Source organism: Medicago truncatula, chromosome 5, assembly GCF_003473485.1.
Source record: "Medicago truncatula cultivar Jemalong A17 chromosome 5, MtrunA17r5.0-ANR, whole genome shotgun sequence".
Taxonomy (NCBI): domain Eukaryota; kingdom Viridiplantae; phylum Streptophyta; class Magnoliopsida; order Fabales; family Fabaceae; genus Medicago; species Medicago truncatula.
In genome coordinates, this window is record NC_053046.1 from 18,439,822 (window position 1) to 18,500,178 (window position 60,357).

The 60,357-nt window shown below is 32.4% G+C and overlaps 6 protein-coding genes across 7 annotated transcripts; 2 read left to right on the top strand and 4 right to left on the bottom strand.

Annotated features, from left to right (window-relative positions):
* Nucleotides 1-1,829: 1,829 nt before the first annotated feature.
* On the bottom strand, nt 1,830-3,566 carry LOC11419107 (uncharacterized). The gene has a single exon (XM_003613830.4). The coding sequence runs from the start codon at nt 3,462-3,464 to the stop codon at nt 2,001-2,003; it is 1,464 nt and encodes a 487-aa protein (XP_003613878.1). The 5' UTR covers nt 3,465-3,566; the 3' UTR covers nt 1,830-2,000.
* Nucleotides 3,567-25,182: 21,616 nt separating this feature from the next.
* Nucleotides 25,183-31,038, top strand: LOC11412801 (phosphate transporter PHO1 homolog 10). 2 transcript variants are annotated; one of them, XM_039834339.1, is made up of 14 exons: nt 25,183-25,284; nt 25,968-26,479; nt 27,262-27,613; nt 27,725-27,773; nt 27,935-28,006; nt 28,421-28,550; nt 28,651-28,771; nt 28,946-29,204; nt 29,476-29,580; nt 29,679-29,723; nt 29,816-29,965; nt 30,117-30,395; nt 30,519-30,655; nt 30,756-31,038. In XM_039834339.1, exons 2-14 carry the CDS (start codon nt 26,008-26,010, stop codon nt 30,859-30,861), a joined length of 2,277 nt encoding a protein of 758 aa, XP_039690273.1. In that variant the 5' UTR covers nt 25,183-25,284; nt 25,968-26,007; the 3' UTR covers nt 30,862-31,038. The 2 variants fall into 2 exon arrangements, with proteins under 2 accessions (XP_039690273.1, XP_024640885.1); XM_024785117.2 differs by lacking the exon at nt 25,183-25,284 and having other exon boundaries at nt 25,829-26,479.
* Nucleotides 31,039-31,155: 117 nt separating this feature from the next.
* On the bottom strand, nt 31,156-37,074 carry LOC11420120 (multiple myeloma tumor-associated protein 2 homolog). The gene is made up of 4 exons (XM_003613834.4): nt 36,869-37,074; nt 36,514-36,603; nt 34,777-35,044; nt 31,156-31,788 (listed from the first exon to the last, which is right to left on the bottom strand). Exons 1-4 carry the CDS (start codon nt 36,909-36,911, stop codon nt 31,500-31,502), a joined length of 690 nt encoding a protein of 229 aa, XP_003613882.1. The 5' UTR covers nt 36,912-37,074; the 3' UTR covers nt 31,156-31,499.
* A 2,067-nt stretch (nt 37,075-39,141) lies between these two features.
* Nucleotides 39,142-40,545, top strand: LOC11420122 (uncharacterized). The gene is made up of 5 exons (XM_039834660.1): nt 39,142-39,164; nt 39,267-39,337; nt 39,576-39,667; nt 39,721-39,792; nt 39,910-40,545. Exons 1-5 carry the CDS (start codon nt 39,142-39,144, stop codon nt 40,543-40,545), a joined length of 894 nt encoding a protein of 297 aa, XP_039690594.1.
* A 2,630-nt stretch (nt 40,546-43,175) lies between these two features.
* Nucleotides 43,176-47,984, bottom strand: LOC11408902 (rhamnogalacturonan I rhamnosyltransferase 1). Its single transcript, XM_003613837.4, has 9 exons — nt 47,608-47,984; nt 47,227-47,505; nt 46,369-46,436; nt 46,199-46,287; nt 45,947-46,109; nt 44,592-44,881; nt 44,145-44,349; nt 43,788-43,945; nt 43,176-43,620 (listed from the first exon to the last, which is right to left on the bottom strand). Exons 2-9 carry the CDS (start codon nt 47,465-47,467, stop codon nt 43,350-43,352), a joined length of 1,485 nt encoding a protein of 494 aa, XP_003613885.1. The 5' UTR covers nt 47,468-47,505; nt 47,608-47,984; the 3' UTR covers nt 43,176-43,349.
* Nucleotides 47,985-55,796: 7,812 nt separating this feature from the next.
* LOC11419108 (F-box protein SKIP23) lies at nt 55,797-56,411 on the bottom strand. Its single transcript, XM_003613839.2, has one exon. It carries the CDS (start codon nt 56,409-56,411, stop codon nt 55,797-55,799), a length of 615 nt encoding a protein of 204 aa, XP_003613887.2.
* Between the last annotated feature and the right edge of the window lie 3,946 nt (nt 56,412-60,357).

The window sequence follows — 60,357 nt, forward strand, 5'->3', positions numbered from 1 at the left end:
ATCTAAAATTCCATCATTTAGACCCATTTTTATTTTTTAATTTTTTTTCATATTCTTAAAAAAATCCGAAAAAATTGTATTAGTTTTATTTGATTTTTAGAATTTTTTGGTGGTATTTTTATATTTCTTAGATTTGTTTTGACATGTTTTAATAATTTTTACTTTGTTTTTAAAATCAAAATTTGAAACTACTGAAATTAGAGAGATTCTGATTGTTGCTTATGTATAAGCACATTTCAGATTATATAATCCGAACACATCCAAACTCTGTTCAGATTATATAATCCAAAACCCCATGGGCATATTTGTAAAAAAATATATAAAATAGGGCGCGTGAGAAGGTAATAGAATGAAAAAAGTAGTAGTCATGACAAAGGCTAGAAAAGATTTGCAAAAAACAAAGACCATCAAATATTAATATTTTGCTGGTGATTTTTTTATATTTTTTATTTTACTTAAATCGTTGGCCCACTTTATTTTTGGATATTGAGTCTTGCCGAAGTTTTTAGACTTTTAGGGTGTGTTTGGTTGCGAGAAGAAATTGAGAAGAGGGAGGTGAGAAAGAATATGAGAAGAGAGAAAGAGATGAGAAATAGAGTAGATTTAATGTATTGTTTGGTATAAAAGAAAGAGAAGAGAAATAGAAAAGAGAGAAGTTTGTTAAATTTATAAAAAGACAAAAATATCCTTGTGCTAACATCTTAATATTTTTATTAATATACAGTTTTTGTGAAGAAAATGATACACAATTATATTGTTTATATTAGTAAACAATATTTTTATAAAAGTAAAGCATACGTAAGTTTTTTATTTGTCATGATTTATCTTTTTTTTTTTTTTTACGTTATGGTAGAGTTTTTTCATTTAACATTTATTAAAACTAGTCAAATAAATTGTAAAATGCTTTTAAATTATGCTATTTTTTTTTTTAAGTTATACTATCTTTTAAATTATACTATCTTGAAATGGAAAGTGAGCTCACAAAAAGAATGAAGCGGATATGTATTAATCAGTTAAAAATTAATCTTCTAGTTCTAGAATTAATCTTTGTAACATGTAATATGGGAAGGATAAATGTTTTGTATTATTGTAAGGGCAAAACTGGAAGATTAGAATATTGTTCCTTTTCTTCCTTCTTTCTTCGCATGCTAGCCGAGAAAAGAAAAAGGTGTAGGTCCCACCTTTTTTTTAGTCTCTCTCTCCAAGTTCTTCTCATACCAAACAGGAGAAGTATGGTCTTTCTCTCCAACTTCTCTCTCTTTAATTTCTCTCTTCTCAATTTCACTCCAACCAAACAGACAAAAGGTTCGAATTTCAACTGAAATAGATATTTATATTTGGTATTCGCCATGCCTCGAAGTTATGGAAACCAAAAAAATGGTTCCAAAATAATCTGAAATCAACAGAAATAGCACTCAATGAAGACATTGAATCTAAGATAATGTGTTAAGATAAACCTAATTTGAAGAATAGAGTAAGTCCTTTGGCTATTAAAAGGAACAACTAAACTTTAAGCTGCATGAAATGAACCTTTCTGGATCTCAAAGATTTTCAAACTCAGGCTATGCTTGCATACTTGACTTTCTTTCTTGCATATTTGTTTCCCACCAATGCCTTGTGGTGATAAATGTAAAACAAAACATTTATCTAGCACCGGAAACTTCAAATTGAAGGTATGTTAGGTGTCTGACACAGACAAATGTAACATTTAATTATTTCATTTTCTCAAATGATTATTAGTATTCACATGTCAGTATCGTGTTCGGTGTGTTTGTGTAAGTATTTACGTTTATAGGCTACCATTCATAAAAAATCAGCCAGGTGCAAACTTCAAATCTTACCGTACAAGAAAGTATAGTAATTGACAACACAACTGTACACAAAATCACATAATCCAATCTTAGCACAAACAAAAAGAAAATCAATTCATAAAGAATGTATAAATGTATTGTTACAAAAATTTAAATAATTGACAATAGAACATGACATTCACCTAGCTTTTATACATGAAAACCAGTCCATCTTCTAAAACTTCTAATATCCTTTCCTTCAGAAACAGCCATGCCAATTCCAACTCTACCTCCATTACCAACACCTCTATAATACAATCTCCATTCATTTTCTTCATTATCCATATAAACAAAACAAGGTGATCCAACATCTTTATCATCCCAACAACCTTCATCTGATGGCATCAAAATAGCCTCATCTTGAACCCTAACCCATTCCATCAACCCATCAGGTGAAACTGCTACACCAATACACCTCCTTCCATTACTACCTACACCTTCATAAACCATCACATAATTCCCACCACTCTTGTTCCTTGTAACACAAGCATTCATTACTCCTAACTCATCAAAAGAACCAACTTTACCTCCCCCCATTATTTTCCCCAATTTCAACCACCTAATTCCATCTCTTGACCTAGCTATACCTATGCAAAACTCTCCTTTTTCCTTATCAAAGGAATGATAATACATCCTTAAATCACCATTTCCATGATATACAACTTGTGGAGATGAAATAAACAAAGAATCCCAATCTTTCTCTTTACCGACATCGATTAATGCTCCACTATGATGCTCTCCTTCAATTCTAGCCCAATTTCTACCATCTTGACTTATAGCTAAACCAGGTAATGACTTCAAAATCTTACCTTTACCGAAATTCTCATGATTTAAACCATTTGGGTTATCAAAACTAAACTCGAAAGAATGATCACGAAACTCTACAGATTCAGAACCGTATCCGGTGTAATAAAGCCAATAAACAGCATTAGAACCTCTAACCCTGTAACTAGACATGATTAACAATCCAGAGGGCCTAATTCCGCGAGTATCGAAACCCCACCAATCTTTACCACAATTCATCACAAAACCAACATCAGAACTTGATTTTGCAGGACCTCCACCGCGTTCCCAATGAACACCGTTGCTCGAAATTGCTAACCCTATTAAATCATTTGAAGGTTTTCCTTTTGGTCTTCCATGATACCACATGTACCATCTCTCTTCTTCATCACTTTGAAACCTTTTCACTACTGGTGATCCAATATCTTCACTGTCCCATGAGTTTGAAAAACCTAAATCAAACACCAACCCTCTTGAACACAAAGAGCTAGTAGAAGATGAAGATTGTAAAGATGATGATGCAGATGAAAATGCTTCATTTTCCTCTTCTTGTTGTGATTCCTTGTGGTTTTTGTTGGAAAGTGAATTAGGTTCATTGTTGTTTTTGTTGTGAGTATCATTGTTAGTGTTTGTGTCTGGTTTTGTAGAGCAATGTAATAAGAATGATTGAAACTTAGTGGTGAGTGAATGGTTTGAGGAGACAAGAGTAAGAGTGTTTGGTTTATGAGAACATGACCATGATTGAATTAAGGTTGATGTTGGGTTTTTAAGGTTGTATGGTTTCAATGAAGGAAGTGCCATTGATGTCAATGATGATGATGATGAATCCATAGGTGGAATGAGGTATGTGAGGATGTTGAATGAATGGTGACAATTCAAAAGAAAATATATGAAGTGGAAATTTGAATTATATTGAATGAAGATAAAAATGATGGGTATGAATGTTTGTGTGGTGAGTGTTTAATTTAACCAATAAGAGGAGAGTGTTTATTCTCTTCCACTTTTCACACTAAGAGGAGAATAACTAACTTGCAAGAAATGTCACTTTCTCAAGTTAAATTAGTATGATCAAATTTTTTAAATGGTAATTTCAAAACATGTTTAGTATTTTTTTTTTAATGAAAAACATGTTTAGTATGTTAAATTGTTAAAAGATTAAGGTTACTTTAATTCTTTAATAAAAAATGTTGTTTGTCACGAAGTATATGTATCATAAACTCACAAATGAACATGTGTTTTCTTCTTAAAATAATGGTCAAAATTAAAAGATAGTGTTTTCATTGACGAAGATCGTGTTCTCAACAAAACAGAAATTATATTTGTACAATGTGTTAACTTTTTGTCAAGTTTCTCTATCATACTTCTTTTTCTTTCTTTTTTTTCTCTCTAATATTTTTTACGAATAAAAAGAAAACTTTTTTTTTTGACAGCGAATAAAAAGAAAACTTTTTTTCGAAAAATAAAATACTGATTACTATAAAAATATTCCCATGATATTCAAAATAGCTATAATTCTTTTTAAATAGAACTTATTTTACTCATTTTACTATAAAATAGCTATAATTGATTGTAGTTTTTTTCTTCTTAGCATATATATTATTTTAGTTGAGTTTGATCATAGTTGATCCGCTAATGTGTTGTAATATGGTTCAGGCCTACTCCTGCCTAGCATTTTAATTTTTCTAGCTTTGATAGAAAAAATAAAACAGTAAGTATCTAATTTTTTATTGAGAAACAAATGAAAACAGAAAGTATCTAATTTTTTTCCTAATCTTATCGGAACAGGACAAAACTGCAGTTTGGTGGCAGAAGTTATATATGGTAGATGCTAATATTTTTCTAAAGGAGAAAAAAATTATATAGAAACCCCATGGTTTCTTTGAGCTTCTTTACGTTTGATTTTGTTCAAGAATAAACCTTTTCCAAACCAGAACAGTGAAAGTGTCCCCTTTATAATCTTTTAATATAATAATAATGTTTCCTTTATATATTCTTTGCGTAATATAGTAGTAATATCTCTTTTGAACAATAAAATCACTACCCAGTTTGGAACAAGATAAAGAAATGATTGCACTGTCCAGAAAAGGTATTTGTTGAACAGAATAAAACTAAACTATCTTTAGTGATTTTGTGTTTTCACCATAGCCTTGATATAAAAGAGATTCTTTTTTATTTTTACTAGTGATATATATTAAAGAGATTCTTGAGTACGTTTCTTTGTAGACACTCACCACATAACACATTACTTGTGGCGATTTTCTGCTGGAATTTTTTTTTTAATGTAAACTAGGTATTTTATCCAAAGTAAACAATAAAATTCTCCCTTTATATGCCGTAGGATTGTTCTATAAAACATGGAGTTTTTCTATACATATATATCTTGTAGAATTAGGCAAGCTTTTAATTATGTATTGTTAAAAAAGTGGTGTTGGAGGATGAAGGTAGAACTCGCTAAATTCGTCAATGTCAACATATTCGTCTCCATTTACGTTGATTTTTTCAATCATTTGAAAAATAAAATTGTTGAGAGATGCAAATCCCAAAATTTTATAACGGGTCTCTAAGCTCTTTTTTATAATACGACCATCCCTATTTCAATTGAAGATTTGAAAAATGCGTGCAAGTTCTCCTTGATCTATTTTATCGTTCATAGAAAAATTAATCAAGGAAAAAGAAACTCAACAATCCAACGGCGCGGAAAATGACATGTGGATACTCCCATTTCATACAAGTATCATAAAAGTGTTGGCACACGACTTTGAAAAGTATCATACAAGTGTTGTCTTGGTCATATGAAAATGGTTGATCACTTCAGACTCTTTCAGGTTTTTTTTGTAATTTTTTTTTAAGAATAAAATATAAAATTTCATTATTTTGTAAAAGTAAAAAAATTTGTAATATCTTTTAGAAAAAAATTATTATTTTGTTGTGATAGATTATATAATTAGGAATGTGATTTATACAGATGGAATTGCACACCAATGAATAAAATGTACAATTTCAAAATTATACACGAAAAACAGTAAAATATATCCGATCGTTTTTTTAAGAGTAATGATACATAGACACCCTTTATTTTCATACACCCTTGTACACCTCATGCATTAGGAAGAGAGAAGAGGAGATAAAAGAGAAAGTGTGCTTGTGCGGGGTCCACGTGACTACGTGTCAGATTTTTGTGTGGGTGTCAAAGGGTGTATTGCCACCTAAGGGTGTCTATGTATCATTATTCTTTTTTTAAGAGGCTACATATGTTAAAAAACAACAAAAGCCCCTTTAATACAAGATGTGTGAGAGGAAATTTAAAATTCAGAGGTTACACAACAACAGTCCAAGCTACATCAAGTAGTCATAAAACAAAGAACAACCACAAGTAAAATTACAGAACAACCTGTAAACACATTAACGGATTTAACTTTCAAGTAGGATAATCAAAACTGGATAAGACGTAGTCAACGACGAAGCTAGAGTAATTTTTAGTTAGGGGCAGAAAACAAAGAATTTTTTGAGGCAAAGAAAAATTATCTTTTTCAAAATTTTATATATTAAATTTAAGGGTTAAATAAGTTTAATTTCTATAAAATTAGGCTTTAGGAGGCAAATATATTCATACTTGAATATTTTCTAAATAACCCAACAATTTGTTATTCAACGTCAACGTCAACAAATAAGCTATTTGTATTAAACTATTGATCATTTGTTTAACTATTGATAATTTTTATTGCTAAAAATAATTTCACAATAGTTGTTGGAGAGATCGAATGTCACAACTAAGTTTATTAATCAAGTAACTATTTTTTTAATCTTTTAATTTATGCCCAGTTTTTGCAAATAAATTTATTTGAGATGGCTAAAAATGTATTATTGAGGTAGCAAATTATACCATACAATTCGGTGGGTACATGGACTTCAGCTCACAAATGTTGACTTTGAGGTTGATTAGAAAAAAGTAGCTAATTATTTCAACAAAGGTTGAGGAGATATCACTGAATTTGGTTCATTATAAATAGTAGTATCCAATTCTGTAATCCCTATTTAACAAATTCTCATGTGAAGTTTATTACAAGGCAAGCAAATGAGGTTGCCCATAAATTAGATAAGACACCTAAAAAAATCAAACTATAGAGAACTTATTGTGAGTAAATTGGGAGTAATAATTACATATATTAGCGTAGTAAAAAGAGCGGACAAACGCACACGAATACTAAAGTGTCGGTCTACATGCTAAGAATTGATAACGGTACATATTATAACAAATAACTTTCAATATTTTTTTATGACATTGAATTGATTAAATGGACGCATTCTGCTCGGGTATAAAGGACGCATTCTGCTCGGTAAATAGACTTTGAACCAGTTGTTAAAATTTCAACAATTTCTTAAATTATGTTATATGCACATATATTTAAGAGTTTTTCTAATTACACATTATTAATCCTGGTTGCACCCTAAAATAACAAAATTATCCTTCCATAAAATTTAATTTTCAAAAAACATCTTCCTTTTTTCTTGGTTATACTCAAAAATCCCTCTTCAGTTTAAGTAGGTCATATAAACTTAGTTTCAGTAGGTCATGTAAACTGAGTTTAAGTGTACATACTTAAACTCAGTTTAAGTAGGTCATGTAAATCGAATTTAAGTACATTTAAAAGTTCAACATTGTTCAATGTACATCTAAAAGTTCAACCTTGTTCAACGATTATACCTAATATCAGTTTAAGTATGTACATGTAAACTTAGTTTAAGTAGGTCATGTAAACTGAGTTTAAGTGCACATACTTAAACTCAGTTTAAGTAGGTTATGTAAACTAAGTTTAAGTAGATTATCTAAATTAAGTTTACATGAACCTACTTAAACTGAATTTAAGTTAACCTCAACAATGTAAAACTAAAACTGTCGTACAGTGCAGTTGAACAAGAAGAAGAAAATTGAAACCATTGTTATTGAAAAAGAAGAAAAATTCACTTATTTATATGCAATCAAGTATGAATGAAAGATGTTTTGATTCACTCTTTAATCTTCCATATAGATTAATTGAACATCAGGATTGTTTGATCGTTGGTGGGTGAAAGATAGTGGAATTTTAGAGTGACAATGAATGAAATCAAGATTTTAAGAAAATATATATAAAAGGACAATTTTGGTATTATCAAAAACATTTTAAAAAAACTGGGTGTAACCAGAAATATATAGAATGTGAATAGAAAAACTCTATATTTAAATATAGTTTGAGTTGTTGATTCGACTATCTAAAATAAAAACTTTTATCAATTATAAATTGATCTAAGCGGTAGGGGACTTGGATCTGTTAATTACTTTTATTAATAACATAAAAAATATAAATGTTAAAATCGTTACTTGGAATTAAGTTAAGAAACAACGAGAGTAATTTTGTCTTATATATACTATCACGACATAATTTTGAGTAAATTACACCACCCTCTTTTAAGAGATGCTTAAATGTCACTAACCTCCTCTCTTATGTTAAAATATACATTTCCCTCCTCTCATGTGTAAAACATATTATAAAAAATTACACTTTTCTTCCTTGAGAGAAGTTTAAATTACATTCCTCTCCTCTTTAATGTTAAATCTACACTTCACTCCCTTAATATTTTAAATTTTTATTTTTAGTAGTATAACAAGGAAAATTTAACGCACACAGGACCATGAAAAAAAGAGTGTGAATCCATTTTCTTATAATTAATAGTCAAAACAAATATTTATCTACGTTAATATACAATATCATTGACATATAGTTTTAAAAATTATTATAAAATAGAAATTTAATTAATTTTTTAAAATTACCAAAACCATTGAAATATGGATGATAAAAATGTATTTTATATCCTAAATCATTAAGTTAATAATAAAATAATCAATTTTTTTATCATTGATATTGAAATTAGAAAGAAATGAATTATTTTTCTTGAATGATGGATCAAAGTTTGTAGATATCATAAAAATATGAGTAAATTACACTCTCCTCCCTTCAAAGATTCTTGAATTACACTTTCATCCCCTCTTATGTTAAAATATACACCCTCTCCCTTAAAAAGTAAAATCTACACTTCCCTCCCATATAAGATGCTTGAATTACAACTCTCTCCCTTAATAATTAAATATGCACTACACTTTAATCTATTTTAACATAAATAAATATTTTTATGATATATACTAATTTTGAACCACCAGTTAAGAAAAATAAATTTATTTCTTTATAATTTAAATGTCAATGATAATTAAATTTAAATATTTTGTTATTAATTTTATAATTTATAGTATAAAATTAACTTTTAAATAACCATACTTTATTTTTGGTTGTTTCATATTTTATAATAAGGTTTAAAACTATAGGTTAATGAAATTGTGAATAAAAAATAGCAAAAAAATATGTATTCAAATTTTGATTATATTAAAATAGACCCGCAATACTATTTTTTTCGAAGTGTGTTAGATTATTATTTTTTGCTAGATTATTAGAAATTAAAAAAAAAATATTGAGGGAGTAAAGTGTAGGTTTTAACATAAGAGTGGATGGAAATGTAATTTTAGCTTCTCTTAGGGAAGGGGAGTAAAATGTTTTCTAATATATTTTGAATAAGAGGGGAGGGGACTATATATTTTAACATAAGAGGGGAGGCGAATGTAATTCAAGCATCTTTGAGGGGAGGGGAGTGTGATTTACTCTAAAAATATTTATTTATGTAAAAATGGATTTCTCTCAAAAAAAAAATGTAAAAATGGATTAAAATATAATACATAAATAATTCTTAAGGGTGGGGATTGTAATCCAAACATATCTTAAGAGAGGGGAGTATAATTTATTTTAAGTGTTTACTTTCTAGGGTTGGGAGTGTACATCTATTATATACTATATATAAAGAAAATAACCTCTTTCAGCTATTTTGTGCTGACTTTTTCTCTTTTCAAAAATATCATCAATTTTCAATACAAATATTTTTTAAAAAAAGCAAAGGAAGTTGCAGGAAGATGCAACCCCTGGATATATTAATAACAGATGAAAGAACAAAAAAGGGAATAAAGGGGGACATAAACCTAACCCTCAAAAGAGTTAACAAAGTCTAAAAATTAGGAATACCAAGTCCATTCCTATCAAAATGGTCATATATTTGTACAGGCAGATTTTGAAACCAAGTGTAAGAAGGTATGGAGAGACCAAAGTTAGCAAGTTGATCTGCAAAATGGTTTCCTTCTCTATAGATGTGAGACACATTGAAGTTGAAATGTTGTAGGAGGTGCATGCAGTTATCTCATTTGCTCTTTAGGTGCCAAGGCACAATCTTAGAAGACTTGAATGCTTAGAAAACTAACATAGAATTCGTTTCAAACCAGAAATTGAACCAGTGTTTATGATTAGCTATTTCAATTGCCACCATAGCTGCTATGATTTTGAGCATAAGGCCGAAGTAACCCCAAGATTAACTGAGAAAGCTCCTAGAAAGTTAGCATTTGCATCCCTAAAAAGACCTTGACAAGCTGCCATACCAGGGTTGCCAATAGATGCTCCATCAGTGTTGTATTTAATACAATCAAGAATTGGAGGGGACCAACGAACCTCTTTACTGATAGTTGGCTTTGAGAGATTAATTCTAACATCAAATGATTTAAGGATGGAGAAGTCAGTGATTGATGAGTTAGTAGAAAGATTTGAAGCATTGTCAGAAATTGAGGCACCTGACAGAACTAAGTTAAAGGTTGATCTGATAGTGAAATTTTTATTATTGAACCTCCTTTGATTCCTGCAATACCATATGGTGCTGAAACAATGGATAATGGCAGATAAAATTACCAATCTACATTGGGGGGGACCAGCTTCTATCTACTATCATGATAATATCCAAAAAGGTTGTAAGGGTCCTTGGAATATTCAGAATGTGAAACAAACTATTCCAAATGGCAGTAGCAAAAGTACTTTCAAGGAATAAATGAGATAGAGTTTCTTGGATTTTACTGCTAAAGAAAACAAACTGAGGGAAATGAGCATCCCCTCTTTGCAAGAATATCATCAGTAGGAACCTTTTTGAGAAGGATTCTCCAAACCAGGAGAGACTTAGAAGGAGGAATTGCAGTATTCCAAATAACCTTAGCCCAGATGATATTTTGAGATTGAGGTGAGGTCTGAAATATGAATGCATCTTTAAATGATAGGTTACCATCATGAGATTGCTTCCAAATAAGCTTATCCTCCTTGTAAGTGTTAGGAATTGACACCAACTTCAATTTTTGCTGAAGAATTGGGCAAGCAATTAAGATTTCTTGAGGGACACGCCGCCTAAAATTGTGAATATAAGAATCAAGAGTAGCATTGAGGTTATTGTGCAGATCAGGGGGATATTGAGAGTAATTGTTAGAGGATCTCCATACCATGAATCAGTCCAGAAATTTATTCTTTCACCAAAGGCCTTTGCAATGTCTATCTTCAAAGCTAAATTTCCCCCAAAAATCTTTTTGTTAAGAACATTTATAACTTCAGATGTCAAACAAATACAGTCTTTAATACTTCTACTTTTAATAAACCCTCTTTGTTGTGTAGAAATTATAGTTGGCATAAATGTAGAGAGTCTATCGGCCAAAATCTTAAAGATAAGCTTGAATTTAAAATTTGCAATGGAAATGGACCTATGATCTGATACTGAAGTTGCATGGTTAGTCTTAGGAATAAGCACAATATTATTAGAATTAAAGCTAGGTAAAATCCAACCAGTTTTAAAAAAATCAATGACAGCTTTTGAAACATAATTCTTGTTGATATTCCAAAAGGCTTGGTAAAAAATTGCTCCAAATCCATCACAATCTGGAGCACTATCTTTGTTAAGAGAAAAAACTGCTTTATGAATCTCATCATCAGAAGGAAGTATAGTAAGAATCTCATTGTCTATGATTTGTGAGTTATTGTTGAATAAGTTTTTGAAGTGATTAACAATATGCTCATTGATTTCTTTGGGATTAGTTAACAGTTCATCACCATTGATTATGGAAGTGATTCAATACAAATAACAAATAAACAAGAATAAATTTAAATATTAAAAAAAAATTGTAATAAACACGATATGAGCATATATATATATATATATGTCCAATTTGTTATACTTTATCTTTTAAAAAGTGTAACTAACTCGATGAGTAAATATATACTCACTTTTTTTATCATCCCAATTATATCCTTAAACAACTTTTTCTATAATAAAGATTGTTGTTGGTGTCATTCAAAATATAAGAATTTAGATTATAATTTTTTGTTACATTGTTGGTATCATGAATTGTTAGTTTGATTTGTTATAATTTGAAAGCAAAAAACATTTATAATTTTACCTTTAATCAAAATAAAAATTTTATAAAAAAATACCGTTCATAATTTTCAAACGTTAGCTCCTTAAAAAGAGCGGAATGACGGATACGTGAATGCTCCTTTTTCGCTAGTTATAACATAAGAGGGGAGTGTAATTTACTCTAATTTTTATATACAAAACAATTTTTTGCACAATTAATGACAAAGGACTATAGAGTAAATAAGATTATCATAATGAATATCTAGAAGGTCTATCTTAAAAAGAAATAAAGAATAAAAAAAAAAATATTTATAGTTAAAAATTGATTCTAGATGAGTGGGGTCCACATCAAATGCATTTGTTACGACCGCTATAAATGCTCTCACAATGTTGCTCTCTTCCTCAAGCATTACATTTTCTAACAATGGTAGAGAATGATTTTTCATCTTTTTCTTAATCCTCAAACTTTAAGAATGAATTCTCAAAGAACAAATCTCTGAGATTTTCCACACCCTCGAGTAGTTCCTCTGTCACATGGTAGAAATGATAGGACACACAACTTCTCTCCCCAACACCACCACAAACATTAGCAATGAAAAGTTGGTTTTGCCAACATCACCACCAAGATGGACCCTCATCCTGAGAGTTTATCAACCTCCCTCAAAATTCAAAGGATCTGACCACAACCTCCTCCAAGAGATATAGGAGTAAACCAAAGGGCTACAAGAACAAACCCAAACCATATGTGGTGATCATGGTAGATCCCAAAACTTTTATGAAACTAATTTTTATTGAAATCTCTGCTATATATGATTTTATGGAAACCATCATCAGGATGGCTTGGCGACATCTAGATGACATATCTGTGATGAGAGGTTCCGATCTTGGCAAAAATATGTTCCGGTATTGACAATAATAAACGAGAACATATAAAAGAAAAATAAGGATAGTTTATATAAAAGTAATTCACATATTTTTGCTAAGACCGAAACCTCTCAGCACTGAGATGTCTGCTTGATAACGCCAATTCATTTTGATGATGGACTCCACAACATCATACTCAATAGGGATTTTAATAAAAATTTGTTTCATAAGGTTTCAGGCTCTACCATAATCACCACAGGTGGTTTCAATTTTTTCTTGGAGCACTTGGTCTACCCCTACATCTCTTGGAAGAGGTTGTGGTCAAAGCCTCAGAATTTTGAGGGATATTGACAAACCCTCTAGAGGAGGGTGCTCCCTGGTGGTTATGTTGGCATAACCTAACTTTTCATTGTTAATGTTTGTGGTGGTGTTAGGAAGATAAATTGTGTGCCTTATCCATAGTTGTCAAAAGCGGCCGCGCTGGCCGCTATAGCGGTGCGGAGCGAAAAAATCAGCCCCACCGCGTCGGTGCGGTTCAGATGTGAAAAGCGGCCGATATGCAACGGTTTGGAGCGATTCAAACACAGGTCAAAGCAGCGCTACATCCTTTTTCAGCCTTTTTCACAGTCAAAGTTAAGAAGAAGGAGAAGAATGAGAGATCTGTTAATACGATCAATGAACAGTGAAGATAATAGTGATTTACACACTGTTTCTCTCAAAGACACTAGGGTTGATAGGAGAGAAGGCAGAAGAACAAATTGTGAAAACAAAAACCAGATCTATGACTGGCGGCTGATGGGAGAGAAAGCAACTAGGGTTAATTATTATTATTTTTCTTTTTTAGTTGAAATGGGATTGGGCTAGGCCCAATGACCTAAGCTAATCAACTGGGTCTTCTCTTTATTACCATTTCTTTTTACTGTTTTGTTTTTGTTATATAAGTAAATAAAATGGTTTTAGAAAAAATGGTTTTAATATTAAATACTAGTAAAAAATATATTAATAAATATATGTTTCATTTATATTAATACTAATTATTAAAGGTGACAACTTGTGTACCCATCTCACTATGGTGGATATTTGGACCCATGACCTTTTAAGTCGGTTAAAATGTTAACAGACGTCATAAGATTTTTTTATTTTTATTTTTTTAATTTTTTTCTTTAATTTTTTTAGGAACGAGGTTTGCTCTGATACCAGAGTTTTAGCAGAGTGCGGAAGACTTTTTCTATAGACAAATTTAAATTCTTTTGTTTAGTTTTTCGAGTTGTAGAGACAACTTGAGCTTTGTAATTTATTTATCTCTTTTTGTTCTGAGATTTCAAAATATCTTTTGAGTGGTGTTACTCTAAGGCTCTAATTCCTGATCAAGGGTTTTTCTGTTTCTTCGAATAGATATTTCTCAGCTTCTATCAAGGAAAAGCTATTTCTTGCTAAATTTCTAAATATATGTGACTTTAGGGTAACTAAAGGTGTAAATAATTCATTAATATGAATTGTATTTTTTCCTATAAATTCTATGCTATGGTGTGAATTACTCAAAGCATAATTAATTCTATAACAGATTGTAAAAGGATGATTACCCTTTTTCATAAAATTCGAGTTTTCCAACTTATAATGAAAAACTATAGATCTATCTAGATCTTTATCTTTTAGGGATAATCTCATTTGTAAATTTATATCAAATTTTATTTTTTCATATTTTAAATTACACATTACTTGTGCAATTGTTGCTTGTCTTTTGTCTAAAGTCCTAGAGTCTTCTAGGGCTATTTCTAAAGGTGAATCAATACCTTTCATAAAGGTACTTTTGATTAAAATTTGAATAGTTGATATATGAATATAACCAATTTTTATTTTTTCTTTTTCAGAAAATGTTTCAATTCTTTTTTCAATTTGAGTTTTATGTATGGTAGATATGACTATATTTCCTTGAGTATTTTCAATTGAAATTGCTTCTTCTCCTATCATTATTCCAAATTTCAAAATATTTTTTCTTGAGAAAAATTCTTTGAATTTATTAAACTTTCTTTTGAAATTTTCTTCAGCAGTTAAAGATAAATCTGCTTCTTCTATCTTACTATCTATTATGTCATCAGCATAATAACTAGATGTTCCTTCAAAGTATGAAACCTCAGTCATATTCTATAATGTTTATTTTGTCAATACTATGATACTGAAAAGTAAATTTTGAATTTAATAAAGATATATTCATACCTGATTTGATCTTCTTTGAGATTTTGTTGATATTTTTGGTTTCGTTGTAGCTGGATATAATCTTCGAATGATTATATTTTGATTTCGGTGATCCCTCCAGAGTATTACCTCAAGGATCTAGCTCCTCCAGAGTCTTGTCTCAAGATCTACTTCTATAAAAAAAAAAAAGTTTTTATAAGAACGAAATACTTAGTAGTATTGAACTTCAATATTCATTGATTACAAATGAGTAACGAGGCTCTTATTTATAGTGAAAAAGGGCTCACAAATTGTTCGCATGTCCCTTTCTCGACAGCTAATAAAGATAAATGTAACAGCCCGATTTTTCGCTATATTTATTTTAATTGTTTTATTACGTGTTTATATGTGCTCGTGATTAATTGTCATTGGGTGCATTTTGGTAGATTTTCGTATTAGAAGGGTATTTTGGTCATTTCACTAGAGAGGGTAAATTAGTAATTTGGAGGAGGATTAATCTTAGTGTTAGTGAGAAGTATCGTTTTACCAAGTTATTAGTGTAGTAATTAGTATTTTACCGTTTAGTTACTGTTAATAGTGTTTTACCGCTAAGTGATCATTAATAGCATTTTACCGTTGAGAATAGTAGTAACATTTTGGAATTGTGTTAGAATGGGTTAAGTCCACTAGAAACTAGGTTAAGCCCATTTAGAGGAATATACCTTATGAGTTTGTCTTAGAAAATATCATTCATTTCATTTGATAAGATCATTCTAGAGAGAGGTAGAGAGAGAAAGTGGTGAAGAGGAGAAAAAGGGTTAGAGAAGGAGAAACTTGAAGAATCAAGAATTGGAGTGAGCTTAGGAGCTAAAGTGAAGCCTAAGTTGAGGTTAATCATAATCTAAGGTAAGGGGGTTAGTCTTCATCATAATCGTCATCATCATTTTGCAATTTTTCAAATGTGGTATGAATGTTTCATAATTGGATAATTGTTGCTAAATTCGTGCTCCAACTGTGATGATATGTTTGTATGCATGAATTGATGATAATTGTATGATTGTTGGTGAAATTACATGTTCAATTATGTAAAAATGTGAAGTTGTGAAAATTGTGTTCAATTGGTGAATTTTGCTAAGTTGTTGTTGAATTGAGATATGATTCATGTTCAATTGATGTTATTGCTGTTAATTGATGTTGTTGTTGATGAATCATTGCTCGGGTATACATATTCATGAATTGATGATGAAAATTTGAATTGTTGTTGGTGTTTAGGTATATTTTGAAGAGTTTGGTGAATTGGCTAAAAGTGAGGTTGATTTTCATGTTCAATGTGTTTTTGAGTACTCTTATGAGTTATGTGACCTATAAACAATTTCCGGAAACACATTTGGGCATTAGGGGATTAAAATGGGGAGTTTTGGGTGAAAATAGGTTGGAACCCGTCACTTTTTCTGGAAAAATATGCATGGTCGCTTAAGCGAGCTCCTAAGCGAACACTCATAGTGTACATTTCTGTAGCTTTTGTAACTCGTTCGCTTAAGCCAACCAGGTGGTCGCTTAAGCGAGCAATTCATTTTCCAGCACTTTGAATTTTTGGTTCCGAGCTTCCTAGGGCCAATCCGAACTTCTTTAAACACTTCTTTTAACTTGTGAAATTGAATCAAACTTTGAAAATTGTCCAAGAACGTTGAATTTTCCGGAAATTGGATCTTCAAGGAAATGAAATGGGATTAAGATAGTACAATGATTATATGATTACTGAAAATGGTTGTGATTGGTTTCCTTGAGTCTTAAATGGTTTGGGTTTTGAAAATGGGAATTCTTGGAAAATGTCAAGAGAGACGAACATTGATGAAAATATCCTTTTAAGCCAATCACCTTACGAATCTTTCTTGTTTAGTTTCGTATGACTAAATGGAGATGTATGAATGAATTACGAGATGTTGTATGTTTTCTTACTTGGTATGTGAGAAATATTGTAATGATGTGATTACATAATGTTGAAGATGTTGAAATGATATTGATGATCATTGTGGTTGTTGTGATGACACTTGATTGATATGTGCTATGTTGATTTGTGTGGACGTAATTACTTAATAATGCAATTGTTGTTGGAGTTGTGCAATGTAATTGGAGGTGTACTTTTACATTGTGTTGGTGTATGTAAGTTGAGTAATTGCATTGTTGGGTCTTTGCTATGTCCATGCATTCATTTGGTTGTTGTAAAAGAGATGATTCTTTTACTTCGGAGATTGTGTAAGAGGAGATGTACTCTTACATTGATGTATCATTTTGGCATCATGGGTAACGGCCTAGACGTTGGTGAACTTGGATCCACATGCATCTAGAGGAGTCTAGAACATTGCATGCATTGATGAATTGATTGATTGAATGGTTGATTAACTGATTGTATCATGATTGACTACATGGATTGATGAATTTGTACATTGGTGAATTTATTGAATGATCTGATGTATGTGGATTGTATGGATGTACATTGGTGGTTATTGTTTATGTTTGGTGATGAAATTATGGATAATGATAGTTGTTGGTATGAATGTATGTTTTTGGAAACTTACATATTCTTAATTCATTACATGATATTTGAATTGATTATTCCTGCTTATCTGTTATATGATTATGTTGATGTAATGCTCACCCCAAGTGGTTTTAACCGCCTACTTGCCTGTATGGGTGAGTAGACGTTATGCAGGAGTAGTTGCTCGGTGAGTTGATCGGTGATGCATGGATAGTGGGAGCTTTCTCCACTATCGGGTCTTATAGTAGAGTAGGCTCTGATCTAGGGATTTTTTTGATAACTCTAGATCTTTGTTGGATTATTTTACACTTTGAGATTTTGTCCACGTGTCGGACTTGGAGATTTTTATGCTTATGCATTTTTGAGATCATGTGACATGTATGCTTGATGTATATGATTTTGTATCCGCTGCGACTGATGAGATTTTATATGCATGCATGTTGGTTTTCGATCTTTGGATTTTCGATTCGTGAAAGTAACCTCTATTTCTTGAATATTTTATTATTCACATGTTTTATTGCTTTAATAGAAATAAGGCGTTACAATAAACACCTAAAGAAAAAGACACACAATAATGTACATAATTATCTCCTAAGTGGTCCCTATCTGACTCAGATATGATAAGGTACCACTGTAATTATTCTACAACATAATAACTAGAAGATAATTATGATATTGCAGATAGGGACCACTTAGAAGATAATTATGTACATTATTGTGTATCTTTTTCTTTAGGTGTTTATCTTTATTAGCTGTCGAGAAAGGGACATGTGAACAATTTGTGAGCCCCTTTTCTCTATAAATAAGAGCCTCGTTTCTCATTTGTAATCAATGAATATTGAAGTTCAATACTACTAAGTATTTCATTCCTATAAAAACTTGTTTTTTTATAGAAGTAGATCTTGAGACAAGACTCTGGAGGAGCTAGATCCTTGAGGTAATACTCTGGAGGGATCACCGAAATCAAAATATAATCATTCGAAGATTATATCCAGCTAAAACAAAACCAAAAATATCAACAAAATCTCAAAGAAGATCAAATCAGGTATGAATATATCTTTATTAAATTCAAAATTTTCTTTTCAGTATCATAATATTGACATTATAAACAACATAGAATATGACTGAGGTTTCATACTTTGAAGGAACATCTAGTTATTATGCTGATGACATAATAGATAATAAGATAGAAGAAGCAGATTTATCTTTAACTGCTGAAAAAAATTTCAAAAAAAAGTTTAATAAATTCAAAAAAAAATTCTCAAGAAAAAAGATTTTGAAATTTGGAATAATGATAGGAGAAGAAGCAATTTCAATTGAAAATACTCAAGAAAATATAGTCATATCTACCATACATAAAACTCAAATTGAAAAAAGAATTGAAACATTTTCTGAAAAAGAAAAAAGCAAAATTGGTTATATTCATATATCAACTATTCAAATTTTAATCAAAAGTACCTTTATGAAAGGTATTGATTCACCTATAGAAATAGCCCTAGAAGACTCTAGGATTTTAGACAAAAGACAAGCAACAATTGCACAAGTAAAGTGTAATTTAAAATATGGAAAAATAAAATTTGATATAAATTTACAAATGGGATTATCCCTAAAAGATAAAGATCTAGATAGATCTATAGTTTTTCATTATAAGTTGGAAAACTCGAATTTTATGAAAAAGGGTAATCATCCTTTTACAATATGTTATAGAATTAATTATGCTTTGAGTAATTCACACTATAGCATAGAATTTATAGGAAAAATACAATTCATATTGATGAATTATTTACACCTTTAGTTACCCTAAAGTCACCTATATTTAGAAATTTAGCAAGAAATTGTTTTTCCTTGATAGAAGCTGAGAAATATCTATTCGAAGAAATAGAAAAACCATTGATCAGAAATTAAAGCCTTAGAGTAACATTATCCAAAAGAGATTTTGAAATCTCAAAAAAAAAAAAAAAAAAATTACAAAGCTCAAGTTGTCTCTGCAACTTAAAAAACTAGACAATTTTTCACTGTAGCGGTTGAGGATTGAGAAAATGGTGCAAATTTATTCTCTACTATTGTTGGAGAATGTAATAATGATTGAGGAGGAACACAACATTGTTAGAGAATTTATAGCGGTTGCATCAAAAGCATGAGATGTGGACCCCACCCATCTAGAACCAATTTTTCACTGTAGAGATCTTTTTTTTCAAGATAGGCATTCTCGATATTTATTATGATAATTTTATTTACTCTCTAGTCTTTTGTCATTAATTATGCGAGAAAAAAAAAATTATGCTGTCATAGTATAAATAAGACAAAATTACTCTCTTTTTCCCTTAACTTAATTTCAAATAATAATTTTAAATTTTATCTTTTTTTACGTTATTAATGAGAATATTAAGGGATCCAAGTCTCTTATCACTTAGGTCAATTTGTAATTAATCAAAGTTCTTATTTTTTATAGTCAAATCAACGGTCCAAATTATATTTACATATATGTGCATATAACGTAATTTATGAATTTATTGAGGAAGAGAGAAGAAAAAAAAAAAAAAAAAAAAAGAGAGCAACATAGTGAAATAATGAATTTATTGAGGAACAAAGCAACATAGTGAAATAATGATAGTGGGATTCCATTGAAATGATATCGTGATCTTATAATTATTGTCATACTGATTTTCTATGATTGTCTTCTTCTTGCTTGAATGTATTAAAGGTATTTCATTTTCTCAAGAATTGTAGTTTTCATAAATGAGAGCAAACTTATGAAAGGGGACAATAGATAGTTTAAATTTTCTAGAGAAGGAGCAATTAACAGGAAGACGGATACATCGTGAGGGATAAAGGTCGATGTGAATGATGAAGTATTATGACACAATTTTGTATAGTGTCAAAAAAATGATTAACATTACTAAAACATATTGAAAGTTTTGATTAATCATAATATAGGATTTCCATTAATACAAGCATTTGGCGAGCACGATTATGTTTAATGTTGATTAATCAAAAGTATCAAAATTGGACATGTATCATCTTACTTTTTTTATCAAGTTCAATTTTTTATATTAAGTAGATGTACGATCTTCCTTTTAATTATAAGTTTACTTTAACATAAACTATCTTTATTCTTTTTGTGTGTATTTGATAATCTACATGTAACTTTTATATTAGTTACTTTGATAACTGAAAGAGAGAATAGTGAATTTACTAAATTATCCTTATAAATTAATTCATCTGTATTTTATTATTATATGTCACTTTGTCATTTTCATATGTATTAAAAAATGTAATTAGTTGTCCGCATGAGCATAACTCAGTTTGGCAGGGACATGTATTGCTATATGCAAGGGCCGATGTTCGAATCTCAGACACACACTTATTCACCTTGAAAAAAGTGAATTCTAACCACTAAACTACTTGACCAAAATAAAAAATAATAAAAAAATGAGAATGTAGTTAGTTTTGTAGAGAAAAGAGATATTATGTGTGATTTTAAAAAATTAGGCGTCTTTAATCACGTATAATAGAAGTTTTATTAGTATGGTAAAATGACATATAATTTGTTGCAAGTCTTTTTTTTCTTCCAAAAGTGATAGATAAAAAAAATACGGAGAGTATCAAGTATAATAGAAGTTTTTTTCTTATAAAAAAAGGTATAATATATGTTTTTATTATAAATGTGAAGTGAAAGAATAACAAACCCGAAATGAGATAATAATAATTTGGGAGTAATGCACCTAACTTTAATCAGAGGATGCAATTGGAAATAGATATTAAAATTGCATTGTCCAAATATTTCTTCAATAAAGCATGAGCCGTTTCTACCTCGTTGTGGTCCTGCAACCAAGATGCAACATATGGTCTGTTCATGCCCTCACTATTTTCTCCTTCACTTCATTCAATGTGGTCATGGCATAATTTTTGGAAAGTGGGAAATCACTACATGAATCTTGGAACTCCACTAATACATTTGCAAATAACTCTTGAGTGGGCGATTCAACCATAGCTTTCCATGCCCTCATTATCTTCTTCACAACATCGCATGGTTTCACCTCTTTTCCATAATTTTTTCCCAAACGATATTTACAATCTAAGACGCACCTTTGTTTAACTTTTACTTGCACATGAAATTAACAATTCATTGCATAACTTTCGGGGAAAACATTTGCAACCGCTTTCATCAAAGACATATCCTTGTCGGTCACAATCACCTTAGGCATATTCATCTCTGATGTAAGAAGTTTACGCAACATTTTTAAAACCCAAACAAAGTTTTCCTCTTTCTCATGCGTCACAAATCCAAACCCAACCGAATATGTCAAATCGGTTGAAGTGACCCCAACTACCTCAAACATTAGCATCTTGTACATGTTAGTTTTGTAGGTGGAGTCCATAACCAAAACCATTGGAAAATTGTTAAACAACTTAACGGATGTTGGATGAGCCCAAAAGATATCTTCGATTGTAGTACTTTCACTTTGTGTTCTTGAGTAATAAGTATAGTTGTGCTCCTCCAACTTCGAGATTAGATATTGCAACGGCTTCTTGTCACCTCTATTTGCCTTCCATATTTGTTGACGTTCATTGTACACTTGCTTCACATTTGTCATGCAATGTGGTCTTTTGTTCTTCAAATGTATCAAAATATTTCTTGGAAGCATCTCACTCTTGGTCAAGTCACGTACAATCTTCTTGTCGTCCTCCTTTAATCTACCGGCAAGAATGTGTCCTTCTAAAGCTGGCTCAATCGCATGGTTGTGAACTCCATTAAGAATGTTCAATCCCCATTCCTTTGTTTTCTTACTTTGATATCCACTAATCATGAACAAGCACCCACATTTTTTTGAGCCCGTTCTCGCATGCTTCGGTTTTTTTCCGCCACTTTGTGAGCTCCACTCGTTTCACACACTAGGTGGAACATTGGATTGATCAAGCTTGATCTTTGTGTAACAATTGCAAATCCCGCCTTATTTGCTTGACAACGTGCCCACTCAAGCAATTCTTCCCTATCTTTCGACTTAACGTTGTCTGAAAAAAACCTAGCTGTGTCAACCTCGTGGGCTTGAAGTGGGAGGATACCGGAGCCAACATATTTTGAAGCTTCAACATGGACGGAAGCTCCATTAATGTTTGGTTTCGCTTCAACCTTAGGCGGTTTGACATCTCCGGAAATTTCGACAAAATTTGGTTTTATCTCTCCCGGAACATCTTCCGCGTTCTCTACCATTACTATAATTAAACAACACAAAAATATGAATTATCAATTAACTAATGCATAAACATCAATGCCATAAAGAATTAAGACAAAAAAAAGAAAGAAAAGAATTTTTTTTTGGAAACTGCCATTTTTTCGTTGTGAAAATTTTTGACAAGTATTCCTCAGTATTAAAATACTTAATACCGAGGTTTTACTCGGCAGTAAACTACCGAAATTTAGTTCGGTAGTAAGCTACCGAGGATCCCATGACAGAGTTCTACGTAAACTGACGTAAAAACCCATAACAAAGCCAAAAAATGAATGGATTAAAATGCTCAATACCTGTTTTTTTTTACGTCAAAAGTGTGTTGATACCTCCTATGCTTTATGCTTGAATGATTTTGGAGCAAGATTTGATGAATTTTTTTTTTTGGATTTGGGGTTTGGACGAAAGTGGTATGGAAGTTGATGATGAAATAGTGTGTAGGGGGAGCAGGTGGCTGTTTCATCTAATGAAACATAATTCTCGGCAGTTAACTACCGAAGTTTTCCTCGGCAGTTAACTGCAGCCGGTTTTTGAATTCCTCGACAATTAACTGCCGAGGGGGCAAAATCGTATTTTACTTGTGTGCCTCAGCCTAATGAAATGTGTCAACAACAATTTTCCACTTATTTTTGGACGGAAGGAGTAATATATATTTTTACTACTTAAGCTATTCTCTTTTTGTTTTTGGCCAAGTAGTTTATTGCCTAGAAATTCATCTCTTACTGTAGATGGATAAGTGGAGTGGAGGTCCTCGTGAGTTTAGCTAAGTTGGTAGAGACAATGCATAATATATGCAAGGTGGAGATTCGAACCTTGGCCACCACAAAAAAAAAAAAAAGATGAATAAATAAAGAATCTGATGATCAAACCCCGAACCCTACATATACAATCCAACATCCTTAACAACTGAGTTAAGCTCATGAGAGCAATAAGGAAGCCATTCTAAACAGATTAATATAAGGATATGTAATAACTTAAAGCTATCATTTACTGTGCAAGCTTTGCAATTATGGTTCTATCTTCTACGCTTCTCTTAATCCATTAGCTTCTTAGATATGTTGTTTGAATTTTACATTTCTACTCAAATGGGTTACTATGCTATTGTTTTGTGGCCTTCATTTTTTGTGACAAATAAATTGGGACTGCAACAATGTGACTCCAACAGGTTACCATGCTAATATTTTCGAATCATTTCTAATACTTAGGGTTATGTTTAAGTAGTACTTATACTTAGCAAAGAGTTTAAGTTTGATTTGATTCTTCTGTTGTAGAGTTCGGAAATTGATTCATTTACTCAGTCATATTGATTCATCTCTCAGTCATATTTCAAGTGAGTTTAGTTACTTCTGTTCTTATTGATTAATATTAGCTATGTATGACTTCAATATCAAAAGAACGTGGATCATAGTTTTATGAATATGTGAAGATTTGGCATGGTGATTGGCACGCAGAGAACATGAGACTTAGTTCTAACTAGCTTTAATGCGTTGTTCCAATTTGTAGTTCTTGTTCTCCATCTAGTTGCAATATACTAGCAGCAGATAATTGAAGAAAAATGTAAGGCTGACGTGATGTATCTAATCAGAGCCTTGTGGTCTGATGCTTGTATGAACAAAAATTATGTGTATAAGTCACAGAAAATTATGTGTGTAAGTCATAAAATAATTGTACAAGTATGGATATGAACACGGATATTAGAAACGACACGGATACTGTCACGCCAATATCACTAATAATTTTAAAAAATCTCATAATTAAGCGTAATTATGAACACGTGTGCGACATCAGGACATGCTTAATCCGAGGAGTGTCGATGATTCATAGGTACAAAGTATATTTTTCTTTAGAAAAGGTGGCACAAAGTGACATGATATACCGACAATGGCACAATTTTTGTGTTACTGATTTTGGTTTTGCTCAAAAAACATGCATTTCATTTGGATTTTCTTTGTGCATGTGAAACAAAATCTACAGCAACCGACAAATATTATTGTTATTGTTACTCATGAAGTTTTAGATTTTAGAGAGATTTTGCCGCCATTTAAATTAAACTCCGCAGTTTTACACTAAAATGGCATTGGATATTAATCAGAGAGTAAGCATTATGATATTTTCAAGTAATAGTATTTTATAAATGATGAAGTTGCATGTTGATATTTATATATCCATTTTTTGTTTTATATAAGCGGTTCAAGAAATTAGAAGTATTATGATTATGATGAGTATGAGTTGAGTCCACGTGGCTGTTGTTAAGTAGCCAGCACACCTGACTTTCAGGGGTAGAAGATCAGAGAATGAGACACCTGACCTTTCTATTTGCCAACACATCATAAAGCCAATATAGCTTGCTTACAAACATGGTTTCTTTTCTCTTAAAGAGTATGTTTTTGTAGTGTTTTTAGAAGAGGAAAAAATAAGGTAAAAAATATTTTATAATCTATAAAAGCCTACGTAATAAAATAAAAAATGTCAGCATCGGTTTGGTTTGTAGTGTTGTGGAAGTGCTAAGTCCTGCTTCTGAATTCTCTTAATTCCTTGCAGTTTCTATGTAAGCTTATTTTCATGTAATTTTAAAGTTGAATATAAATACAATGATGTGATGGTGATACTTGTTCTTAATTAAAGTTTATGGATATGCTATAATGCTATCATCTAGAATATAGTATTTAGTAGTAGTAGTAGTAGTGTACTATTTTATTTGTGTATGAAAGCTTCTTCAAACTTCAAGGAGTAGTGTTAGAATTGCAAATCTTTTACCATTCTTATTATGTATGAACTTTCTTTTTCCTTTTCAAAATTTATATGTGAATGAAAATCAAATTTTGCTAACTAAAATTTCGTAGCCTTCATAAATATATCTGTGATTATATGAAGCTTTCTTCTATGGTTTTAAATTGCAATTATGTTGCAAACATTTATCTTGCGGGAAAATGTGATTCATGCAGTTATACTAAAGCTTTCGTTTTAGACCCATCAACAAAAAAATATGTTTTATTATTAGATTTTATAAGCAAAAACGAATAAAAATATACGCCTCGTAGTTTAAAATTTGTTTTAGGCCTCACTTAGTATTAAAAATATTGGGTCGGCCCTTTCTCAAAATCATTTTTTATATTGCAGTTGTGGACCGCAATTTAGAACCATGGTTTCTTATGTTGGTTATGATTTTGAACTTGAACATTCTTGAATATTATTTTCTTTTGCTTTGTAGCATTTTCCAATCTTGTTCAGAACATAACAAATTTCAGATTAGTAAATTTAAGAAGAAAAGATGACATTTAAGAAAGACTTTAAACAACAAATGGTACCTGAGTGGGAGAAAGAGTACATGGACTATGAATGCCTCAAGAAAATATTGAAAGAAGTCAAAAGCAGCAAGAAAGCTAAAGACAGAGACAATAAGCACTTGCAGCACAAATTCAGCCTTGAAAGAGCATTCAGTGGAATACATTTGCAGCATGGTAGCAATCATCAAAATGATGAAGGTATTGGAGAGCAGGTTATAGAAGTTAAGACATTAGAGATAGATGTAGATGGTTCCAAAGAGTTATTTGAGACCAAGTTGAATGAAGAAAGAGGAGAAGCTGAGGCAAGGTTCCTTCAGAAGCTTGATGAAGAGCTTAACAAGGTTAATGCCTTTTATAAGGAACAGGTGGAGGCAGTTAAGCATGAAGCAACACTTTTGAGTAAACAAGTTGAGACTCTAGTTGCATTAAGGGTAAAGGTTAAAAACCTTGATCCAGGTAAATGCAAAATATGTTTTTACACGTACATTTATGACACCGACACACGTAGTTATATTCAATTATTTTATTTACGAAAAAATATATTTGTTGTTGATGTGTGAGTGTTAGCGGCCAACACTCGGTAGATTTAGTCTAAGATCGGATAGATAAGATTCTTGAGAATAGTTTATAAAGAGGAGGCACTCCTCAACCTACAAGCCGATTTTGTAAGGATGAGTTAGGCCCCTGTATTCACGACATGGTATCAGAGCCTATCGAGATCTATCATCGGGCTTCCTGCATCGTCCACGCTTCAGGCCCATTGGGCCGGGCTGAAGCGTGAGGGGGGGTGTTAGCGGCCAACACTTGGTGGGATTTAGTCTCACATCGGATAGATAGGATTCTTGAGAAGGATTTACAAGCCGATTTTGTACGGATGAGTTAGGTCCCATAATTCTTACAATGAGTGGCGATGTTGTGTCAAGTATTAGTGTTCGTGACAGTGCTTCATATATGTTTTCCCTTCAAATGATGTTCATATAGTTATAGTTATTCATTACAATTAGTGTCATGTGCAGCACTCACACTTTAGATTGATGACATGTCATGTGTCCAACCTATATGTGTGTTGGATAGGGACACATGTGATTACATTCAATTACTTGTATTTTCTCAAATTATTACTGGTGTCGATGTATCGGGTCAAAGTTGTGTCCGGTGCTCATGTTTGTATCAGTTTTTCATAGCAAGTAGTTGCCAAAGTAAATTTTATTGTCTTAAGTCTGAGGTTGAATATGCAGGATTGCAGCAGATTCGTTTGTCAGGTGAAGATAACATGTATCAAAATCATCGGCAGAAAGACCCTACGGTGGACAGTGAAGTTGATCCTGTTCAACAAACTAATAGAAGTACTCATCATGAAGAGGAAGCACATAGTAATTACAACAGAAGAGACCCTATGGAAATCCTTGAGCATGTAAAGATTGATGATGCTCTTCAATCTCCAATATCAACAGTTAAAAATGTTTTTACAGATTCCAATGATAATAATCAGTTAAGTTTCAATAAAGAAGAGCTGAAAAAAGTTGAAAAACAACTTAGACTTGTGTTTGTTGAGTTCTATCAGAAACTCCTCCATCTCAAAGATTACAGGTAATAAACAACTCATATATGGAATGGAAGCTTTCGATTTCTTAATGACATTCCTATTTTGTGAAATCAGTGTTACTACGTACTTATGTATGTTTTATGCAAATTTGTCAGTTTTATGAATCTCTCAGCATTTTCCAAGATCATGAAGAAGTATGAAAAGGTTAGACTTTTACACATATGAAAGTTCAGCTTTTTTAGTTGCATTCTTCATAAATTCTACATTGGACTAAGGACTTATGAAACAATATTGTTCTGTTCAGAATTAAAATTGTGACAAGATTTGCTTTATTTTATTTTATTTCAATATGTTTGTTCAAAAAGAATGCATCAAGAGGAGCTTCAAGAGAATACATGAGAGTGGTGGACAACTCCTATCTTGGCACTTCTGATGAGGTTTGTTTGAATCACATGTGTTGCATTCATACTATCAATCATGATTAGTTCTTCATAACGAAACTTGGCTTATGACATGTCCATGAGTTGTTTTCAGCTTATTTCATAAGCTCTCCAGGATAGCTTATGAAAACAACTTATATCTTATATAAAAACAAGTTTGACTTTATTTAATATTTTGTGATACAAATAGCTTTTACGTAAGCCCCTATATGATAAGTACTTATACTATAAGGGCGTTATTAAGTTGTTTATCCAAACAGGGAAATAGAATGATCAATTATGGATTTCTTCTTATAGGTTTGAAATGGATCTTTATAAGTATCTTTGTGGTAATGTTAAATCCTAAAGCATTATCCTTCCTTATTTTTCCTAACCATCTGAGTAATGCAATCCACTTCATCTAAATTTTAGGTAAATTTTCTTTTGGAGAAAGTGGAATCTACCTTCATCAGAAACTTTTCACATTCAAATCACAAGAAGGGAAGGAAATTGTTAAGGCCAAAAATGAAAAGAGAAAGGAACAGGATAACATTTTTTACAGGTAAATAACACAATGCTATTGAACATGCAAGTATTTGACTTGTTTAGTTTGTTCCTAACAATGTTGATTAATGCTTATCTTGTCTTATTTCTTCTTGTAGGTTTCTTTTCTGGTTGCTTAGTTTCTCTAATAGCTGCTACAATATTAAGAATAGTATCTCAACAATTAATGGAGAAAAAAGTTGGAACATTTTACATGGAAAACATTTTCCCATTATACAGGTAACACTATTTCTTGGCACCTTGTTTTCATTTCTGTTGGTATACTGATCAGAAAAACAACTTATAACTTATGAAAAGAGTTTGGCTTTATTTTCTCGTCTGTTATAAAAACAGCTTATACATAAGATTGTAGACATTTCTTGCTCTATTTAAGATTGTAGACATTTCTTGCAGTCTATTTGGATATATCACTCTACATATGCTAATGTATGCCGCAAACACATATTTTTGGAGGCGATATCGGATCAACTATCCATTCCTATTCGGCATCAGACCTGGAACTGAATTGGATCATAGAGAAGTGTTCCTTCTCACAACAGGTCATGCAGTGGTTGCAGTACTATGTTTCTTGATAAATTTGCAGCTGGAGATGAACCAACCGAATAGAAGCTATAAGACAGCCGCTGAACTTGTTCCTCTGAGCTTAATTGTTGTAAGATTCGTAATTTGGAATATAACTTCTTAGGAAACTCTTTCATACATATATATTTTCAAAAATACAATTACTTCATCGTTAGTTTTCACTCCTCACCACAATGGTCAAGGTCATTTTAAATTAATTCACTGATTATGAATCTCAACCGTCAAATTTCAAATCGAAGGTCGATATTCATTATAGCGTGTAACTTTTACCGCAAGTAATCAAGGTCTCAGTTTGTAACAGACTCGACTTACCTAACATATCAATTCTGTTCCATATGCAGCTTGTTATTTTGATCACCTTTTGCCCATTCAACATCATATACCGGTCAAGTCGTTTCTTCTTTATCCGGAGTTTATTCCGCTGCATATGTGCTCCATTTTTCACGGTATTTTAACAACTAGGAAATTAAAATTTGAATGACACGGTTAAATACAAATATACTTAATCTAGACACACCTAATTAATAATGACTTTTCTTTGCAGGTTACACTTATGGATTTCTTCTTGGCTGATCAGCTTACCAGTCAGGTGTTTCTGTGCTCCTGTAAATTTCATATGATACGATTAATACAAACATGTTTCACATTGTGATATATAACTCAATTTCGTATTTTCTTTAGTTTCAATCCTTCAGAAGTTTCGTGCTTTACATATGCTATTATGGCCTTGGAGAACACTCAAGGAGGGAAAACAAATGTAGAAGCCGTGGTATCTATAATGTACAGTATTTCGTTGTTGGCGTCATTCCTTATTGGTTTCGCTTGGCACAGGTTCGTACGATCTTTTCTTTTTAATATCTTTCATGTGTGCATCATGACATTTTTATAAATGGTCTCTCTGCTTCCAAAGGGTTGCATGCATCTACCCTAGACTCGACCTTGTTGGAACATCGTGCACTGACTGAGTGATTTATCTTTGTAGTGTATGCGTCAATTGTATGATGAGAGAGATATCGACCACGCAATCAATGGTTCAAAGTATCTATCCACTATTATTGCAATGGTGATTAGGACTACCTTTGAAACAAAGAAGGCAATGACATGGAAAGTGTGGGCACTTATAAGTTCAGCTGTTGCAATACTTCTCAACATATATTGGGACATTGTCAAGGATTGGAGTCTTTTGCAAAGGCATTCAAAGAATCCTTATTTGAGGGATAAACTCATTGTTTCTCACAAGAGTGTTTACTACATAGCCATGGTAACATTGAGATAAACAAAGTCAAATTTATTTTAATATTCTATGTGCGTGATTTTATTGAAGTTTCAAAGTGTAGATTTTACTAAAATCATGTATGGTGACACACTGTGATTCTGTCAACAGGTTCTGAATATTGTGCTAAGAATTTCATGGATGCAGTTGGTGCTTGAACTGCATTGGAAGCCCCTACATAGAGTTGCAATCATTACGTTGATTTCGTGTCTTGAAATTATTCGCCGTGGCATTTGGAACTTTTTTAGGTAACTTCTAATTTAACATCGTTAAATTTAGTCTCGATGGTTTTTATAATATACTTTTGAATGAATATAATGAGTGACATGACACATTATAATTGGTTAGGTTGGAGAATGAGCACTTGAACAATGTTGGAAACTACCGTGCATTCAAGTCAGTCCCTCATCCTTTCAGTTACCATGATGATGATGGAAATGACAAAGATGAATAGTGGTATCCTGGTTCTATGCAAGATTGTATTGTAGCATATAGAATTCAAATTTCAAATCAAAAAGTATACATTGATTGCGAATTTCGGATGTGAAGCGTAAGAAACTAGAATGTGCACATGATAAATTCAATTGTCAGGTTGAATTTAAGAAAAATAAGTAACATTTTGCAGGATCAATTGGGCGAAATATCACTTCAATACATTTTTAATGCCATTGATAACTAACTTTAAATACACTGTTATTTAGGATTTTGAAACAAAATAAAGTTTCTAAATACTAAATTGACTTTGAAATAAAGGCTAAATTTTTTGATATATCTTTGTTTCATAATTGAAAATTGGAGTTTAAAATTACATGTTAATAAGGTTCAAAGAGAAGATAAAAAAGGAAACATTCAACAGTTCAATTCTTTTACACATCAGGATACTTCATGAGCTTGGCATCATTTCAATATCAATTTCCAACTTGAAACACCACATAATAATGCCAAAATGGTAGTTCCAACATCCAGATAAGTGATAACCGTAAATACAGGCTTCTGGAATATCATTTATACTGAAAATAAGTCATGAAACTACCATAAAAATGTCATTCCATTTCACATTGGATGATGAGCAAACCCAAGAGGAGTGTGTATTCAATCTGAATCATGCCTCCTCCTCTCTTTGTCTTTCTTGTGTCTCTTCTTGTCATCTGAATCACGAGAATGCCTCTTCTCACGCTTCTCTTGCTTTCTTTCCTCACGGGAATGCCGCTTTTCACGTTTCTCTTCCTTCCTTTCTTCCCGTCTTCTCTTTTTTCTACTTTCATCCTCAGATTGATCTTCAGTCTTTCTTGGTGATTGAATAGGCATAGGTACATTTTCTACCTCAGCTGGTGTATGTGAGACCTTTGAGGAACCAGGTTCTTCCCAAGGGCGGAGTTCTCTGCACAATTGTAAGAAATAAGTTACATTGATGGCACGGAATTTCTGGAAAACAAACACATGAGTAAGCAAAGAAGACTGTGTCTTCAAGAAAATAGATTCGAAATTTTAAACAAGCAATCAGCATACATTTAAAAGTGCAATTTGTAAGACGATATGCGACAAATTAGTCAACAACTATCCCTTGTCTGTCATTATTTCAAAATGCAGCTGCCAAAGTTAGAATGACAAACTTGAAGAGTGTATCCGTACAGCCAACACAACAGCCAACTTCTATATTAAATAATTGGCCAAGCTGAGCATTCATATTTTATACACCACATATCAACCCTTTTTTTTTAAGGACCGCATATCAACCCTTGTTAAGTAGTTTTCACATCAGTGTTAGACAAGCTTAACAAATAAGGGATATGAGCAATTACAGGATATAACTTTCCTCTACATAAGGTCCTAGGGTGATTTCACAATGTTAAAAAGCAGCTTTCCATCCAACCATTTCCACTCCCCTCCCTTGAAACCACTGGTAACACTAACATAGACATTAGCTTGGTAAAAAAATTGAAATATAAAGATGGAAAAGAAAGACAAGAACAAAAAGAAAAGGTCACAAGTCAAATTTACAATGTTCTATTTCCAAATAATAGCTGTGGAGTGGACACACTTTTTCGCCATATAATAAAGGGCCCATTTGTTGTGATCCTTCAACAAAAGACGTTATTTCAATTAAAGGATGTGTTTTAAAAAAAATTATAATCATGCAAATTTTCGGAAAAAATAGCAAAGCAAAAGTGTTTAAATAAAAAAAGCAGATTAGGGCTATTCTTACAACCTAAAATTTTGTTTCTGAAAAGAGAAATGCCAAGGTCACACTCCCTAACACACTCACACACCAATAAAAATTAGCCACTTCATCTACTTTTTAAATTTCTTTACCTGCTACCGGTTCATTTTTGTAACCATTTAATTTATAACTTTTTTATTATTATCTATTTTAACTTTTCATCTCTTAACACTCAACCTCCCCACTAAAACCGTTCATGTTTCTCATCTTCCAAAAATCAAGTTGCTGTTTTTCGCTCAAATTAAATAGAATGGAAATGAAAAGTTGATGGAGTTGTAGCTTTTCATGGGTCTGATCTATCCAAAGATTTCTTTCCATTAAAATCTCAAAAGCCAAAACATCGCATAGAACATAGATCTGGAAAATCTCATCGACGGCCTCCGACCAAGTCAACGACGGCCACCAGAGCTTTCAACAGTGACGATACATTGGCAGTTAGTTAACAGAGACGAGATGTGGCAGATTGAACCTTGAGAGAAAGATGATAAGCTTACAACAAATACACGATAGAAATTAGGAGCCATGGGAAGATCAGAAGGAAATGAGATGTTACAAATTGAAAGGAGAAGATGCCATCCACATATTGAAAGACGATGAGATTGGAAGGACAACCAATAATTTTCAATTAATTAAATTCTATTAAAAAATAAAATAAGAACAGTTCAGCGTTCAGCAACCTGTTAAACCGGTGAATAGGTAAAGGAATAAAGTAATTGGATGAGGTGGCTAATTTTTATTGGTGTGTTAAAAGAGCGTGTTAAGGATAGTGACCCTAGCATTTCTCTTCTGAAAAAATCTATAAAAAGATTTGTATTAAAATATATTTTTTAAGCTTAAAATAGACCTATAGCACTAAGACGACATCCTGTTCTACCAAATCATAAACAAAGTGGTTGCTCATTTTATAGTATGAGCTTAGAAATTACAGGTTGCTCATTATAAGTAGAGTATATATCCAACAAAATGTGTATGAACATGTTATATGTGTAATTACCCAAACACTTTGGTGGGTAGGGAGATGGATACTGTGGTACCCTATGCAGATCTACACATTGTCATCCCCACTTACTAGACTGTTTTTTGGACCATCTCATGCTTCAACAAATCTGAACTTTGGCACATCGGACTCAAACTGGACTAATTATGAATATTAAGTTGTTTATGATCTGATAACACAAATCTTTTAAAAGAATCAGGACACACCATGAGGAAAATCAAAATATAACACACAAGACTTTACATAGTATATAAGAATAAAATCTTATTTCCTAAATGTGACCACAAGCAAACACACAGTTTAAGTCGTAGGGTGTTAGATAGAGAGGTAAAAGAAAAAAAAATTAAGAGTTCTAGAATTGTAAATATGGTTTGATATAGTTGATGATTACTATTTGATATGAAAATACTTAACAATGGAGCCCTTATTTATATCAAAACAAAACTTTAAATCCTAATTAAATAAGGAAATAAATCAATCACAATCATAACAAAGAAATATGAAAACTAACTTTAAGAGGTAGTCTAAGATAATATCAAGATTATATGAACTTATTTGTGCTTGTTTGAAGGAAAGCTGCTTTTCTCAATAAAAAAACAAAATTTGTAATCATGCAATTCTTGGAAGAAAAAAAAACTGAAAATCTTGAATAAGCTGTTGTCTTTTATTTTACTGGGCTGTTAGGTCTGTTCCTATAAGCTAAAAGCATTTGCTCATAAATAAAGCTCTAAAAATCACTGGTGTAATAAAATCACTTGTTTGAGCTTGAACGGAACTCAAAGCCACCAAGACCAAAATTAAATTTGGTAACTACTAACTACAGAGAGGTTTAGAACTTGTACTTCAATATTTAGCACATCAAATAACCATGCTTCGAAAAATCTTAACTTTAGCACATCAAACACACACTGGACAAAGTTTTATGAATATTTAGTTATTTATGACAAGATGACATGTAAAACTTCTGAAAGATTGGGCAGTCACCATGAAAAAAACCGAAATATAATACATCGGACTCAAATAATAATCTTAGGTTCCATATGTCACACACCCAGCTGTTCTTAATCCAAATAATTTATATGATATGATGCCCTAAAAATAAAACAAATGTAGTACTTTCGAAATATAAAAATCTTGTGTAGTCAATTTACCTTGCAAAACCAACACCTTGAACCCTTGCTGCTTCAGCGTGACCTTCACCTAAGTCTTCTGCTGTAGACCCTCTCTTTACTAGTTCTGAAAATTCATGTTTATCAAGACGGTTACCTTGAGGACGACTAGCACGCTTAGGAGCCAAGCCGAGAGCTTCCCTCATTGCCTGCTCCTCCTCTTCCTTAATTCTTTTTATCTCTTCTTTTGCAGCCTCCATTTCTTCATTTTGGGACTTTTTATCCCGGGTATACCAAAAAAGGTCTTTCCCTGTTGAATAAAAAGACAAAATTTAAAGATGGTCCCTTATTTAGATGTGAATAGACAAACAACAGTCTAATGTTTATATGTAAGTGTCCCTCTACCCTTTATAAGCAACCTAGGAGAAGGAAAGAGGATGGATAAACTAACTTGTATATGTCTCTTTAGCCCTCTTCAACCTTTCTAGCTTCTTAAATTTTAGTTCAAGTAAATAAAAAATATCTAAACTTACAATTACATTGGATGGTATACATCTCTAAACATAGTCATAATCTTTTCAACGAAACACGTCCAACCAACTTAGCATATGCAGTGCTTTTGTAGTTATGTCTCATGTTACAAGAAATATTATGTCATAACCTAAACCATAAAACCAAAATGACGAAAATAAAGCTGTACAAATGTAGCCTGAGGATAGGATATAGTGCAGGCTTAAGGAGAAACTTAGGTGATGGAAGAGAGCACCCCTATGAGCTTTGAATTAAAAGGTTTAAATTTGGCTTTAGACTTGGGCATAGATTTCATCCATAGAAGAAACTTCAGATCTTTTCAATAGCATCAAATTGAAATATTATATCCTATTTAAACAGCCAATTTACTAAGCAAAGACTGACCGATCAACAGTTTTGATTGAATCACACACATAGAACAGGACAAACATAAATTTCGAACATCTGAAATACCTATACAAGACTATAAACAATAAATAGTTAAAATAGCATAAGGAAATTTCGGTAGTCAGCCACAGTAGAAAGATCTTTCTTTTGTTTTGTATTTGTCTAAACATATACAATGCAAAAGACCTTCAGCTTGCATAATATTCCCTCTGGTCACATTTATAAGCAAAACACAACTGTTTAGATTCATTGAATAACTAATGTATTTGATCTACAAATGTGACCAAATACATTAATTTCCATGAATCTAAAAAGTTTTTTTTTTGCTTATAAATGTGACCGGAGGGAGTACACTTCAAGAAGCTATAGAACAAAAACATTTGAATAACAGAACAAGTGGATACTAACCTAATGAATGCCACTTGAAGAGTGTGATCTAAGCTCTTCAAATTAAGGTTAATTGGGGTTGGTGCAGCAGGCACAGTTATTGAGAGCATAAAACCGCAAACGATATTGCTAACAAGTTCCCCAAGAGCCTCTGTTTTATGTCTATATCGTATAATTTTAAGAAACTGATGTACCCTAATGTCCTAGTCACATCATATAGTCTTCGGCGATATATCTACATTTCCTATTCCTATTGTCAATCACAGATCATAAAAAACAGCTATTTGTTCAAATTCTGCTACGCTCCAATACAACAAGTCTTCTATAGACGCTATATGACAACACTTTGTACTAAATTGCATATCTCGAAACAATAGCTGTTTGTTAAAATTCTGCTGCTCAATGGCGCTATAGCCGCTATTTGACATGAATTAAAGGAGTAAGGTAAGGTAAAATAAAAGAAAAAAAGTTTACCTTTCTGCCATCTACCAACAGGAGCCTTGAGACTATGACCTATATAATTCTCCCTGTGTTTATCAGCTTTTACATCATCCCAAGTGAACTCTGTCCATCAAAAGCGAGAAACACAATATTAACAAAATAATTAAAAGAATAATTCAAGATTTATACTAGTATTAAGTTCAACAATATCATACATAAATAATTTAATTGAAAATTATAAGCATAAGTTAAACTTGTAAGAATGAATCATTAAACAAAATAGGAATTAGGAGAAAGTATGAATAAGATGGAATTGAAGAAGGAATTTGTGAAATTTGAAAAAGGGAAAAATTGGAATTGAAATTGAAATTGAGATGGTAAAACTTACGATCTCGACCGCCACGGACGCCACCTCGAGTTGGATGATACATGTTTGGCTACAGACAAACGCGATTTTCTAAATAATTTGATTTTCGGTTTTACTCTGCGTTCTTCCAACAAAAACGAAAGGGGGTTCGTCTTGCCGTTCTCAATTTGTACTCAATTTGTTCTCAATTTGTACTCGGTACCATAATTGTTGATCTCTTTTTTTTCTTTAACAAATTTTAATTTTTAACACAATTTATCTTTCTCCCATAAGATACAATGATCAATAATTTAAATATCATAAACATATTTTTTAATAATTGTAAAGTAAAATAAAAATTATTCCAACTTCACAATAATCAAAATTTAAGAAAAATTTAATTTCCTCCAACTCATTTAATCAAAGTTAAGACTTGAATTATGAATTCAACCAATACTAAATTCACACTATGTGACGTATATTTGAATATTGAAGATAACAAAAAAACAAACTTTGTTTTATAAAAAAAAAAAATATTTGAAAAAAATAACAAATTTTGTTTAAAAATAATGAACTTTAGTTTTCTAAATAGATATCATTAATTAGTTTTATTGAAGAAAAAAAATAAGAGTAATTGCAAAAGGGTATAAGTGACAAATTTTATCATAGGAACATGTTTTATTAGATATTATTGTATTTTCCTTGTTGCAAAATTTATCACATGAACATGTCCAGCGTATGGCAGCTATTCTTTGGAGCATGTGGAAACATCGAAACCTTAAAATTTAGGAGAATGAGAATGAGTTATGTGCAAATGTTGTCGATAGAGAACGTCATCTTATAGAAGACTTGATGTACCTCCAAGCTCCTCCGATTGTTCACACTAGAAGTATGGTGTCATCCAGTTCCTTCGCAGGTGTGGCAACGCCCGCAACAAGTTAGATTGAAATACAACGTAGATGCTTCTTTTTCGCAGGCTGGGAATCGTACATGTATTGGCATGTGTGTACGAGATGATGATGGAGCTTTTGTTCTAGCAAAAACTATGAGTTTTCTCCTTTATGCCCCGTCTTTGTGAGCGAAGCGCTGGGGTTGTTTTATGCTTTTGGAATGGTTAAGTGACATGCAAATGGATAATGTCGATTTCGTGGTAGATTCCAAAACAACAAATGATGTTTTTCGCTAGGGTTGTCTCAGAATTTGGTCGTATTATTTCAACGTAAAAGACTTTTCACTTTCCAATTAACAAACTCTCAGGTGGAGTTCAACAGGCAACAAGCAAATGAGGTGACTCATGCTCTAGTAGGAGAAGTCGCATTATCAGCTAGTCTCGTTATTTATTTTCATATCCCTGATTGTATTAACGACATTATTATTAAGGAAATGCTATAAGCATCTTTTACTTAAAAAAGTGACAAATTGTATCCTTAAAATATCAATATGGCAGTTAAATAAGAACGTTAAATCCGTAGTCAAACGACACTTAAAAAGAAATGGAGGAAGTAATACGTTAGTCAAAATAGTTAAAATGTTTCATTAATATTGTCGTATAAGTTTTTTTTTTATTTTTTTATCAATCTCTATCATAAAAGAGTTATTATCGACTTTAATGGGTTATTTTAACGGTAATGGATTATTTTAACCAATTAGTGCACAATCAAGAATTATTTTAAAATTTAACGCACAATAAAAAGTAAAAAAAAAAAAACATGAAATAGTAAAAAGTAAATCTAAAGTCACCAAAAGATTGAGGATCCAAAGCTAGAGGATCCCATTCTAGTTGTAACCGAACAACTTTTAGATTGTGTGAATTCGAGCTCGTTAATATCTTTGAAGAAAGTTAAATCTAAATACTTTTGTAAATGTTCTTTGAGTTTTAAGGTATCCACCGTCTTAGACTGAAACATCATCATCTCACTCTTAATTTTACTTCATCAAAAACAATATTTAATCTCATAAAAATATTATCTTGAATGCATGTGTTGGAAATTACTCACTTCGTTACGAAATATAAAAAAAAAAAAAATCTTATCTTAAATGCATGTGTTGGAAATTACTCACTCCAATACAAAATATATAAAAAAAAAAATAAAAAAATAAAAATAAAAAGTTTAATTTATTTAGACCAAATTTTGAAACATATACATTAAGATTAAACTTTGTCTCGCTTTTACTTCCACTTTTTTGTAATGGAGGGAGAATAAGATTGGAATCCTCCGTGGAGGGAGAACTAGCATACTTCCGCTTCTCTATATATTTTATAAAAATATATATAAAATGTATTTCTGCATTCAAACTTTCCCTCCACCATCACGATGCTTGCAAGCTTGAACTTGAAGTAAATCACATAAACCATAACCATTTCTTCTCCATTTTATAGTTTCAATTCCACTTCCATTTTAATCGGTTAATAATTTATCTATTCCGTTTTTGTTTTCAGATCCGAAGAATCAAGCGGCCAGATGCAGCTGGTCGAACGTGAAGACATGGAAGATGAAGCTATCGACAAGCGTAATTTCTTGAAACTCTGTTTTTCGTTTTTCTAGATCAACGTTCAAAAAACCGATCTCTGCATTTCATTTCATAGCAAATCGATTATAATCATCATCCTCTGTGATATTTGTTTAACTTCGTTCCAATATTTCGAAAATTTTGGCGAATTTACTTATGCAGAGTTGTTAAACAGTTAAATCAAGTTATTATCGCTTAAACGTTTTGTCTCTGATTCAAAGAATTCGCGTCTTCGCAGTGATTTTTCAAGGAATTAATGCCGGAGATGTAAAGAAGCTTCAGGACGCAGGGATCTTTATCTGCAATGGCTTGATGATGCACACGAAGAAGGTTTTAACTCTAAACACTTCTCTAATTCGAATATCTATTATTTTTTTCCGCAGAATTTGACTGGAATCACAGGTTTATCTGAGGCGAAGGTTGATAAAATCTGTGAAGCTGCTGAGAAGCTTGTGGTTATAACATTTTGCACAATTGTTTAGATGATGGTATCTTAGACTTAGAGAACTATCCTCCGATAACTTCACAAAATAGAACTATCCTCTGATAACTTCAGCCTTTTGTGAATACATTTTGTGAAGTTATCAGAGGATAGTTCTGTTTGTAACGAAGCTTTATTGTTGATAGGGCTTCGAATGCAACTTCGGTTGCTGAAGTTGGAATCTGAAGAACATTTGGAGGGACGTATGCTAGTTTCAAGTGATGAAGATGGTGTGGAAGTATCTTCTGAAATGTTAGAAGGCAATGCATTATGGAGAACTGAAGATGACTGGGAGTCATCTTACATTATTGATGTCTTGTCTGAAGCTCAAACTGATAATAATTTAGTTTGGCAATCTCTAGAATGCCCTGTGAGTGTTTCTGTGTTTGAAGATCTGGAAGAGTGGTGCAGTGATTTGACTACTTGTTCAAGGTCTGAAAGGAGATTGCTTTTCGACCGCATCAATTCAGGAATTGTTATGATTCATGAGCAATCTACTGATCCACAGCCATGGGTGAGAAATGCAGCCAAACATTTTGGACCAACAAGGATTAACGGGCTTCAGGATGCTCTTTTCCAGATGCTAGGGAACCAAGGAAAGGTAGAGGATGATGTCCTGCGTAAGGAGTCTCGGTGGTTGAAGTTGAGTGATGACATTGATGTAATAGGCATAGAAGTTGAGAGAATGATACTAGATGATTTTGTGGCAGAAATAGCCGGTATCTAGAAATTTGTACCCCGAGAGAATAGTTGTCCTTAGGATGTTTCCTAGTGATGTAAATACAGTATGGAAATGTTAATTTCATCTAAAGATGAATAGATGGACTAGTATGGTAAATCAGCTTGGATTCCAATGTAGAAGAATTTGGTAAATCATAATATCGGATACTTGAAGTAGATAACTCAAAGTAAATGGCCATCACTGGCATTAGCACTACTCATTATTGCATTTTCTCCCAAAACTCTTCAACAATGTCAATCTTGTATTTGGTCTATCATGTTCTACTTTTGCGAACAAATGCCAATTCGTATGTATTATGAAGTTTTTTCTTTAAAGAGGAAAGCAATTTCATTAATAATCACACCATAAAGAACAGGTAGTAGTACTTTGAGGGTGATAGGGATTACAAGCAAATTATAGTGCTCAGTGTTGTAACACTAGTACATCACAATTCACACCTCAACATGGCATGTAGCAGACACAGAAACCCCTACACCAGCTATTGATAAAAATAAGAAAAAATACAAGCAATATTTTGCTCCCTAGACAAACACGAAAAACCACTCCTAAACAAAAAATTAAGCAATATTTTCTTTCAAATTTCATCGAATTTGGAATTTTCTTCATATCCTATTGTATTGAGGTGTCTGTGCTGTTGCTCACGAATTTAATTCATCGACATTCTGCTGCTCTTCAATTTAGTTTCATATTCCTTTACTTCACCAGGTTCTTAGGTCAGGTTCAATTTAATTTTTTTTTTGGAAGAAGACCTTGATTGCAATTAACTGGCTCAGAAGTAGTCCAAACTGTTTCTTGTCACTGTGATTGCTGTGAAGACAGTCTTCTCTTCTCTTAACATTTGTTCTCCTATCCTAGTTCATGGCAAAGTTAATGAAATGCCTCTCATTATTAACTATAAGGAATAATGATATGTATGGAATAATGATTTTTGCTATATCATTCACAAGGTATATTGGTACAATATATAGAAACATATTTGCTGTCCTAATAATTGCTTCCTCCAGCTATGGTTTGACTTTCTCTAGTCAATTATAGTGTGATATTATTTCTTGATCACAGAATAACTCTCATCTTAAATGCTTAATACTAGAATATCTCTTAATTTAAAAGCCTTGGTCCTGTAACCTTAACACGCCCCCGCAAGATAGGGGTACCGTCATATACGCCTATCTTGAAACGAAGATCTTGATGACGTTGCCTAGACAGAGGTTTGGTGAGGCAATCTGCTAGCTGATCTTTAGTGGAAACATGTTGAACCCGAATCTTTTTATTTCTGACATGATCTCTGACAAAATGAATATCTATGGCAATGTGCTTCATGCGACTATGGAAGAGGGGATTGACAGTGAGATAAGTGGCACCGAGATTGTCACAGTAGATGGTAGGAATAGTGGGTAAACTAACATGAAGTTCAGAGAGAAGTGATGACAACCAGAGAACTTCTGCGGATGCTAGAACTTTTTGGTTACAGTTCCGTCTTTCTGGTCGTCCAAGCTTTTGTGTGCTTTCCCAACCTCCCCTCGTCGTCGGTCTTTGGTCGGCGTCGTCCTTTAGGTCTGTAAAGGGTCGTGCAGTTGTGGTGGATCCATTCTCTAGATGATTTGAGATTTTTCTCCTCCGCGAAGAAAGACGGTATAGTGGTCCAGAGGGTGGCGCTTAAAAGGTGTTCGGGGCGGTGCTATTGGTGGTTGAGTTTGTGGCTTGTGTTGGTTTGTTGTTGTTCGAGCTGGATCGATTTGCGCTGTTGTTCCACCTTTTCTTTGTCTTCGAGTTTGGCATTGGGATATTGGTGGGCCGAGTTTGGGCAGGTTAAGGTGTCTACTCTGGTGGGTCGTGAGTTGAGGGGTGCCGTTTTGATTTGTGTCGGGAGTCTATGGGCCGATCACTTTTGATTCGAGATCCAGAGCTAGTTTTTTTAATGCAAGTTCTTTTCGACTTTTTGGTGGCTCCTCCGACTTATCGGTTGTTGAGTGGTGGGTGAATCTGATCGTTTGATGCAACATATCATCCTCGGCTGCTTTTTTGATCTCCGTTGGTGGTAGTGGAAACTTGATTGTCTGTTGATTTTCCGCAAGGTGTTTTGGTGTATATTTATTTTCTTTCTGGTGTAATACTTGGGATTTAATCCCTTATTTATATATAATATATTTTACCATTGACAAAAAAATGTCCTCGTGAGTTTGTTTCAGTTAGTAAGGACAATGCATAATATGTGCAAGGTCCGAGATTCAAACCTCGGCTATCACCAAAACATCTGTAATGACGGTGAAAACTTTTAAGTTTTTTTTTTTTTTTTTTCAAAATATAACAGGCTGTGAGTATTGACATGAAGCCTAAAGGGGACACGTGAAACCTGAGTGACATTTAATAGTAAAATGACAAGGATGACAACTTGACCAAGAAGAGACAAAATAAGCTAGCTTTTTAGAGACTAAAATGACAATGATTTACAAATTAATGCACCAAAATAGTCTATCTATACACATTCTTTTAGGTTATGCACAAAGTTAATTGACCTGTCCCCCAGACTCTGTATCTCTTTGATTTTAATTTATTATATTTTTGCTTTGCCTAAAAAAAAAAATTGACCAATATTTATTGAAATGAACTTTTATGTGAAAAGAAATTAGTAATTAATAAAGGTAAATGAAGGGCATGTTTTGCAAGCCTCCGTAGAACAAATATTTCCTCTCTTTTTTACACTTTTTTCAGCTACCCTGGTTTCCTACAAAATTCTGGTATAATGGATATAAAGAAATAGAGTTTGGGATTGCTCCTCTCAACTCATACTATACTTGACTAGAGTTGTGATGACCTAGAAACGCATCACAATTTCTTTCCTCACACAGACACTCGTGAGGGTTTGCATAGAAATAGTCCTCCTCCTTCGGTTTGTCGATTATAACTTTTCGCTGAGTTGGCTGTCCAATTCTCTTTTCATGAACTTGTTTTACGCCATCCGCAAACTCGTGCCATTTTAGGGTTCCATTATGATGCATATCAACCAATTCCACGACCTTTTTTCGATCCAACAAGATTGTTTTTCTAAAATCGGAATACCTGCAGACGAACAATTTAGTTAGAAATTAAAGAGAAATAATACCAACAATGCACTTACTGTTATTACACAGATTTCACTTTAGTCCCTCTAAAATTATTCAATAATAGATAATGTATTGACAATAATGTATTAATAACATGTCAGCAACGTTAGGGTAAATACATACCTTCGATGGCCTTCCACAAGTTTTGCCATGTTCCCATCATAAGTAGGGATAAAGGTGTCACTGGCTACTGAAACCATAAAATCCAAGGCTGCCATCTGCGATGAGTGATTCTGGAACTGCTGCAAATCATCACGTGTCAGCAACATTTCCTTTTTCACCTGAAATTGGAAACGCAGAAAGTCAGATGTGGCACAGCAGAATAGTTACAAAGACTGAAAATGAGGATCATTGAGAGAAAATGCATCTTTCCGATCAGGTCCAACCATTAATGAACGCAAGACCAATTTTCAACAGTTGTGCGATGTCTCAAACAATGAGCAGAAAAATGGAAGGAAGTTAAAATGTTAACAAACTCACAATTTGGGGAAATGCAGCTCTGAGTTGTGCAAGCCTACGTTCACCGCCATAAATCTCACCAGCTGCAATATATATTGGTGTCTCCCTACCAAAACCTAAGGCTCGAAGAACTAAGGCCGCCTCTTCTGGTGTCAAAGGACATAGACCCTGTGATCTCCTCTCTTCGGAAATTATCTCCTTTTCTCTCCACCAAGGGAATGCATACCTGAATTACACAAAAAGGACAAAGTGTAATCAAAGTGTAACTCATGTGATACATAACCACTACTCTCATATCCAAAAGGTTTCTCTATCAAAGCACAAGTAACTATCATTTACTAATATGAGGAACATATCCTGTTATTCAGAAACAGAGAGGATCCAAATCGCTCTCAACCTCAATTAATGACAGAAGCATGAAAGAATTAGAACCCGATACATAGAGCCAAACATGAAACATAAAAATACCTCAATCTTTTGAGTTCCTCGGCTTCTTTCTCTGAGCAACCCTGAGTACAACCTGAGAAAGCCAACATATCCATCTCATATCTAAGATGCAGTGCCACAAAAGGTCCCTTCTTGTGAAGCATCCGAATCAATTTTCTCCCTAAATTCTCAATTTGAGGAGTGAATTTAATAGCCTGGTAATTGACACGACACCTGAGTTTCTGTAGATCAAGTGGGAGACCGTTATTTGCTAGACGTGCATCAGTTCTGTTGAAGTGTAACACCTTGTGCTTTCCATAAAGTGGCAGAATCTGCAGTTTAGAGTGAATAGTGTTGGATTAAACAAAATGTATATACTTCTCAAAGTTAGAGAAAAAATCGTTATATCTTATCATAATTTTATACACTCAGTGAAGTGCTACTTTTTGGAACCTATGTTGGCTATCCTACACCAAAAGTAACTCATTTTAGTTGCTAAAAAACCAATACTAGTAGTCACCACCATAACTATAAATTTCTTCATGTAACTGATTCATAATTATCAACTAGTTATAAATTATATTCCAAAGTTCCAATCAAGTTGGAACGGACACAATTCTGACACATTCAACCATCGTGGCTGGTGTACAAGTTTACTAAATAGGAAAACAACTTTATGACATACAATCATAAAAAATAAGAAAAACTCTCATAACTTATTTGAAAATCAGTGTTATTAATAGTGGATGGCAGAAAATAAAGGAACGCCAAAAATCCGCTATGTGAAATACAAGATAGCATTGTGGGCAAATAGTGGAAGCCGCGTAGCAGTTGAAATAAGTCAATTATATGTTTTATAAAAAAAAGGCATGTTGCATACAAATAAAAGGGAATAAAGCAGAACATGGCTTATATTTTGAAAGGCAAATATATGGTGAATAGGTCATGTTCTTTAAAAGGTAGAAATATCTTAATATTGAAAAGTAATACACGCTGACTCTTTCAGTTCTCTAATAAGACAATAGGTCATGTTTGGCACACGAGCAGATTCTTCATTTTTATTCTTCAAAAATAGTCATATAATTCTATTTTATTCCACTAGTGCCATTGAATCAACTAGAAGAAACTGGAATAGCGGTTGCTATTGCACTAATAACGAAACTAGGATAGCTTCGAAGTTTTCATAGAAGATTCATCAAAATCTGCTATGTTATAGCGCTATCGCTGCTATTTGACAACAGTGCTGAAAAGCATTGAAAAATTAACAATTTAGAGAAAACCATACTATCCAAAAATATAGGTCAAGAATCATTAATCAATCATATATTATATAACCTTAAATTTAGAACAATACTATTCAGCTGTTTTCTCAAGCGCAGCTCATAAAAGAAACACACCTGCTCCAAGTAATATTTTTCATTCGACCAGCTAACAGGAGGCATCTCCAGGGTAGAATATCCATATTTACTGTTAAACTTTTTAGGAACTCTTTTTACTATTCGAACTTCGTCTCGTAAAGAATCAATGAAATGCTTCACATCAAAAATGTCCTCAAAATTACTGCAAAAAGAAAACTACACAACTTTAGAATGATATGGAGGTTAAATTAGAGGATACTCAAAAAATAAAAATCAGAACAAAGTATATACCTAGGGTCTGCCCAAAATGATGTCTTATCAAGCTCTGGCACGACCAATGTGAGATTCAAAAATCGAGCGATTGTCACCATGTCACATATCTGAAATACCATACCACGAAATGAGTATTTAAGCTTATGATATCATACAAACAGATAAATTTTAGAATAGGAAGTACAAACCGCAGCACGCATTTGATTCAAGCCACCATTGCAGGAAACTCTTAGAAAACCATTACTTGTATAATTTCCTGTAGGTTTTCAGGTCAAAGAGCTTTAATATTTACCAAAATGAGCGAGAAAATAAAAGTAAAACAATCAAAAACATTCTATACCTATCCATCAGACCCATACATCGATAAGTATTATTGCTTTATATCCTATACCTATCCTCAAAATTAATGGCAACATTTAGTATCTACTAAGATTAAGATCTGATTTTCTCTCAATTTGTTAACTTCTAATGTTCTCGTCATATATCCCTGGTCTTTATTTTGTAATATGCGGAGTATAAGGTGTACCTTATTAAAAAGGGTATATCCGGAGGTCCCTTTTAATAAAAGGCTTTTATCAAACATTGATTTATCATTTAAAATTAAATAAATGATAGCGAGTAGCGACTTATCATAATACGACATTTATCTATAAATGTAACACCCTAGAATCAGCATTTCAAATTATAATAACCCCCTGACAGCTTCAAAAACCACTATAGAACACCACTTAACTATCATCATAAATCAATGCATACAACATTCATGCTCCCAACAGATTTCACAATCCACAATTCAACATTAAAACAAGCACATAACCAAAAAAACAAAATTTACCAACACAAATACAATTTACACTTGAATTCAGTTAATCACAATTATAACCATCTAACACCAAATATAAGTCACATAACACCTAATCAACAATACACATAAACTTCATTGATCAATTAATTTATATCAAAGGTTGCATTAAAGCATCAGATTAAAACAAACAAAAAAACATATCTGATACAAAAAGGACTAGAATTAGAGTCAAGAAACTAACTTGGAGGAAGAAAAGTAATCGGAGGCGGGGATTTATCGACAACGCCATTATTAGCATCATTTTGGTTAGGAAGTTGAATTTGAGCAATGTTATATATACCAGTAGTAATCCCAGAAATGAAATGTGAATGCCATAGTTCACTAACTGTCACTAACTGAACCAAACAAATCCAAAGAACAATACTTGAACACAAACGAACAAACCAAAACCTCAAACGTATACCCTCTGATCTAACCTCCATTTCTTATCCTCATTGCCTCTTCATTGAAACCTTAAAACCTTCACATAACAAAAAACCAAATCAGTATCACATAAACACACATAAAAAGAAACTCAATTTTACACATTACATTGTAAAATTACATAAATTCATAACCCTACCTCTGACACAAAAATGCAAATTTGAAGAAATTGAAACCGACCCAGCATTTAATTTGAAGCGAATTAATGTGGGTTATGCTCAAAATCAATTTTTTTTTGGATAAACAGAATTTCAAGTTTTTCAAGAATTGAGAAAAAAAGGGGAAAAAAATGAAAGAAATAACAGAATGTAGTTATAGAGACAGATTGAGAGAAGAAGAAGAAGAAGAAGCAAAGATCGAAGAAGAAAGAGGATCAAATCTGACACATGTGTATAATGCAATTTTCTTTTTGGGTTTCTTTTTTTTTTTTTCCGGGAAAATTTTGTGTCTTTTTCGATTGGAAAATCTTTCTCTCTCTCTATCTTTTGTTTTTTCAAAGTGAAAGGGAAAAGAAATATTCGATTTTGTTTCTCTCTCTATTGGATTTTGATTTTCTTCATTCACGTGAATTTTCAGAGTTAGTTTTTTTGTTTAGTTAGTTAGTTAACCAACCTTTTCTTAAGAAAATGATTGATTAATACTAAAAAGATGTGAATATTCTAAAAGTGGAAAGAGAAAAATACAGTTTAAGATCTAATATTTTTTTTTTAAAACATCTTATTACCTACCATATACTACTACTACTTCTGCCAAAAAACTATTTTGTACTTGAATGTACGAAGTTATCACTATAGTTTTAAAAGAAGAGAATTGTTGTAGACACATATGCATTGGTTGTGTCACATTAGTAATTTATCGAAATGCCCCTCAAAAAACAAAAAATATCATTTAAATTTTGACCAAAAAAATAAAGAGCATTTAAGTCCTCAAAAAACATTTCAATAAGTGTAAAAATTAAGCATTTGAATATTGTTTTGCAAATTACTTAAATAAAAAAAAAATCTTTGTGCACAATTATTTTAATGTAGAAAATATAACAACATATTATACCTTAAAAAAAATTGTTGTGCACAATTATTTTAACGATTTTTTTATTATTATTTGTATTTAAGTGATGTGCAAAACAATATTCAAATGCTTAATTTTTACACTGATTTAAATGATATTCTTATTAAGATATATACGCATAAATATAATACTGCAATTGTTTGAAACGTACCAAAATAATGATTGAAATATTCAAAATCAATAAATATTATTAATGACAATTTATGGTTTTTGTCAAAAAAAAAAAAAAAAAAACAGGTTTGAGGTTTCTTCGCAGTTAACTGCAGAATTTTTTTATCGGTAGTTTACTGCCGAAGTTTTCCTCGGTAGTTGCAGCCGGTTCCATAATTCAACAGTTAACTGCCGAGTGGCATTTCGTTAAATTATTAGTGTGACACAACCTTATGCAATGTGTCAACAATAATTCTCTAGTTTTAAAATGTACAAAATCACAAAAACATTCACAAGTGTCTTTTTTTGTTTTAAGAAGCAAACTTAACCCACATAAATTGTTATCGAAGAGAAGTAAATACCATCATACCAATCTAAGTGGGTTGATGCTGACTTAAAAACAAATGAATGTAAAATATATTTATATTTATACTTTAACTATTAGAAGATTGTAATATTAAGAATTCAACCCCTCTTGACCTCTCTTTCTTTGACCAAAATGGAAGGAATCATTCGTGATTTTTTTTTTCCTTTTTTCTCTCCCATGATTCTTCTTCACCATATGATGGAAGGCTTTTTTAAATGTGTTTTCCTATTTCCTTATGTTCCAATATTCCAAAACATGCCCATAATAGATGGTTGAATACTATGTTCGAAGGAGATTATTCCCAAGATACTTTCAGATATCTATCCTACAAATATTCGATGTTTTTTTTAAATATATATATATATATTTAACTAATAGTAATAACTTCTCAAGTATTTAACTTTTAGAAAACTTTGTCTGCCATGTTGCCAAGCTCCAAAGATCCCATTACAGCCATAAAAGAGTAGACATATATCATTATGTTACTTCATAACAAAAAAATTAAATCAAACCAATTTAACACGATTAAAAATAAAATAAAATAAAAATTCTAACTAGTTTTCAAGAATGTGAAACTTTGCAACAACTTAATCAATCATCCAAAGATAAGGGATTGAATAGACGACTACAACAACAACAATAAGACAGATTCTCAGATCATAAATACATGGAAGAATTCTTTCAAGTAAATGGTTGTTTAATCCCAACACATCAAAGGAATATGATGACTAGTGAAGCCTATAACACTATCTATGATTATTGTAAAAAGTTTATACACTCAACATTGTAGATTTGTATACTCAAAAATTTGTAATTAGATTTTCTGATGAAATTCTTAAGCAACTAATCACATTAGAAAATTGTTGCTGCTAGCTAGGAGAAGAGCTCATGGTCAAGTAGAAGACCATGAAAACTTTTGATTGTAGAAGAAGAGCTCAGAAATAGTCCTAGTAAGGGGTAGAATGTAAAGCTTTTGATTGTAATTTTCGCTTCTGATTACAGATAATTCATGCAGTGACAATTCATGACAGTAACAACACATGTAGGGACTATTTGCTCATCCTAATAGTAGAATAGATAACAAAATGCACGAGATCAAGACTTGAGAGTTAAAAAAACAAGAAGGATAACAAGAAACACTTATGTTGGGATTTAAGAGAGGTTTTTCAAAATTTTATAATCCTCTTAGCGGAATAAATCCCATTGAAACGGATCTTGATTAAATCATTAATCACAAATCAAACAGAAACTTAAACACTTTAAGATTCATGTGTTTACCTCTTGAAGAGCAGAACCTTTGTAGAAAAATATTTCTGATCACGAGCAAAGCAAAGCAGCGAGATGCCTCTACTCAGTCCACACAAACAAAACTTCTCTGATGTGACCGGTGCTAGCCAATTCCAACGGAGATTCAAATAGAACAAGGTTTAGAGACCGGCGGCTAGGGTTTCACAACTTTTGTGAATTAGGTTAAGCACTCACAAAAAAGTTTGTAATGCTTCAACACAACACAAGGGTTCTATTTATAGAATCACTTGTGTGGTCAGCAAGACAACACTTAAATACACCGTGCCTTACAGTGGACCGCGTTTCTCTAATTTTCGTAAATTAAATAATAAAGTCATATTTAATTATTTAATTACTAATAAGTCTCACTTATTATTTTATAAGTAAGTCTTACTTATTTATTTCTCTCATCTATCTGTCCTTTGTGTGTGATGTAACACCCCGTTACCCAAAAGTAATCAAATAACAGATATTAATCAGAGTTAAGCATCAAACGGGCATGCTACATTGCAAATTCAAAATTTCTTAAATAGAAAATAAAACTATTTAATTCAATATGTTTAATAACTTCAAAATCATGCAGCGGAAAGTTTGCATTCCAATAACAACAACAACGATTTAAGTCTCCAACATCATCTTGGCATTAAGCCTAATCATCAATAAGTCAACCAACAAGGGCCACATCAACAAGTTCCAAAATTTGATACATGGAAAGGAAAACAACAATAATATAATATAATAAATCCCATCCCACGTATCAGAGCCCTAGACACGACTCTTGAGCCACCACCGACTACTCAGGATCACGTGCAAGTTACCCATAGGAAGGGCAACATTTTCAAGCAGAAGGGGTGAGATTCACAACAATAAATATAGATATTAAAATCTTCAATTGAATCTAACACCCTAAACAACAAACATATCATCTTGCAAATATGAGTATGTAATTCACAAGCAACAACAGACATCATCAAAATCCATCCATCACAATATGTATATAATTATATATTCATCAACAACATCATCATCATCAATGTAGCACCCACAACCAACAACTAAGACTCATGCAAATGACATGACAACACTGCTAAGACAACACCTTAGACTTCTCAAATATGCAAATATGCATGTGGTACCAGACATGACCGAAGCCCTCACCGCTGTTGAGCAACTAGTGCTCCAGGACATGAGTCCTCTCCGCTGTTTATGCATATGCAATGGACCTACTTGTGTATATCTACATACAATTGACCATGCATACAAACTCCTTGTGACTCCACTTAAACAACGTGTATGGTTAATAGTTAAAACATACATTTCAGTCCTCAACAACAATCAACAACCAATAGAGATTCAGCCATCCAGAAATATGCACAATTAAATATAACTATGCTTAAACAACAACACTCAATTACTACAATTCATGCAAGCAAAACAGCACTAAAAAATGCACAGCTCGCCTCGCGAGCACATCTGCTCGCTATGGCGAGTTCACAAAACCACTTGCTCGCCATGGCGAGTTCAAGGCGAACTCGAGGCGAGTGAAAATTAGGTGCTCTCGAGAAAAATGACATTTTCTCACTCAAACCTCAATTCTAAGCTCCCTATTCATCTTTTTAACCTAAAACTTGTTCCAGTCATCATTAATATCATCTAGGTACCTTAAACCATTCCCAAAACATCTTATAACAACTTTTCAAAAATCAAGTTTTGATTTGGGCTACTCGCCATGGCGAGTTGGTCTGCTCACGAGGCGAGCTATGAAGTTGCTCACTCGCCATGGCGAGCAAGGCTACTCGTGAGGCGAGCGATGAACTTCTGTACGGGCAGAAAACAGGTTTTTCCCAAAAATCCCATTTTTCTTCAAATCACTCCCCAAATTAGTTTACAGATGAAAAATGAATGTTTCTATGCAACCAGAACTCAATTCTAACATCAGAACAACAATATCTACCCCAAAAACCATTAATTCAACTTATACCCAATTCCTCAATTTCACTCCAAAACCTGTTAAACTCAAAATCAGAAATTAAAACCTATACTACTGAAGTAAACCTCACCCTTACCTTAAATTTGCAGAAGGAATGCACAGCAAAAATCAACTCTTGGTTCTTCCTTGGTTCTCTCTTGCTTTTCTCCCAAAACTTGTTCTACGTGAAACTGGTTTTCTAACTTCTCTGTCTTAACTTCCCACTTAATTGTAACTCCCTTCTATTTTCACTTAACTCCCCATAATTTCTATTAACTCCTATTAATTCCCCAAACACCAAAATAATTATTATTTCATACTTATTCTAATTATTATTAAATAAACCCCATAATAAAATAATACATCACATAAATCACTCAAAAATCACACACATACACACACACACATATATATATATATATATATATATATATATATATATATATATATATATATATATAGACTCCACATAATTCAAATAATTAAATATGACAACTAGGGCGTTACATGTGACGTTGACAATAATATTAAATCACATATTTAATATTATAAACAGTGAGCGGTATCTAGCAACACATCACGGCTACCCAAGTGACGAGAATGTCATGTGATCTGACCAAACCTTTATGTAATAATGATCATGTGTATAATTACCCTTTTGTCCTCATGTCTATATTGAACAAGGCATAGACCATGTCATCCTTGCCTAGTTCAATATTGTGCCCGTAGACATTTCTCCTGTTATGTAGGAGGGGCAAATTCCTTGTAGATCACTCTGTTGAGACAAAATCCTTATTTGATGTTTTAAAGATTACAAACATATTATATTTATTTAATCTTGTTATCTACTAATTCGTTTTTGTGAGAATTTGTTTCATGAGAATGAAATGAGAACGTTCTGGCGAAAACGATGAAAATGGAACAGTACATCAAAAGCGAACAAGTCTGCTCAGCAAGAAAGCTTGGCTGATTATGTTTACTTGGGCCATAAGAAAAGCTTTAAGCCCATTTGGAAAAATAAAGCCCATTAAATGGATAAGATCACATGGCTTACTTAAGCATGACATCACTAGAGCAAAAGGACATGACATCATCAGAAGTGGACTGCAAGTTACACAGCTCATTACAGCTGGTTATCTCATGCGCAAGCAAAGCAACAGTGCTTTCAAAGTCAGGCAAATCAGAAAGAACATTCTGAGAACGTTCTGGCTATTTTTAAGAAGAAAAGAGAAATCAAATGAGACTTTGGACAGCTATCAAAAACGTGTCCAACAGCTCTATTTTCTCCCTTGGTCACCAAGACACTCCTCACCTATAAATACAAGGGCCTTTGAAGGTCATAAGCAAGAGTTTTGAAAGCTAATATCTCTCAAAGTGAAAATCATCACTACAAACAAAGCTCTTCGCATACAAAGCAAATTCCAAGCTCTCTCACTATATCTCTTGGATCATCTCTCTTGAATTTGCCTCTTGTAAAACTCAAACAAAGATTTGAGTATTTATTCGATCCAAACAAATCTCTTCATACAAAGAGTGTTGTATTTCTCAAAGTCTATTGGGCTTAATAGTTTTTGAGATAGAAAATTCCAACCTTTCTTTTGCTAGTGTGCAAAGAATTGTATAAGCCTGCTGAGGTTGATAATACAGAGGTTACGGACTGATCTGGTGTGATCAAGAAATTGTAGTGCTAGTCAGAAGTTTCTGTTAGCAAGAAAACTATAGTGGATAATCTCACACGAGGTGTGGGGACTGGAAGTAGCCGGGTTTGGTGAACCAGGATAACTCTCCTGTGTTATTCTCTCTCTCTCTCTCTCTCTCTCTCTCTCTCTCTCTCTCTCTCTCTCTATTTAAAGTTACACAACACACACACATTATTTTATTAATCTCCAGAACATCCTGGTCCTTGCTAAAATAATCTTTTAACTTAACTTCATTTTTCTCATTCTGTTTATAATCATTCTTAAGAACGTTCTGTTCTAATTCAATTAATTGTTATATACTCTAATCTTGATAAACTAACATTCACCAAGATTATTCTTGAGTATATAAATCTAAAATTAAGTTTCAGGAATAATTTTTAAAAGGGTCACAATTCAAACCCCCCCTTTCTTGTGACGTTTATTGCTACTTCACACTCATGTCCCTCAGCATGATTCATGAAGTACCCATCAACCAATTTTATAGTCATCCTGTTACGGACAACATTTGAATGGTGATAAAGCACTCGACTCCAACATGTAGGGTACATAGTGGTTTCAGGTCGAAGGGTGGAATACACCACTATCACTATGATAATATCTTATGACACTTTTCATAACTTTTACTATGTAGTATTCTCATGGCGGGTCAATCCAATATAAATATTACTCCTAATATTTATATCTATGTGAAGACTTGATATCTCTTTATATCCATGATATGTGAGATGTGATCATCAGTCTACCAACATAATAGTCTTTATGCTTTAATGATATTCCACTTCTCAATAAAGCTTGACTACGGATACTTTAAGAGTAGTTTCCTTATGTTTAACGGGGTCTCACAATTAAGTTATACTTAATGTTCAATTAAACGGACTAACTATTCTAGGGACTTTATTATTTTGAAACAAAACAAAATCAATAAAGAAATGTCTTGTTATTATATATTCACAATATATATATTTATATAAATATCATGATACAAAGCCAAACCCAATTAATATAGATTAGCTATTAGAGCTTACTCGAACAACTTATTTGCACTAACATATCAAAATGCACTTATCTCAAAACTTGCACCTAAATCAATAAGACCTTGTTTGCGTTTACGGTGGAACACCCACCCACCATGCGTTTAGCTTCCTAATTTTCATGCTTTGTTTGTATTAGGACGCAAAGAATATGTTAGTCACAGAGAATCCCATACTCATTGTAACAACATTTCAAGAGAGCAACATAACAATCATACAACCTAACAACACAAACTAAGCACAATAAAGCAACATCACAATCATATTAAAAACCTTTTGATGCAAGAGAGCATACGCAAATATGAATTTAGCTATTGACGATCCACTCGGGAGGTGGCCAGAACAACGTATTGTATGATTGTTAATTTAAATTCTATTAGATTATTATCTAAACTTAAGAAAATAAAGTTTATAAATTTTATATGCAGGTTTATACCTATATATTATATAGGTCCCAAATTACCAACATGAAAATTAGTTTTAAGCTAAATTTTATTTTCTTTTAAATATATTATTATTAGAGACGGAATTTGAGATCCGTCTCTACAGAGACGGAATTATTTGTGTTAGAGACGGATTTAATTTCTTCTATTTTTAGATGCAAGCGACAGATTATAGTGGTTAGAGACGGATATGTTCCGTGTCCATTAGAGACAGAATGTACAATCCGTCTCTAAATAACTTAGAGACTGAGGAATCAACGACAGACCTTGATCCGTCTCTAATTCCGTCTCTGATCTGTTTAGTGACAGAAATTCATTGATTTAGAGACGGATTTTGCCCGTCACTATATTTAATTTTTCTTGAATATTCAGGAGAATCGGACAAACGCGTAAGCTGACCTTCATCCAAGTCTAAAACAAAGCTCACAGGATCCATGTTCAGAAATGGTTCGAGTTCGAATATATTATTCATAAAAATCACACAATTCCCTTTGGAAACACACAAATCCGAAGCAGAAATAGAAAAAGAACCTGCCATGCCTAAGAACAAAACAACTGTATCCCCTAAACTCGTCAATTTCACCCACTTCTTCTCCTTCTCATCAAGCTTAAAGAAATCAATCCTTACGGGATCATGATCAGAGAACCTAACACCCACACACTCATAAACGTCAGCTAACAACAGATCGCCCTCGCTCTCCACCAAGAATTTCATGTTCCCACCAACAACCAAAGATTCATCCATTAACTGGACACTTGAGTCTGGTTCAACAGTAACTGTTCTACCAGTTTCATCGACCATATAAGGCCGCCCTTTGAAAATATAGATGTCTCCCATGCTACCTGATATCCCAGTCATCACCTTCCAATCCTCATTGCCACATTTCAAAAGTGAACGTCCTGGCATACAATGTGACAACAATGACATGTAAATGTAAATGGTACATATACTCCATGCAATAGGGATGATTCTCAAAGGAAATGAAATTGCTTCCCAGATGGAGGAGGGAGAATTTGTTTAAGTCGAGGATGTGATGGAAAGTATAAAGTGGGACAGGCCGGAGGAGTGGGTGGAAGAGTAGGGTTTTGCTAACTGAGTTTTCGCAAATTCTGATCAACCAAGGGCGGAGTAGGGTTTGTTGTTGTTGTTGTAGCGGTGGTTTGATGAGGAAGAAGTTTTGTTTGTATAGGTAATCGAAGACAGGGTTGTTGATGGAATCATCGTCTCTGGTGTCTGAGAAGCATGGAGATTTGAGAAGTGGGAATTTGAAGGGTAAAATGTTAGAATGATGATTTGGGATGGAGGAAGAACGCCATTTGGGACAAACCAATCGGAAGCGAATGAGATCGAGTTCAACATCAATGCGTTACGATATCAGATTCAGAAGCTCAGTTGGGAGTTCAGACTTCAGACCAATTTGCAGCTGACATTTATGTTACCGCCGTGTGTTCTTTGTGAAGTTTTTATTTATTTATTTTTTTATTTTTTTTTAATGTTGCAACCAAGTATGAACAGAGTAGTTAGAATAAGCTCAACAGAAAGCAGTATTAAAAATGAGAGAAAATGAGAGTATAAAATAAAAACTCACAACATTCTTCAAGAACAGATGAGGCGGATCTAAATACGAATTTGACAAAAGTAGCCACAAAATCTAACACAACCAGTAACTTGATAAAGAAAGAAAATTTTAAACCAAAAACAAAATACAATCTATAAATCCCTTAACAACATTTTCTCCTTCATTTGGTTAGCATAATATAATATCGGATTATAGTCATTTTAGAGTAGCCACAATAGTCCCTGAGTGTTTATTGTTTCCATTGAAAGTACCAACAACAATCTTCGAATCCAGAGAAAAATTCGTGTCATCAAAGCCTAACTCAGGCCCCCACAGCAACAATTAACAAAGTCCTAATGCCTCACTAACAATCATCGAGCATAATAGGGCAAAGCCAGTGGTTTTTTCCAGAACAAAACATCCATCGGTATCACGAACGCACATACCAATACTAACCTTATTATGAGCGGAAGAGAAAGAAGCATCAACATTACATTTAAATCTACCTGTCAGCGTATGTTGTTTTCATTGCTCGGATCTAATGTAATATATGTAGTTGGTCTAAGGTTCTTCTCATCTCTTGTGCAAGCTTCCATTATTATAACTTATGCACGAAGACTTGTGACATTGTTTCATTCACCTGCTGCCATAACTTCAAATTATGCCGCTTCCAAATACTCCAAAGAATAGATGAAAATAAATGACATTGTGATGGTTGGAGTTGAGACAATAGCTGAAACACTATTGTTGCAGAGTTATCAAATCATTGATGACCTTCTCAACATCATCTTATAGGTTCGATGCTTGCCATACTTGAATCGACCGGGAACATGTTAAAAGAGCATGCAATGAATCTTCACTAGCATCACTGCACATAACACACTCATAAGGCTCTGTATTTTCCAAAGAACATATTTCTTCAGGGAAAAATTTTGTAGATTAAGGAAGTCAACCACGTAACAACCCAAATAAAGAGTATAGAGGCTCATTTTTATAGATTAAGGAACCATTCAATAATCCTTATATTTACAGAAATATCTTTTCATTTCACTGTCCATAGAATAAATTTTCTATTTCTCGTGTAGTTTAGAGGCATACACCGTTATTTAAAATAAAAAAATTTTAAAAATTTAATACAAGATATTGATATTTTTTTCTGGAGACTCTCTCCGTGCGAATGTTTTTCTTTCTTTTTTAGTTAAACAAGTGATTTTCATATATTTTCAATCTTCTTTCTTTTGTTTTTGTGATTTAGTAGTTTTTGCACGACTTTGTTTGTTATAGTTTCTTGTCTTTGTGCGGTGTGCTTTTGCTTTCTCGTTTTAGTGCGGTGTTTATTTGATTCAGGTTGAAAAATTAGTTTTGATCAAAATGCAGATTCAATCAATAACTTTGGCATCAATCGTCAACGTTTGTAGATATAGATACATTAATATTCTGCAGACTTGAATATAGTTATATTTTATAGACATATGTTCGTAAAATCTTCTATTTTGTTTTTAACGATTTGAATCTATATTATATCGATATATTAATGAATATAATTTATTTTGTAAAAACTTTTTTTTTTCCTACAAAGGCATTAGTGGACTCGGATCTAGAATCTTTAAGTCAAAGATATATCCTTTTAACATTGAGTCAAACTTTGAATTGAAAATTCTAAATATTTTTTTTATTAGTGAAAATTGTAAATACCATTGCTATCATAATTTTGGTAAATAATCTTTCAAAATAAAATAATTTTGATAAATAATCTTTTTTATTCCAATCTTTTTAATGATATTAAATAGTCTTTATTAAATAATAATTTATTTATCAAAAATTGGAAACAAATTGATTTTGTACATATATACATGTATCAGAGAAACAACCCTCCACCATTCGAAATCAACACAATTAGGACATTTATTTGTGAATATGCACTACTAGAAAATTCAGATTTTGCGACGGAAATTTGTGAGGTATTGTAAACCGTCGCAAATTGTGACGGATTTTGTGAGGGTTGTTGTAAAGATATCATTAGCACCAGGTTTTGCGAGGGTTTCTGCCGTCCCTACGTATCCATCATAAATTCCGTCATAAATGTGCATTTTCCCAGTTTTGTGAGGTATTTAGCGACGGTTTTATTCCATCTTTAACTGTTCCGTCACATATTCCGTCGTAGATTCCTCTAATACTTAGCGACGTTCTTGAATGCCGTCACAAAGAGATTATCGCGTTTTTGGTATTAAATGATGAAAAATAAATTAATTGAAATTTTTGGGTGAGATGAGACTCGAACCCACAACCTAGTAACAAGGATAAAGTATAATTACCACCACGCCACAGTTTCTCATTTGTTAATTTGTTTATTTGATTTTTATTAGTACTAAGTTATATCAGTTTGTTTTTTTTCAAAATCTTTCCTTTTCTTTTCTACTAACAAGCTTGACCCACTAATTTGTATTTTTTTAGTTTTTTTTCTTCTTCATTTTCACTTATTTTTTATTCAAATTTTAATTTTAATTCAATTGTTATTGTTTTTATAATATGTCAAAAAAAATCACTTATTTTTTATTTAAATTTTAATTCAATTATTTTTATTAATATGTCTTTATCACTTGTAATTTGGGCGAGTTCCGATTTACCCTTATAAAAAAAAAAGTTTAAATTTCAATATGAAGATTCTCCACAAAACATTTATATCTCCACTAGACGCTGATGTGGCACGCCACTATATAATTATTTTAATTTTGATTTTTTTAAAACCTGACATGTGTGTAATGGTTTTTTTTTTTTTGCGGTGTTCGGGTTTGAAGTCCGAATCTTGCATACATTATGTATTGTGCTTACCAACTGAGCTAACCTCACGAGGACACATGTATGTAATGGTTTAAAAAATTAATTTAATTTCTGATTTAAAATTATTTTAAAAAAAGATGTAAAAAGTAAATAATTTGAAAATTAATTTTCAAAAATTAAAAAAATCTGTTTTTTTTTTTTTGAAAAAATGTAAAAAAATGGATTTTTTTTTAATTTCAAAAATGAGAAAAAACATTCAGATTTTTTTCTCAAAATAAAATTGAATAAACCATAAAATTGGTCCTTATCTTTATATCAAGTTCTCAATTTGGACACTCACTCAATGTCTTGTGCCTTAGCCTCATCTAATGTGTCAAGAGCAATTCTCTTTTTGTTAAAAGCTTTCCATTTCCTTACAGCCAAAGACGTGAAAGTATACACTGATCTGTTCAATTACTCTTCTCTTCAACTCTTCTTCATTCCAAATCATGCTTCATTTCCAACTCTTTACTTCTCTACAACATGGTAACTCTC

Coding starts and splice junctions, on each gene's coding strand:
- LOC11419107 (XM_003613830.4), bottom strand. CDS start 3,464: ATGGATTCATCATCATCATCATTGACATCAATGGCACTTCCTTCATTG.
- LOC11412801 (XM_039834339.1), top strand. CDS start 26,008: ATGACATTTAAGAAAGACTTTAAACAACAAATGGTACCTGAGTGGGAG. Junction 26,480..27,261: donor GGTTAAAAACCTTGATCCAG/GTAAATGCAAAA, acceptor TTGAATATGCAG/GATTGCAGCAGATTCGTTTG. Junction 29,966..30,116: donor ATTGGTTTCGCTTGGCACAG/GTTCGTACGATC, acceptor TTATCTTTGTAG/TGTATGCGTCAATTGTATGA.
- LOC11420120 (XM_003613834.4), bottom strand. CDS start 36,911: ATGTATCATCCAACTCGAGGTGGCGTCCGTGGCGGTCGAGATC. Junction 36,604..36,868: donor CGTCCGTGGCGGTCGAGATC/GTAAGTTTTACC, acceptor TTTGATGGACAG/AGTTCACTTGGGATGATGTA. Junction 35,045..36,513: donor TGTTGGTAGATGGCAGAAAG/GTAAACTTTTTT, acceptor TTTATTCAACAG/GGAAAGACCTTTTTTGGTAT.
- LOC11420122 (XM_039834660.1), top strand. CDS start 39,142: ATGCTTGCAAGCTTGAACTTGAA. Junction 39,668..39,720: donor TGATGATGCACACGAAGAAG/GTTTTAACTCTA, acceptor TTTTTTCCGCAG/AATTTGACTGGAATCACAGG. Junction 39,793..39,909: donor AAGCTGCTGAGAAGCTTGTG/GTTATAACATTT, acceptor TTGTGAATACAT/TTTGTGAAGTTATCAGAGGA.
- LOC11408902 (XM_003613837.4), bottom strand. CDS start 47,467: ATGGAGGTTAGATCAGAGGGTATACGTTTGAGGTTTTGGTTTGTTCGT. Junction 46,437..47,226: donor GATTACTTTTCTTCCTCCAA/GTTAGTTTCTTG, acceptor GAAAACCTACAG/GAAATTATACAAGTAATGGT. Junction 46,110..46,198: donor TCATTTTGGGCAGACCCTAG/GTATATACTTTG, acceptor TTCTTTTTGCAG/TAATTTTGAGGACATTTTTG.
- LOC11419108 (XM_003613839.2), bottom strand. CDS start 56,411: ATGTCATTGTTGTCACATTGTATGCCAGGACGTTCACTTTTGAAATGT.